The sequence below is a fragment of the Homarus americanus genome, unplaced genomic scaffold (assembly GCF_018991925.1).
Source record: "Homarus americanus isolate GMGI-L3 unplaced genomic scaffold, GMGI_Hamer_2.0 scaffold58158, whole genome shotgun sequence".
Classification (NCBI taxonomy): Eukaryota; Metazoa; Arthropoda; class Malacostraca; order Decapoda; family Nephropidae; genus Homarus; species Homarus americanus.
The window spans coordinates 118,620-190,708 of NW_024730199.1; positions in this window are offsets into that span (position 1 = coordinate 118,620).

A 72,089-nucleotide genomic window follows, 5' to 3' on the forward strand; every position below is an offset into this window, starting at 1 on the left:
TGAAAAGGAGGAGAGGGAGGGATATTTGAGGATGAGGGAGAAGAGATATAGCTGGGGAGGGAGGAGAGGGATATGAGCTGGGGAGAGAGAGGGGAGGAGGAGGGGAGGGAGAGAGGATAAGAGCTGGAGAGAGAGGGGGAGGGGAGGTGAGGAGAGTGATAAGAGCTGGGAGAGAGAGGGGGAGGGAGGTGAAGGAAAGAGGGAGAATAAAGATACATACAAAGAGATCAGTACACATAAGAGAGGCCTGGACACGTGTGGGTGGAGGATACATGGTCTGGCACGACACATACTGGCGGTGAGACAAAATAAACAGCAACAAACACAATAAGAAATACATTTATACACACACATGACTCTACATACGTTCACAAATACTACCCTATACACACACATGACTCTACATACGTCACACACCCTATATACACACACACACACATACTCTACAAACGTTCAAATACACCTATATACACACACACACACACACACAATGACTCTACATACGTTCACAAATACTACCCTATATACACACACACACACACATGACTCACAAATACACCCTATAACACACACACACGACTCTACATACGTTCACAAACTATAACACACACACAATACGTTCACACTACCCTATACACACACACACATGACTCTACACGTTCACAACCAACTATAACACACACACACATGATCTCATAGTTCACAATACTACCTATACACACACACACACACATGACTCTACATACGTTCACAAATACTACCCTATATACACACACACACATGACTCTACATACGTTCACAAATACTACCCTATATAAACAAGACTAATGTCACAAATACTACCTATATACACACACACACATGACTCTACATACGTTCACAAATACTACCCTATATACACACACACACATGACTCTACATACGTTCACAAATACTACCCTATATACACACACACACATGACTCTACATACGTTCAAATACTACCCTATACATACACACACACACATGACTCTCATACGTTCACAAATACTACCCTATATACACACACACACACATGACTCTACATACGTTCACAAATACTACCCTATATACACACACACACACATGACTCTACATAGTTCACAAAATACTACCCTATATACACACACACACATGACTCTACATACGTTCACAATACTACCCTATATACACACACACACACATGACTCTACATACGTTCACAAATACTACCCTATATACACACACACACACATGACTCTACATACGTTCACAAATACTACCCTATATACACACACACACACATGACTCTACATACGTTCACAAAAACTACCCTACACACACACACACACGACTCTACATACGTTCACAAATACTACCCTATATACACACACACACATGACTCTACATACGTTCACAAATACTACCCTATATACACACACACACATGACTCTACATACGTTCACAAATACTACCCTATACACACACACACACATGACTCTACATACGTTCACAAATACTACCCTATACACACACACACACATGACTCTACATACGTTCACAACACTACCTATACACACACACACATCTACATACGTTCACAAACTACCTATACACACACACACATGACTCTACATACGTTCACAAATACTACCCTATACACACACACATGACTCTACATACGTTCACAAATACTACCCTATATACACACACACACACACATGACTCTACATACGTTCACAAATACTACCCTATACACACACACACACACATGACTCTACATACGTTCACAAATACTACCCTATACACACACACACACATGACTCTTACATGCGTTCCAAATACATTTATATACACACACACACATGACTCTACATACGTTCACAAAACTACCCTATATACACACACACACATACATGACTCTACATACGTTCACAAATACTACCTATAATCACACACACACACACACACACATGACTCTACATACGTTCACAAATACTACCCTATATACAACACACACATGACTCTACATACGTTCACAAATACTACCCTATATACACACACACACATGACTCATCGTTCACAAAACTACTATATAACACACACACACATGACTCTACATACGTTCAAATACTACCCTATATACACACACACACATGACTCTACATACGTTCACAAATACTACCCTATATACACACACACACATGACTCTACATGTCACAAATACTACCCTATATACACACACACACACATGACTCTACATACGTTCACAAATACTCTATACACACACACACATACATGACTCTACATACGTTCACAAATACTACCCTATATACACACACACACACACACACACATGACTCTACATACGTTCACAAATACTACCCTATACACACACACACATACATGACTCTACATACGTTCACAAATACTACCCTATATACACACACACACATGACTCTACATACGTTCAAATACTACCCTATATACACACACACACACACATGACTCTACATACGTTCACAAATACTACCCTATACACACACACACACACATGACTCTACATACGTTCACAAAACTACCCTATACACACACACACATGACACCTACATACGTTCACAAATACTACCCTATACACACACACACGACCTACATAGTTCACAACACTACCCTATACACACACACATTGACTTACTACGTTCACAAATACTACCTATATACACACACACACACACATGACTCTACATACGTTCACAAATACTCCCTATACACACACACACACATGACTCTACATACGTTCACAATACTACCCTATATACACACACACACACACATGACTCTACATGTTCACAAACTACCCTATACACACACACACACATGACTCTACATACGTTCAAAATACTACTATATACACACACACACACACATGACTCTACATACGTTCACAAATACTACCATACACACACACACACACATGACTCTACATACGTTCACAAATACTACCCTATACACACACACACATGACTCTACATACGTTCACAAATACTACCCTATACACACACACACACACATGACTCACATACGTTCACAAATACTACCCTATAACACACACACACATGACTCTACATACGTTCACAAATACACCCTATATACACACAAACATTGACTCTACATACGTTCACAAATACTACCCTATATACACACACACATACATGACTCTTACATACGTTCACAAATACTACCCTATATAAACAACACATGACTCTACATGTTCACAAATTACCTATATACACACACACACATGACTCTACATACGTTCACAACATACCCTAAAAAATACATGACTCTACATTCAAAACTTATACACACACACACACACACATGACTCTACATACGTTCACAAATACTACCCTATATAACACATACATGACTCTATACGTCTACAACACTACCTATACACACACACACACACATGACTCTACATACGTTCACAAATATTACCCTATATACCACACACACACACATGACTCTACAAACGTTCACAAATACTACCCTATACACACACACGACTCTACATATACACCCTATACACACACACACACATGACTCCTACATACGTTCACAAATACTACCTATATACACACACACATACATGACTCTACATACGTTCACAAATACTACCCTATACACACACACACACATGACTCTACATACGTTCACAAATACTACCCTATACACACACACACATGACTCTACATACGTTCACAACTTATATACACACATGACTCACATTGTTCACAAACTACCTATATACACACACACACACATGACTCCATACGTTCACAAATACTACCCTATATACACACACACACATGACTCTACATACGTTCACAAATACTACCCTATATACAACACACACACACATGACTCACATACGTTCACAAATACTCCTCTATACAAACACATACATGACTCTACATACGTTCACAAATACTACCCTATATACACACACACACACACATGATGCTCTACATACGTTCACAAATACTACCTTATACACACACACACATACATGACTCTACATACGTTCACAAATACTACCCTATATACACACACACACACACATGACTCTACATACGTTCACAAATACTACCTATATACACACACACACACATGACTCTACATACGTTCACAAATACTACCCTATCACACACACACATACACAACCTACATACGTTCAACTAACACATCCATACACACATACACACCCATACGTTCATGCTCCCTATACACACACAATGACACCTACATACGTTCACAAATACCCATACACACACATACGACTACATACGTTCACAAATACTACCCTATATACACACACACACACATGACTCTACATACGTTCACAAATTACCACTTATACACACACACATGACTCTACTACGTTCACAAATACACCCTATATACACACACACACATGACTCTACAATGTTCACAATACATCTATACACACACACATGACTCTACATGTTCACAACACACCCTATATACACACACACATGACTCTACATATGTTCACAAATACACCCTATACACACACACACACACATGACTCTACATACGTTCACAACACTATCCTATACAGTTTTTATAATAATAACACACACATATCTACATACGTTCACAATACTAACTTATACACACACACACACACACACATGACTCATTTATATACACACACACACATGACTTACATACGTTCACAAATACTACTATACACACACACAACATGACTCTACATATGTTCACAACACTACCTCTATATACACACACACACACATGACTTCTACATACGTTCACAAATACCCTATACACACACACACACACATGACTCTACACATGTTTACAAATACTTATATACACACACACATACATGACTCTACATACGTTCACAACATACACACACATGACTCTACATATGTTCAAATACCCTATATACACACACACATACATGACTCTACATACGTAATACTACCCTATACACACAACGACTCTACACGTTCACAAATACTACCCTATATACACACCACATCGACTCTACACACGTTCACAAACACCCTATACACACACACATGACTCCTACATACGTTCAAATACTACCCTATACACACACACACACATGACTCTACATACGTTCACAACACACTTATATACACACACACACACATGACTCTACATACGTTCACAAATACTACCCTTATACACACACACACACACATACATGACTCTACATACGTTCACAAACTACCTATATACACACACACATACTTATTTCACAAACACTTATATAACACACACAATACGACTCTACATACGTTCACAAATACTACCCTTATACACACACACACACACACATGACTCTACATACGTTCACAATACTACCCTATATACACACACACATGACTCTACAAACGTTCACAAATACTCTATATACACACACACACACATGACACCTACATGTCACAACATACACACACACACACATGACTCTACATACGTTCACAAATACTACCCTATACACACACACACACATGACTTACATACGTTCACAAATACTACTTATACACACACACACACACACATGACTCTACATGTTCACAAATACTACCCTATATACACACACACACACATGACTCTACATACGTTCACAATACTACCTCTATATAAACACACACACACACACATGACTCTACATACGTCAACACAAATACCACCCTATACACACACACACACATACATGACTCTACATACGTTCACAAATACTACCCTATATACACACACACACACACATGACTCTACATACGTTCACAAATACTACTTATATAACACACACGACTCTACATACGTTCACAAATACTACCCTATATACACACACACACACACACATGACTCTACATACGTTCACAAATACTACCCTATATAACCACACACACACACATGACTCTACATACGTTCCAAATACTACCTATATACACACACACACACACACATGACTCTACATACGTTCACAAATACTACTCCCATATACACATACTCTACAAAGTTCAACACATCTATATACAACACGACTCTACATACGTTCACAACTACTACCCATACACACACACACATGACTCTACATACGTTCACAAATACTACCCTATATATCACACACACACACACATGACTCTACATACGTTCACAAATACTAATTTATATACACACACACACACATGTTCACAATCACTACCCAACACACACACACACACACATGACTCTACATACGTTCACAAATACTACCTCTATATACACACACACACACACACATGACTCTACATACGTTCACAAACTGCTTACACACACACAAAACACACAAGAGAGATAATTACACAACTCCACGGGGAAGCCATCACGAGTTGAATTACTGTTATTTTAGTGAGGGACCCTGGGGCTCAGGGATCACAGATTAGGCGTGTGTAGGGTGTGTGTAGGTGTCCAGGCGTGTAGGGCGTGTGTAGGGTGTCCAGGGCGTGTAGGCGAGGGGTCCAGGGCGTGTGTAGGTGTGTGTAGGTGTCCAGGCGTGTAGGGCGTGTGTAGGGCGTAGGTGTCAGGGCGTGTGTAGGGCGTGTAGGGGTGTCCAGGCGTGTGTAGGGTGTGTAGGTGTCCAGGGCGTGTAGGGCGTGTGGGGTGTGTGTAGGTGTCCAGGGCGTGTAGGCGTGGTGGGCGTGTAGGGTGTCAGGTGTGTAGGTCGTGTGTAGGGGTGTCCAGGGTGTAGGTGTCCAGGCGTGTGTAGGGGTGTGTGTAGGGTGTGTGTAGGGGTGTCCAGGGTGTGTGTAGGTGTGTAGGGGTGTGTGTAGGTGTCCGTGGGCGTGTAGGTGTGTGTGTAGGTGTCCAGGGGCGTGTGTAGGGGTGTGTGTAGGTGTGTGTGTGTGTAGGTGTCCAGGCGTGTGTAGGGCGTGTGTAGGGTGTCCGTGGCGTGTAGGGCGTGTAGGGTGTCCAGGGCGTGTGTAGGGCGTGTGTAGGGGTGTGTAGGTGTCCAGGGTGTGTAGGGTGTCCAGGGCGTGTGTAGGGCGTGTGTAGGGGTGTCCAGGCGTGTAGGGCGTGGTGGGGTGTGTAGGGGGTGGCGTGTGTAGGGTGTGTCAGGGCGTGTAGGGGCGTGTAGGGGTGTCCAGGGTGGCGTGTGTAGGTGTGTGGTGTGTGTGTAGTGTGTAGGGTGTGTGTAGGTGTCTGTGGCGTGTGTAGGTGTCCAGGCGTGTGTAGGGCGTGTAGGGTGTGTGTGTCAGGTGTGGTGGGCGTGTCCAGGGTGTGTAGGTGTCAGGGTGGTGTAGGTGTCCAGGGCGTGTGTAGGGGCGTGTAGGTGTCCAGGGCGTGGCGTGTGTAGGTGTGTAGGGTGTCCAGGGCGTGTGTAGGGTGTCCAGGGCGTGTAGGGCGTGTGTAGGGTGTGTGTAGGTGTCAGGCGTGTGTAGGGGTGTCCAGGGTGTGTAGGTGTCCAGGCGTGTGTAGGGTGTCCAGGTGTGTAGGTGTGTGGTGGGTGTGTGTAGGTGTGTGTAGGTGTGTAGGTGTGTGTAGGTGTCCAGGGTGTCAGGGTGTGTGTAGGGGTGTCCAGGCGTTGTGGCGTGTCCAGGTGTGTGTGTAGGTGTCTGTGGCGTGTGTGTGGGCGTCCAGGGTGTAGGTGTGTGTAGGGTGTGTGTAGGTGTGTGTAGGGTGTGTGTAGGGTGTGTAGGGTGTCCAGGGCGTGTTCAGGGTGTGTAGGTGTCCAGGGCGTGTGTAGGTGTGTGTGTCCAGGGCGTGTCCAGGCGTGTAGGGTGTCCAGGGCGTGTCCAGGCGTGTAGGGTGTGTGTAGGTGTCCAGGGCGTGTGTGTAGGGTGTCCAGGGCGTGTGTAGGGTGTGTGTAGGTGTGTGTAGGTGTAGGTGTGTGTAGGGTGTTCAGGCGTGTGTAGGGCGTGTCCAGGCGTGTGTAGGTGTCCAGGGCGTGTAGGGCGTGTGTAGGGTGTGTAGGGGTGTCCAGGGCGTGTAGGGGCGTGTGCAGGCGTGTGTAGGGTGTCCAGGGCGTGTGTAGGGCGTGTCCAGGGCGTGTGTAGGGTGTCCAGGGCGTGTGTAGGGCGTGTCCAGGTGTCAGGCGTGTAGGGTGTGTGTAGGGTGTCCAGGGCGTGTGTAGGTGTGTGTAGGGTGTCCAGGGCGTGTGTAGTGTGTAGGGGTGTGTGTAGGGTGTGTAGGGTGTGTGTGGGGTGTAGGGTGTGTAGGTGTCCAGGGCGTGTAGGGTGTGTGGGTGTGGTGTAGGTGTGTAGGTGTGTGTAGGGTGTGTGTAGGGTGTCCAGGCGTGTAGGGCGTAGGTGTCCAGTGTGTAGGCGTGTAGGGTGTGTGTGGGGGTGTAGGGTGTGTAGGTGTGTGTAGGGTGTGTGTAGGTGTCCAGGCGTGTGGTGTCCAGGGTGGCGGTGTGTGTGTAGGTGTGTGTGGGGGTGTCCGGGGCGTGTGTAGGTGTGGTGGCGTGTATGGGTCCAGGGTGTGTGTAGGGGTGTCCAGGTGTGTAGGGTGTCCAGGGTGTGTGTGGGCGGTGTAGGGGTGTCCAGGGCGTGTAGGGCGTAGGGTGTGTGTAGGGTGTCCAGGGTGTGTGTAGGGTGTCCAGGGTGTGTAGGGGTGTGTGTAGGGGTGTCCAGGCGTGTGTGGGTGTGTAGGGTGTCCAGGGTGTGTAGGGGTGTAGGTGTCCAGGCGTGTGTAGGGGCGTGTAGGGTGTGTGTAGGGGTGTCCAGGGCGTGTAGGTGTGTGTAGGGTGTCCAGGGCGTGTGTAGGGTGTGTAGGTGTCCGGGGTGTGTGTAGGGTGTGTGTAGGTGTCCAGGCGTGTGTGTAGGGTGTGTGGGTGTCCAGGCGTGTGTAGGGTGTGTGTAGGGTGTCCAGGTGTGTAGGGTGTAGGCGTGTAGGGTGTCCAGGGCGTGTGTAGGGTGTGTAGGTGTCCAGGGTGTGTAGGGTGTGTGTAGGTGTGTGTAGGGTGTCCAGGGCGTGTGTAGGGTGTGTGTAGGGGCGTGTGTAGGTGTCGGTGTAGGGTGTCCAGGGCGTGTGTAGGGCGTGTAGGGTGTCCAGGGTGTGTGTAGGGGCGTGTGTGTAGGGTGTCCAGGGCGTGTGTAGGGGGGTGTAGGGCGTGTGTAGGGTGTCCAGGGCGTGTAGGGTGTGTGTAGGGGTGTCCAGGGCGTGTGTAGGGTGTCTAGGTGTGCGTGGTAGGTGCCGGCGTGTGTAGGGGTGTAGGGGCGTGTGTAGGTGTCCAGGCGTGTGTAGGTGTGTGTAGGTGTCCAGGGCGTGTAGGTGTCCAGGGCGTGTAGGCGTGTAGGGCGGTGGGGTGTCCAGGGCGTGTGTAGGCGTGTAGGGTGTCCAGGGCGTGTAGGGTGTCCAGGGCGTGTGTAGGGTGTCCAGGCGTGGTAGGTGTCCAGGTGTGTAGGGTGTGTGTGTAGGTGTCCAGGGTGTGTGTAGGGTGTCCAGGGCGTGTGTAGGGGTGTGTAGGGTGTCCAGGGTGTGTGTAGGGTGTCCAGGGCGTGTGTAGGGCGTGTGTGTAGGGTGTCCAGGTGTGTAGGCGTGTAGGTGTCCAGGCGTGTGTAGGGCGTGTGTAGGGGTGTCCAGGCGTGTGTAGGTGTGTGTAGGGTGTCCAGGGTGCATAGGTGTCCAGGCGTGTAGGGCGTGTAGGGTGTCCAGGCGTGTGTAGGGTGTCCAGGGCGTGTAGGGTGTCCAGGCGTGTAGGCGTGTGTAGGTGTCCAGGCGTGTGTAGGGCGTGTAGGGGTGTCCAGGGCGTAGGGCGTGTGTAGGGTGTCCAGGCGTGGGGTGTCCAGGCGTGTAGGGGCGTGTGTAGGGCGTGTAGGGTGTCCAGGCGTGTAGGCGTGTGTAGGGTGTCCAGGCGTGTAGGCGTGTAGGTGTCCAGGGCGTGTAGGGCGAGTGTAGGGTGTCCATGGCGTGTAGGTGTCCAGGGCGTGTGTAGGGCGTGTGTAGGGCGTGTGTAGGGTGTCTGTGGGCGTGTGTAGGGGTGTAGGTGTCCAGGGCGTGCATAGGTGTCCAGGGCGTGTAGGGCGTGTTTAGGTGTGTGCAGGTGTCCAGGCGTGTAGTGTCCAGGGTGTGTGTAGGCGCTCTAAAGGGTGTCCATGCAGGGTGTGTGTAGGGTGTGTCAGGCGGCAGGGTGTGTGTGTCCAGGGCGTGTGTGGGGTGTCCAGGCGTGTGTAGGCGCTCAAAGGGTGTCCATGCAGGGTGTGTGTGTAGGGTGTCCAGGGCGTGTAGGTGTGTGTAGTGCCAGGCGTGTGTAGGGTGTGTGTAGGGCGCTCTAAAGGGTGTCCATGTAGGTGTGTGTAGGTGTTCAGGGCGTGTGTAGTGTGTAGGTGTCCAGGGTGTGTGTAGGGTGTCCGGCGGGTGCTCTAAGGGGTGTCCATGTAGGTGTGTGTAGGGTGTCCAGGGTGGTAGGGTGTCCAGGGCGTGTAGGGCGCTCTAAAGGTCCATGTAGGGTGTGTAGGGTGTTCAGGGCGTGTAGGGGTGTTCAGGGTGTGTAGGCGCTCTAAATGACGATAGACAGAGTGGATAGGAGATAAATGTTTGAGAGAGAGAGAGAGAGAGAGAGAGAGAGAGAGAGAGAGAGAGAGAGAGAGAGGAGAGAGGAAGCTGATTTTGTTTTCTATATAGGATGAGTGGCGGCAAAATATTTTTTTTACGGAGGCGTTGCTAAAGAATTTCAAGCGCGCTGTGAGATGGAAATCAAGCTCCGTTACCCTCCTGGCCAATGACCCCTTGTACTTTTCACTGTCTGTCTGTCTGTCTCCCAGTTTAGGCCTCAATGGTGAACACGTCGACACAAGACTCAAGATCGTTCTCCAGGCGTGTCATTGAGCATCTTGTGTGGAGCTGAACTCTAGGCGATGCTGATATCTCGGACTGCCGTTGTTTTTAAGGTCTGAGTCCTAAACAGGTGTGTGTGTGTGTGTGTGTGTGTATGGTAAACAGGTAGAATAAAGGTAAATATTCGTCGTTCGTGTTTGATATAATAACTATGACGGTGTGAATGGGAGAATAATGGTGTGTCGTAACGTACAATGGCTACGTTTTCTATAACACACACGCTGGCCTCTGCAACATGCAAATAGCAACTGCGTAGAAAAGATTACACATTCTTGTCTTCTTTATAATCCAGTAAGTTGTTTTATACGAGGTAGTCATTGAGGGAACACCGTCCATAAAGTAGCCCGCCACTGTACACATATAGCCCAAGACTACACTTGTTAATATTTGTTCAGGACCGAGTTAGGTGGCAGGGTTATGTCCAGTGTTCTTGAGAGAGAGAGAGAGAGAGAGAGAGAGAGAGAGAGAGAGAGAGAGAGAGAGGAGAGAGAGAGAGAGGAGGGGTGGGCGGGGTCATGATGGATGCGGTTCCCTGTCAGACACACTTATGGAGAACAGGTGAGAATAGCCTGTGTTTGTGAACGATGCTCGCGTCTGTCTTACCTGTCGATACTTCTATGTGATTCGATGATTATGTGAGCAAGTGGTTTTTACCTTTACCTGCCAGAGAGACTTAACCCGACGGAGGCAACACGGTGAGACTCCCACCCTTGTGTCCTCCAGGCGACGCGACCCATTCTCCCGCCACTGAGGTCCCCACCAATGCACCTTCCTTAATGGTGGCAGCGGCGTCAAACAGGTAACAAGGGGGGCGTGGCCAGCCAATCACAGTTCGCTACGCTTGTCCATAATTGGGGTCAGACATGCAAGGAGCAGTTCGCGTGCCACCAACACATTACACTTGACGCTCTAACATTACGGCCGGGAGGAAATTCATATGTCGTAGGTGAAAGCATATATGTTATTGACTATTCCTTCACAGATGCTCCTTCTTGTATAGTGGTCGAGGGGAGAAAAGAAGATTAAGTTAGTTATTGATATATTACTTAATTATAATGACTCGGCCTCTCTACCATTATAGGTGGTCATTTAAGGTCATCGATTACGCATTGGGGACGATGAATGTGGGTAATTTTGGGGAGAGGAGCGTTTAAGAGGAAGCATCTTTACCCCACGTTGGAAAATAAAGAGGCGAGTTATCTTGTGGAAATTACAGCTTAGATAATGTTCCTTGGCAACCACTAAACTCTGACTTGTGGGATTGCCAATTTACCTATTTTCTGACACAAGGGAAATTATTAGTGTTGTTTACTTAGTAGTTAGTTAGTTAGTGAGTGAATTAGTTAGTTAGTGAGTGAATGAATTAGTTAGTTATTGAATTAGTTAGTTAATGAATTAGTTATTTAATTATTTAATTAGTTAGTGTGTTAGTGAATTGAATGAGTTAGTTAGTTAGTTAGTTGGAATTATTTAGTTAGTGAATTGGTTAGAAAGTTTGAGTTAGTTAGTTAGCTCGGGAAGGTGTTTTGAGCATGTGAGGAAAGACATAACATATGTACGATCAAGTTAACACAGGTAACTGATATTAACACTTACGTAACATTCAGTTAATAAGGTCACTCATCTGCAATAATAATAATAATAATAATAATAATAATAATAATAATAATAATAATAATAACAAAAACAAGAAGTAGAGAATGATAGTGATGCTAAAGATGATAATGATGGAATAATGATACTAAAGATAATTAAAGTAATAATAATAATATTTATTTAATAATAATAATAATAATAATCCTCATTAGCATATCAGCATTAATTTTATTGATACTGCCATCATTATTATTATTATTATTATTATTATTATTATTGCAGGTGTACCTCTGTATAGTATGGCAAAATAAAGTGGTGGATCTCTCTCTCTCTTCTAAAAACGTGGTGCTATAAGGAGACAGAGATAACCACTACAAAATACTAAACGGCAAAATGAAATACAAGAGAATAGACAATTAACAAACATAAAGATAAGAAGAATAATAGCAAAATAGTTATAAAATACAGAATATATTATAATCACATTAGAATAAAACGCGAAAATTAATAATCACAATAATCGATAAAACGAAAATGTATATAACTAGTGAATAAATTAAAAGATAAACTAACATAAAAAGTGATTGAAAGGTAAATAAATCGATTATAGGTAATTATAGTAAAATAAATGGTTGTATATATGTTCTCTCTCTCTCCAAGATTCGTATAAGTTCACAATAATCTGTCTATCATTTGTGTATTTTTATCCTCATATCTGAATTGGATTCCTTTAAAGGATATCAAGAAAAAGACTATAGACACGTCATAGGATACTTCACATGGTGGCCGACAGGTGGCAGGAGCGACACTGAGTTTTGTTTCGTCATGTCAGAGTTAGTGAATTAGTAAGTTTTTTTTTTATTCCTTTTGTCTAATCAGAGCACAATGAAAAGTTACTCGATGTCAAGTTGTTGTGTCCGTCACAGCCAAGCTTAACCCATGGACAACATAAACAAGGTATTTACGAGTCATTTTTTATTATTATCATCCTTATTATTATTATTATTATGAAAATTTCTTCGGTGACCATAAACACATTATTACGCGCAAGGTTAAAAAAAACTATAAACACATTAAATACTAAACCGTAATAGCCAGGTAAGTACTATTGAACGAGTCAACATAACTCACAGGAGTTGGGTAAATCAGCGTTCATCAGACAGTGTTGTTTACCAGACACCCGGTAAGAAAAGTGTGTGAGCTTAATTTGATGTGGTCAGCTCCCTCGCCTCTCCTCCCTGTTACTGTGGTATTGTGAGTTACCCGTCAGCAGCGTTGCCAACTCGGATTTTCAAATGTCGCTAGGCTGGTACCTAAAAGTAGCTAAATGTCGCTAAATCTTCCATGAAAAGTCGCTAGCTATTATTCCCCCCCTTCAGTAATTTGATGCAAATATTTTCATAATGCCGACTATAATGGACGGAGTATAAATAAAATGCATTATGTAAAAATAAAAATATTTTTTTTTTAAGATTAATGTGCACACTTACCTATTATTCAATACAGTGGCGGCTCGTGAAAAATAAAATGGAGGGACTGCAAGCCTCACACAACATATGTTTGTTGACTGCTCATGTTTCACTATTTTCTGTGGCAATGCCAGTCAGTCACACCACTTTTCGTCCATGCCGAGTCCCCACCAAACAATAAGCATGGAAAGCAGAATAAAATATTTGCCTCGTCACAACCACAGAGCCATAAACACCATGTTAAACTGGCGTGTATATTCTTTGTTCCTGCTTGTACTGTTCTGTTGAATGGATAAAACTGGTGTAGGTCTTCCTCTTGCTTTGATTTCAGTCTTTTCATTTAATGTCAGCTGGGAAAAGTTGATGTTTTGCAAATACTTCACTCGATTTTCCATGGTCAAAGGGTAATTAAAGAAAGCACGATTTAACCACACCGTCCACACGCAATGTAAACACGAGACTGAGCTGCTTCAAGTGCGGCGGCGGCGCCAATTAATAACAGACATGAATCGTACAGCATTGACAGCAACTATGAGTAACTTAAATTTTGGTCTGATTTTAATGAAAATTCACTTAGCAACGTATTGAAAATAATTAAATAACATATAAAATATATTTGTTGGTAGTGTATTATTCAGCTGTTCTCTAAAGGAATCACACGCCTGGCAGTGAGTGTCTGGGGACTGCAGCTCTGCAGCCGATGCACGAGCCGCCACTGATTCAATAGTAATTGCATCCCAGTCCCTTCGTAGTGTGAATCAACAAGTAGAGCTGGAAGCATGTGAAGTGCTTGGTTCAGGTTCTCTTGTAACTGTATGCCTCCACAGTCCCTATCTTTCTTAAAATATCACTAGAAGTTCATAACTTGTACAACAGGTGTTCTGTCTTTTTAACCCATACTTTATTGTAAGAATTGCCTTTAATGTCGATAGTTTTATTTTGTTGCGCAATTTTGATTTCTCAAAGTTCATATTACTAAATGTGCGTTCTACATCTGCGTTTGAATGTGAAGAGATAAGGCAGCGAGTGCTTCAGCCAGATCATGGTAAGGGTTTTCACCTGTCGCATCTCTGTAATTTGTCACTTCTGACCACAATTTTAGGGTGTTAGATGCATGGACGGCTGACATCAAGTGATCAGGAAATAGACGTGTCCCTCCTTGTACCAAGACCCGTTCAAATGTATTAAACTTTTCTTATTATTTATTGTCCCTGTAACCCCGTTGCTATATATTATGGCTCGAAATTAGGAAAACTGAGTTTTCATGGACAGTCCAAAAGTATCCAGAAAGTCGCTAGATTTCTGTGGATATCTTCTAGATTTGCGACAAGTCGCAAATCGCCCTAAAATGTCGCTAGAAAAGCAAAAGCTTCTAGATCTAGCTACAAAGTCGCTAAGTTGGCAACTCGCCCGTCAGACACTGTTGGTAATAACGGGCCTTGTGTGTCTGGAGGGGGGTCTCTGGTGTCTCTGTACAGCTACTGTAGTTAAATGCTTCGATGGGGGAGCCAGTGCATATAGGGACTTATGACAAATATATACACAACTAAATCATCTCTTAAACAAGACTAATGACTTTTCGATGGCAAGATACAAAAGTAAATCCGCAAAAATATCTCAGTTGCTCAGTGACGTCACGTTTTGTTTACATGGATGTATTGTGGTGAGGAGATTAAATACCTTTAAAGATGGCGGGTGACATAGTGATATATAAACAAGAAGAGTTTTTTAGTCTTATGATCGAAAACGTCCAATATTTATTGTACTGACACTCAGCTACGATGGCGATTAGTTCTCATACCAACCGACCCCAAAATGTTTAATTTCTTGTGTTTATTTACAAGTGTGACGTCACAGTTAATTAGCTAATCTATTTGTTGACAAGTGTGACGTCACTATCGATGAACTCCTATTTGTTGATTTGTTGACAAGTGTGACGTCACTGACTCTGGGTTACCCTAATACCAATTCTTGAATAATTACAGAAATCCTTAAAATTCATTTCCCTTAACCCCTTTTGTAATCCCTATATCCTAATTGTAATCCCTATTTCAAACCATAATCCCTAACTTCAAGCCCTAATCCTTAATTTTCCCTCTCTGTAAAACCGTAACCCACAAAAATCCCTCAATCTCAACCTCCTAACCAAATCAATCTTACAACCTAATCTCAAGTTCCAATCCCTAATCTCGGGTCCACATCGCCAGCCCTGGGTCGAGACGAGACGGGGGGGGCGGGCGGGCGGGGCACAGGCTCACCCTAAGTTATAGTCACCTGTTGTATATTGAACATAAATAATTCTGGTATCATTACACCTGGAGGTCAATCAGGTACCACGCTGAGCCTAATTACCGTAGTGCTGACACCTGAACAGATGGTCGTGTGGAGAGAGAGAGAGAGAGAGAGGAAGAGAGAGAGTTAACGGGAAAGACAAACTACCATAACCCAATCCCATCAACCAGCGAAATAACACACACACACACACACACACACACACACACACACACACACACACACACACACACACACACACACACACACACACACACAGTCAAGAGCATCAGAAGGAACTGGGACAAATGTTGTGGTCGTCGACGATAGTAATCTGGCGCGCCACGGCTCAGGGAAGGAGGCGCTAATTGCTCGTTAACCGGCTGTCAAAACGCTGGTCCAGTTATGTGAGGTCCGGTGAAGCATGAGCACCACCCACCACCACCACCACCACTACCACCACCTCTACCACCACCACCTCTACCACCACCACTATCACCTTAGGTCCTACCCCACCATCACCTCCACCATCACCACAACCACCACCACTACTTACTTCAGCACCACCCTTCATCATCACCACCACTACTAACTCCAGCACCAACTATCACCACCACTACTAACTCCAACATCACCCTCCACCATTATCACCACCACTACTAACTCCAGCACCACCCTCCACCATTATCACCACCACTACTAACTCCAACATCACCTCCACCATTATCACCACCACTACTAACCCAGCACCACCCTCCACCATTATCACCACCACTACTAACTTCAACACCACCCTCCACCATTATCACCACCACTACTAACTCCAACACATCACCTCCACCATTATCACCACCATTACTACCTCCAGCATCACCCTCCACCATACCACCACCACTACTTCCTCCAGCACCACTCTCCATCATCACTATCACCACCACTACTACCTCCATCATCACTCTCCATCATCACCATCACCTCCATGATGATTACCAACACAATCAACACCTCCATCACCATCATCAACACTATCAATACCTCCATCACCTCCATCACGATCACCATCAATACTGCCATCGCCACCATCACCACCTCCATCACCATCACCATTAACACCTCCATCACCATCAACACCTCATCACGATCAACACCTCCACCACCATCACCATCACCATCAACACCCATCACCATCAACACCTCCATCACCATCAACACCCTCCATCACCATCAACACTCACCACCATCAACACCTCCATCACCATCACCATCAACACCTCCATCACCATCACCAACACCATCAACACCTCCATCACCATCACCATCAACACCTCCATCACCATCACCAACACCATCAACACCTCCATCACCATCACCATCAACACCTCCATCACCATCACCAACACCATCAACACCTCCATCACCATCACCATCAACACCTCCATCACCATCACCATCACCATCAACACCTCCATCACCATCACCATCAACACCTCCATCACCATCACCAACACCATCAACACTCCATCACCATTAATACCCATCACCATCACCATCACCACCAACACCTCCACCACCATCAACACCTCCATCACCATCAACACTCCACCACTATCACCACCTCCATCACCATCAACACCTGCATCACCATCAACACCTCCATCACCATCAACACTCCATCCATCACCAACACCATCAACACCTCCATCACCATCACCACATCAACACCTCCATCACCATCACCAACACCATCAACACCTCCACCACCATCAACACCTCCATCACCATCACCATCACCACAACACCTCCACCACCATCACACTCCATCACCATCAACACCTCCACCACCATCACCACCTCCACCACCATCAACACCTCCATCACCATCAACACCTCCACCACCATCAACACCTCCATCACCATCACCACACCATCAACACTCCATCACCATCACCAACACCATCAACACCTCCACCATCAACACCATCACCATCAACACTCCACCACCATCTCACACCATCACCACTCCACCACCATCAACACCTGCATCACCATCAACACCTCCATCACCATCAACACCTCCACCACTATCACCACTCCACCACCATCAACACCTGCATCACCATCAACACCCACCACCATCAACACCTCCATCACCATCCATCAACACCTCCATCAACATCACCATCAACACCTCCATCACCATCACCATCACCATCAACACCCATCACCACTAATACCTCCATCACCATCACCAACAATCAACACCTCCACCACCATCAACACCTCCATCACCATCAACACCTGCATCACCATCAACACCTCCACCACCACCATCAACATCTCCATCACCATCAACACCAATCAACACCTCCATCACCATCAACACCTCATCACCATCAACACCTCCACCACCATCAACACTCCATCAATCCACCTCACCACTATCAACACCTCCATCACCATCAACACCTGCACACATCAACACCTCCACCACCACATCAACACCTCCACCACCATCAACACCTCCATCACCAACACCATCAACACCTCCATCACCACCATCAACACCTCCATCACCATTAATACCTTCATCACCATCACCAACACCATAACTCCGCACCATCAACACATCAACATCTCACACCATCACCTCCATCACCATCACCATCAACACCCATCACCATCAACACCTCCATCACCATCACCATCACCATCAACACCTCCATCACCATTCTTCATTCACCATCACCAACACCATTAATACCTCCATCACCATCAATACCTCCATCACCATCACCATCAACACCTCCATCACCATTAATACCTCCATCACCATCACCACGCCATCAACACCTCCATCACCATCAACACTCCATCACCATCAACACCTCCATCACCATTAATACCTCCATCACCATCACCAACACCATCAACACCTCCATCACCATTAATACCTCCATCACCATCACCAACACCATCAACACTCCACCATCAACACCTCCATCACCATTAATACCTCCATCACCATCACCAACACCATCAACACCTCCATCACTATTAATACCTCCATTACCATCACCAACACCATCAATACCTCCATCACCATCACCAACACCATCAACACCTCCATCACCATTAATACCTCCATCACCATCAACACCTCCATCACCATCAACATCTCCATCACCATCAATACCTCCATCACCATCACCAACACCATCAACACTTCCATCACCATCAACACCTCCATCACCATCAACACCTCCATCACCAACACCATCAACACCTCCATCACCATCACCATACCACCATTAACACCTCCATCACCATTAATACCTCCATCACCATCAACACCTGCATCACCACCAATACCTTCACCTTCATCACCACAACCATCATCACTATCATTACCAGAAAGAAGTTCCCATCAGCCTAGTCAAGAGGATGGTGATGACGAAGGAGGGTGTTACTGGAGGTGGTGAAGGTGGTGATGGTGATGACGAAGGAGTGTTGCTGAGGTGGAAGGTGGTGGTGAAGGTGATGATGATGGTGATGACGAAGGAGGGTGTTACTGGAGGTGGTGAAGGTGGTGGTGATGGTGATGGTGATGACGAAGGAGGGTGTTACTGGAGGTGGTGATGGTGGTGGTGATGGTGATGGTGATGGTGCTGGTGATCATGGCGGGGATAGAAATATTGATAATGATGTTTATGATGGTGATGGATGTCTTGAAGGTGATGATAACGGAAGTGTTGGTGGTGATGGTGTTAGAGGTGTTAATGATGATGATGATGATGATGATGATACTGTAGGGTGATGATGATGATGATGATGATGATGATGATGATACTGAAGGTGATGATGATAATAATGATGTTGTTGATGATGATGATGATACTGTAGGTGATGATGATGATGATGATAATGATAGAAGCGTTGATGGTGATGGAGGTGATGAAGGTGATGATGATCGCTAAACAAAAGAAAAATAAATACTTACGAATATTTCAGAATCTCATTGTCCTGAATTTCTTGTACCTTGACGATCTTCTTATAAGACTCCATAGTTATAACGTAAGATCTTTTCAGTAAGTGGTTTATTACTGAGAATTGTCTTAAGATACCTGTACAGTACACCTGCCTGTTAACACTTTACTCAATAGTTCTATATATTTTCAAGAATGTAAACAATATTCATTTAATTCAAACTACTATTCGTTTTCTCAAAGAACTTTTCTCGATTTCTTTGAGGGAAAAGTTGTGACGGGATTTACTAAGAGGGTAAACTTTTGTGAACAAGATATATAAATAAAGGTAATTTAATATACTCATAGACCTAAATGATATGAATTATACACTTAATTTATCGAGATTTTTGGTAATTTAGTTATTTACTGCAGTTATCAATGGATGGCTTTTTAAGATAGGGGCCCAGTCTTAGTGGGCCCCATTAACATAAGGGCCAATTAGGATTTGCACCCAATCAATTTAATTTGTATTTATTAATGGACTAAACTAATTACGCACTTAAAGACCACAGATGTTGAAGGGCAGCAATAACAGTACAACACCATCAACCAATACACCACCCCTCTGTGTACCCTTTCTTGTACCGCGTCACATCAGCTACAAGAGGCAACACCTACGACTGAGAAGATCAACACCCACTTACCTGCCCAAACTCACCTTGACCAGCCCTTCTACCCCCCAGCATGCAAATAGCCAGCCAGCCACAAGACCCTACAACTGCCATCTCTTCATAAACTCCTTCAATTTCCTATAATCTCTCACCTCTACCTCAAAAACAAAGTGACCAACCCTCCCTCCCTCCCCCTCCTCAGCGACCTACACGGGAGCCTCCCTCACCTCACCATCTTCATTATACCTGGATTAATTGCTCTATACCTATCCTTAATTAGTCTATGCATATTCTCTACAAAATTAAGAATTTTTTTTAACTGCTTTGTGTCATTAGTTTTACGAAGGTCATTATTTTTTGTAAAGTTAAAAGAAAGTTATTATTATTATTATTATTATTATTATTATTATTATTATTATTATTATTTGTTTATCTTTAACATAATATAACAAACGACTGACTCATTCCCATCTATCGTAGTGTCCCCTGTAGAAACCGATAAGAGAGGAACGAAGGACAACTCTCGGAATAATAAATCATGAACAACCAGTGACCTTCAATAGCTAGATATAGTCTCCTAGTTATCACTCACCCGTGACCTCTGACCTTGAGTAATGAAGTCATACAAATATGTCTGTGTCCTAGATAGTGATCAAAGGATTGTTAATGTTTATGAAATATGACTTATATTGAGTTTTCAGACTGATGAACCTAGCGAGTCTTAGGACAGGAGGCGAGCGGTGTATCCACTTGTCCACCGCACCTCTCAACTATTATGTTATTGTAGGTAAATGTATGGACAGGTGTATGTCTAGAGGCATTTACCTGTACATTTAATTTTGTATGCAATTAAACTTACATGTGTACGTGTATAATTATCTTTTAGCAGTATACATGGACATAAAGTGTATGTATGTTTGTGTATACGTTCGCACAAACACACACTAAAACACAACACAAAAACAAGCAACACACCTCAGGGAAAGTTGCCACACATCTCAAGATATATAAAAGCCCCTGAAGGAGACGTTTGGCTAGCACTGTCTTCCTCCCATCAGTGTGACTCAGTATGGTCGAAAACTAGCACTGAGCAACAGAGGCATCACGTACTAACAGCTCATCTTCTTCCCTCGATAAATAAGTCACTAGAGATATATTACGGGATTTATCTTAGTAATGTCATATTTACATTCAAATTTTTCTGTATCACAATGAATATTTAAGAGCGTAATTTTACTGATGCTGACGTAAGTATGGAATATTAATGTTGTCTTTACTTAACTAACTTGTAAGTACCGTTTATACCCTCGTCTTTATTTAACAAAGCAGACACAAGGGTCAAGGATCGAGGTCACACTTTTCAAAGCAGGGCCTATCTATCTATCTATCTATCTATCTATCTACCCACTCACTACCCGGTATGTGTTGCCACCTGCCTTGGGTGCAATTTGGTTATATTCCCATTTTATTTTCTTACCATGATAAATCATTTTATTGATGGCGTCTTAAAAATTATATATATATATATATATATATATATATATATATATATATATATATATATATATATATATATATATATATATATATATATATAGAAAGAGAGAGAGAGAGAGAGAGAGAGAGAGAGAAGGCGGGCGGGTCCACAACATCAACACAGTGGGCCAGGCAGGAGGTCCCGTCGTATCGAAATTGGGCTCAGTGGCAAGCCGACAATTATATGCATTATATCTCATATAACGCGGCCCATACATCAGGGAGTAACGCTCTTTCCCCACGGCGGTGCTATTAAACGATGATCTGATAAGAGAGAGAGAGAGAGAGAGAGAGAGAGAGAGAGAGAGAGAGAGAATCGCTATGGCTGGACGTTTGGGGAATTATTACAGAGCAAATCCTCACAACATGAATTTCACTGGTTTGTTTTAGATCACATTTACTTCACTGGCTTTGGTTTTAATCGTTTAGAGTTCTACAAGTGATCGCGGGCCCTTCGTGCCCAGTGAAAGTTTGAACGCTCGTGCTTGGCTAGCGTACAGCGAATGAGGGTGCGCCAAGTCCGTAGACTTGCTTGGTTAATTTGGGTGCGCCAAGTCCATAGACTTGCATGGTTAATTAGGGTGCGCCAAGTCCGTAGACTTGCATGGTTAATTAGGGTGCGCCAAGTTCGTAGACTTGCATGGGTAATTAGGGTGCGCCAAGTCTGTAGACTTGCATCGTTTTCCATCGTAAATAAAATTGCTAACTAATGCCTTCCTAAAGAAACCATCGACATGGGACCAGGTTTGTTCCGCTCTACTAATTTTTTGCGATTTTTCCACCAAGTTTGATGAAAAACGATTGTGCCGTTTCGGCTGCCCAGAACAGACAGACAGACAGACAGACACACGCCTAGTCCTATAGTATATTAGATGTTGGCTTTGTCCCTTAGGGGTTAAATAGCCTTGGTTCTGGCTATTTTCCGTCCCTATATCACACCGTTCTTGTGTTCTTGTAGCACTGAGTCGACTGTTTGTGCGTCAGTAGATGTTGGTTTTATAAGGGGACACTTTTTCCTGTTGTTAATGATTAGATCTGGCAGTTGTGAATGGGTTATGATGGTGAGTTAAGGGAGATGTTATGATTGGTTAGAACACATGCATTACTCTATAGTAGATATATGTATTATTTGACGTGGTTATTATTAGTGTTGTTATTACGGTCTTTGTTGTTGTTGTTGTTGTTATTATCATTATTATCATCATTATTATTATTACCATCTGTCTTATCTTTTAAACTCTTATTTCATTTATTTACTTCGTGAATCTCCAATCAAAATAATCCCATAACGAGACATCACACAAAAACACAAAACGATCCCAGCGTCACGAGGAACTAAAATCCCTCAGTGAATGCGAACCTTCCCACTCATGGCTTAAGAGGATCAAAAACCACAACACTCTCGCTTCCATCCTTCTCCTCCTGCGCCCTCCCTCCCCCCCCTCCCCCTCCCAAACACACCTTGCTGGAGGGCGTCGCGTCATTGACTATACGAGAGAGACTAATAAACTATCTGATCTCATAACAGTGAGCAAGAACCAAAACAAACCCGCTGATCCTTTAAGTCGTTGGTGTATGGGATTCCTGAGGTCGTCTGGGGCCCCTCAGTGTGTGTATCTACCCGGTGGGAGGAAACTTGAATTGTAAACAGGTGAGAAAATTGTGAATATGTGGAGGGTTTTGTTGTTGTTGTTTATGTGAGAAAATACGTGATTGGATGATGTTTTATTATTTGAGATAGAGAGAGAGAGAGAGAGAGAGAGAGAGAGAGAGAGAGAGAGAGAGAGAGCATTATACGTCAGAGAACAACTTTCCTTCTCACGACGCCAGTTATACATTATCATACACATTGATACATAAAATAACTTCCACTAAGTATAAACAATACATAGTGAGGAATGATCTGTATCCATACTCTTGTACTTAGATGTATTTGATGTATTTCTTCCTGTATTCTGAAGATTTTTTCTGTACCTTCAAGAGACATTTTTTCTGTACTCTTTAAAAATACTGTATATTAGTTTAATTCTGTATTAGTGTATCGCTGTATCAGTCTATTGATGCATTAGTCTATTCCTGTATCACTATATCAATCTATCAATAACTGTAACACACACACACACACACACACACACACAGCCGCCACCATGTGTATAGCCTAGAGTCTAGACTATGAACCACTACACCTACACTTAACAAGCTGGTACACTCATTAACACCCTACACCATGAACCACTACACCTACACTTAACAAGCTGGTACACTCATTAACACCCTACACCATGAACCACTACACCTACACTTAACAAGCTGGTACACTCATTAACACCCTACGCCATGAACCACTACACCTACACTTAACAAGCTGGTACACTCATTAACACCCTACACCATGAACCACTACACCTACACTTAACAAGCTGGTACACTCATTAACACCCTACACCATGAACCACTATACCTACACTTAACAAGCTGGTACACTCATTAACACCCTACACCATGAACCACTACACCTACACTTAACAAGCTGGTACACTCATTAACACCCTACACCATGAACCACTATACCTACACTTAACAAGCTGGTACACTCATTAACACCCTACACCATGAACCACTACACCTACACTTAACAAGCTGGTACACTCATTAACACCCTACACCATGAACCACTATACCTACACTTTACAAGGCTCTACACTCATCACCTCCCATGACAACTATGAGGGAAAAAAAGCACAATAATAAAATATAATGAAAAATATTTGATGAGAGTCGAGGCAAAAGTTGGTTGGTGTCGACAATAGTGAGGCAGTTGACTCGTTCACAACTTCTGCGTCAAACATTAAAACCAAAAACACAAATAATAAATAAAAGAAAACAAATAATGACAATAGTTTCGGGGTGCTTTTGTTTTTCTCTTCGTCTATTTTGAACTATTATTATTATTATTATTATTTGTTGTTTGGTTTGAAAGAAATATTGGTATTTTTTTTATGAAATATATGACGTAAATTAAAGTAATGACGATAGTTTTAAAATTATTGTTTAATTGGATTATTTAAAACTATATTTTATTTGGTTAAGAAGAAAATGTGTATAATTATTCGTCACAATACTGAATAAAGTAATTTTCGAAATGTATAACTTACCAAAGTAAATTAATATTGATAATGAAAATGAAACTAAAATACACAGATTACCTAAATATACACCATACAGTCTGTAATAATACAAAATATTACATAATGAAACACATCATAAACAAAATCTAAGGTACACAAATAGCTACTTTTATAATTGTAACTTAGAAAATCTTAACAACATGAAAGTTACGTGTATGTACTTGTAACAAAATCCTGAGTTATAAACTGTTACAAAACCATAATTTACAGAAATATGAGTTACAAAAATATGACAAAAATATGACAAAAATTAAACATACAAAAAATGAGACTTTTTATTATTATTATTATTATTATTATTATTATTATTATTATTATTATTATTATGATTATTATGATTATTATTATTATTATTATTATAACTAATATTGTGATCACCTCTAGAAATGTAATACACACATAAACTAGATTAGAATTGAATAAAAAAGAATTAAAGGTCAAATACTTAACATAATAATATTAATAAAAGAGGTTTATTTCCAGCAACCACCTCCAAATACGTTTACACACACAAACTCTTTCACCCCCCCCTCCCCCACATAGGTGGTGATGGCGTCGTAAACACACACACACATACACACACACACACACACACACACACACACACACACAGGTGAGAATTCACCACAACACGTCTCTTAGCGCTGACTTTATTTGCTGTATTATTGAAAGGCCGAGTTGAGTAAAAATCTTATTGTTTACTGTAGAACACAAGACTGGTAGAGGGTGTGTGTGTGTGTGTGTGTGTGTGTGTGTGTGTGTGTGTGTGTGTGTTTTAAAGCAAGAGAGAACGAGAGAGAGAGAGAGAGAGAGAGAGAGAGAGAGAGAGAGAGAGAGAAACTCACACTCGGGTTAACGAAGTCACTTACAAGTACTGGAGTAATGAGGGCATCTGGCGACCAGCCCTTCACAGCCTCTAACACACGTACACACACAAATTAATGTACACATGCCATTATGTCACACACACACACACACACACACACACACACACGACCTAACCTCAATGCCCAGGTACAAAGGCCAGTTTTTCTCCACACACACACACACACACACACACACACACACACACACACACACACACACACACACACAGTAATAATATTCATACGACATATAATCCTGAATGCATTTAACACAAGTACACACACACACACACACACGTACACACACACACACACGTACACACACACACACACACGTACACACACACACACACACGTACACACACACACGTACAGAAATATCCCAAATGATCTGAGATGGTGAGATGGTTCAGGTTATATTCAGATACATATTTAATTTTCCACCTCACATCACAATGCACAACAACGGCGCCAATAAACTTACATATTTACCATTGTGTCACTTTCCGCGCTGTGGGAGTTAAGACCCATATATTACATCATCATTATATTCAACATTATTCAACATTATTTAGTACAGTTACAAGGTAGAGGTAAACATCACTCAACATCACTACCTCATCATCATACATACAATAATTCATCATTTCTCTCCACACAGGTAAAGTTTCCTTCTTCAGGTAAGTCACCAAGAAAAACAGTAATTAGCGACCCAACGTTATATCACCTCTCCCTCCCCCCCCCACCGACGACTCCCTCCCTCACGCCCCCACCATCCCGAATTCCTCCCTTATCCCCCAGCCTTTCTTCTCCTCTCTCTCCCAAAACCCACTTTTCTCCCTCCCTCTATCCCCCACCTTCTTGACTCCCTCCCTCTATCCCCCCACCTTCTTGACTCCTCCCTCCCTCCCTCCCTCCTTCCCTGCCATCCTCTTTCTCCCTCCCCTGACTCCTCTCTCCCCCACCTCATTAACTCCCAGCAGTGACACACTAGAATGGGTGGGGGAGAACAGCTTAGCCTGAGTGTGGTGATGGTTGTGATGGTTGGTGGTGGTAGTGGTGGTAGTAATGGTGGTGGTGGTGGTGGTAGTGGCTGGGTTAACTAACACAAACACCCACAAACATAAGTGTTGTGAGGACTCAACACACAGCTGCCCCGGGGTGTAGTGGAGAGGGGCGGTAATGACTTGGAGTAATTTGTCGTTTTATAATTACGCTAAATAGGAATAATTGGTAAAATACTGATAATTTCAATATATTTAATTTTTTATGTAAATAAAATAATAAAAACTCTAAAGAAATAACATCATTATTAACCTAACCTAACCTAACCTAACCTAACCTAACCTAACCTAACCTAACCAAACCAAACCAAATTCACTTGGTTACCGTATGTTAAGATGGTAAACGGCGTCTTATATGAAACACAACAAACTTTACCATACATGAAATAATTTCCATTAAGTTACAACAATAAATAAAAGTTATCCCTAATCGTCAACACAACTATAGTGAGTTGTGGTTTATTCTTGTTTACTGAGTGAGGTTGTGTTAGTGTCGCCTTGTACACTCCACTACAAACATTACTAAAGTTAGCTCCACATCACTCCCTCCACCTCATTACACACAGTGGGAGGGTCACTTCAAGGGCTCCTGACACCACACCTCCGTCAGACAGTAGTGAGGGCAAGACAGGCTACCACACCGTCACGTCTCACCTTTCACACCGACCACGATCACAGACTCCACCACGGCCATCAACACAAGTACACAGATTTGATGTTATAGTACAGGTGTAGCAGTGGTCCCCAGCCAGGTGTTATGGCATCATCAACGTGGCCCACACCTTGACCCAGGTATGTATAGAGAACTGTAAATAATAAAGTACCAAACACAGCTCCTCCAGAAAGGCAGTAGCGGAATCATTATCGACTGGTACAGGATCTCTGGTAATGTACAATGTCCTACACGAATTCTTTCTTTCCTTAACCGCCGGGGTAATCAGCTGTAAGATCTATCTGTCTCTATTTACTTCTCAGAGATGTCGTGATAAGCCAACCATCCAAGGCTACGTTAATTTATTTATTTTTTATTTCCTCCTACGAACTTCTATATATCTAAAAATTTCTACTGTAATTTAAAGAGAAACAAAATAAAAAATAATAATAAACTTCATCAATTGTATTTTTTTTCCAGTTTCGGTGAGGAAATATAGTGGGTGGTTCACAAGTGCTCATTTGACTAAAAACCCGTCAACAATAACACAGACGCCAACTTGACACCAAGGGTAGCCAGGGAGGCGGGCAGCACCGGGATAACATCAGAACTTGGCCCGCCCTTTGTCCGTGCGGGGAGAGATGGCGTGATAGTGAGGGCCGCCGCGCCCCCTCACTCACTCTCACTCTCTCTCACTCACACACCCTCTCTCTCTCTTACCAAAACAACCAGGTCTAAAATTCACTACCGAACACTGGATAATGAACCTCGAACTACTATACCTGAGACACCGAACCCCCGAACACTGGATAATGAACCTCGAACTACTATACCTGAGACACCGAACCCCCGACTCTAACTAGAAACATTGAATCTTAAACCCGAATCCCGATCTCCGAACCCCCAACACCTTGAACCCGGAACTTCACATACACCTTAAAAATAAAATAAAAATTGAATAAAAAATCAGGTGTTCGGTAGAGATCGACCATAGTGAAAAAAAATTAAGTTTATATTTTATTCATCTCCCAAAATACATTCTAGCTGTGTGTGTGTGTGTGTGTGTGTGTGTGTGTCAAGATAACTTGTTTTGGTAGACCCATTCTGTTATTTTCTTCAGTATATATCGTTAATTATTACCCAACAAACACACTCTACTCACCAGGTAAAAATACACAGGTGTACTGATCATCAAGACACACCAAACACAGGTTAATTAGACTAACTGGTGACGACTCTTGACGCCATCAGTAATAAATTAATCCTCCTATTAAAAATAACCCTCTTCTAATATATCAAAATAACTCTCCTAAATCACGTTATTGGTGTACTTGGTTATTGATGTTGTTATTTAAGGTGATAGTAACTGGCTATTAAGCACCATTTATCGTATCTTACTTCAATAAATAACAAAGGAATAACATAGCGTCTACATTAAAATAAAATACAAATATTAGACGATTTCTTTCACCCAAACAGTTAACTAATGACAAATAAACAACAGAAACATGTAATAATCACCAAATTTTTCCTTACTTATAAAATCACTAAACAATTTCCTTATTACAAATAAAATTTTATCAACTTTTTTCCCTTATTACTGAGGGAATATATAAACCCGAACAGTATTATATTTCCTTGTTTATTAACTATCAAATTTTTATTAATACAAAAACTTGTTGCCAATTTTTAATGGTATAATGCAAAATATTTGTCATCTGTTTTCTTGGTAATAGGAAAATAAAGCACCTATTTACCCCTATTAATAAAGATGCATTAATAGGGACATTTATTTCCTTATTATTAAGATGTTAATACCTGTCTCCATTTTCTTATTAATAAAATGTAAATTGAATTATTATTTTTCCTCTCATAAATAATAAATAACATCGTACTTAAAATTACTTACCATAATTGAGAAAAATATTTACTTACAAAATTCCCGCCACTTAAAATAAATTTCCACTTACAAAATTTTATTTACTGGCACTTAAATTATTTTCTGTTTTACTAACATGCTAAAATTACTTCCAGGTACTTATAAGAAATTATTACTTACAAAATCTAATAAATTATCGGTACTTTGAAGAAAATCTTGACTTATTAAGGAAAATACATATTGGTACTTATAAAATAGTTTTACTTATTAATAAAAATACTTACCGGAAAAATATTTACTTATTAAAAATATTACTTAACGGTACTTAGAAAAATATATATACCTATCAGAAAAAAAAGTGATAGGTATTGAGTAAAAACCTATAAAAATTACTTACAAATTTCTAAACTTTTTATAATAAGTAGATTCCAAGTACTTATAAAATTACTTACTAAAAGAAATTACTTATAGTATTAAGAAACGTATATTTATGTATTTACTGTACATAACTTACTGTTACTTAGAAAAAATCTCTTATTCACAAAAATATTTAAAAGTACTTAGAAATTAATCGTTACTTAAAAAACATATTTATGGGCACTTATGATTTTTTACTTAGAAAAACAATTACTGGTACTTACAAAAACACTCCACCGGGACCTAGAAGAAAAAAAAGTTACTTAACAAAAGAATCACTTACAAATACTTAGAAACAAAGAGCCTTTACTTACAAAAATACTTATAAATGTTAAGTAAGAAATCCCCTTTACTTACAAAAAATACCCATGCATATTTAGTAAGAAGGTCATTTATGCTTAGAAAAATACTTAAAAATACTTAGAAAAATACCTTACTTATAGAAATCACTGAAATATAACTCTGATAAAATCTATGGACTACTTATAAAACCACTCCCTTATTAATATATGAAAATAAAAACGTTACTTATAAAAGTTTTCAAAATATTTACAGAAACTTTTCTTAAAAATACAAACACAAATAAAAACACTTGACTTATAAAATACTTACAATGAAGAAACACTACTTATAAAATACTTACATACACTTAGTGAAAAAATTTACTTAAAAATACTTTCGAATTCCTAGAAAGAAAAACATTAACTTACAAAAAATTATGAATACTTGCAAAAAAATTATCAAATAAAAATAACCGCAGCGCCGTAACAAACTGGCTTGATCTGACCTGACCTGACCTGACCTGACCTGTCCACACATAGGATATAAACTTAGCTCTTTTTTATAGCTCTCCTTTATAGCTTTTCTAACTATTTGTATATGTAAACTAAGTCGCCATCTAGAATGCTTTGTAAACATTTCAGTAAAAAATAATTGTTTATGTTTGGGGATTATTAAGTTTGTTTATATAAATAATAATAATGATAATAATAAAAATAATAATAATAATAATAATAATAATAATAATAATAATAATAATAATAATAATAATAATAATAATAATAATAATAATAAAAATAATAATAATAATAATAATAACTTCAATTTGGGGAAACTATTGAGGTTGTAGAAAGAAATATTATATAGAATTAATTAAAAGCACATTTCTACTAATTCATATAAACCAGTGTGTATACTATAGATGGTACCTTAAACATTAATAATAATATTTAAAATGGACAAATATTTAATAATACTTTAAAACTTTATTAGGCTTTTTATTATTAATGTAATTTATTTGTGGATATTATTATTATTATTATTATTATTATCATTATTATTATTATTATTATTATTATTATCATTATTATTATTATTATTATTATTATTATTATTATTATTATTATTCCTATTATTACTATTAGTAGTAGTAGTAATAGTAATAGTCGCTAAAAATCTGTGAATTCGCAAGATTAGTTTCAATTTGATGCGCAATAAAGCAACGTTGATTCAGCGGCCATTCAGGCAGGACTCTACTTATTTATCTATATAAATTCTTCTCTGTACGTTTACCAGTATCTGACGTCATCGTTACGTTAGTGTACGATTGGTTGACATATTTAAGAGCATATGACGCCATTGTTTTATTGATATATGATTGGCTGGTGTCATTAATAGGATATGACGCCATTGTTTTATTGATATAGGATTGGCTGGTGTCATTAATAGGATGTGACGTTACGATTGTGGTGATGTATGGTTGGGTGACACTTTTATCTGGATATGACGTCACTGTTACACTGATATATGATTGGTTGACATCATTTCCAAGATATGGTGTCATTCTCAAGTTGTTATTATGATTGGTTGATATTTGTACCGTCTTCTGATAGTCTGTATTATTGGGGTAATTTTCTCATAACTAAATAAATTACGCCTGTTTGTTGTCTGTGTCTGTCTGTCTGTGTAAATTATTAATAGTCCAGTCAATGATAATTTTAGTTGAATTTTGGTTTCTGTATTTATATTTATCAAGATATGACGTCACTGTTACACTGATATATGATTGGCTGATACTTTCATTATGATATGACGTCAATATTATTCTAACGTATGATTGGGTGACGCCAAACTTATGACGTAGAAGACGTAGACAAATAAAAATATAACTTATAACCTTCCATGACGTAGAAGACAATATGACTATAAGAAAAAAAAATATAAACTTAACTTCTTGAGCAGCTGAATAAATAAAAATAATAAAAAAAAAATTATATACATTCAAAAAATAATAATAAAAATCACATATCAATAATGACCAAATAAAAACAAAAATACAGGACAGAAAAATTAATAAATTAATAAATACATAACATTAATTAAGAAACAATAATAATAATAATAATAATAATAATAATAATAATAATAATAATAATAATAATAATAATAATAATAGTTTTCTTGGGTATTTTTTACATTAATCATAAAACAAATCATTCTACTTAATGTGAACAGAATTTGACTTTCTTACTCAATCTAAACCAGGATATAGGAGTCAGTAGAGACAGGTAACTTAATTAGGGAGAGTGAAGGTGAGTGAAAGAGACCATTACAGGTTAATCAACTTTAGTTTCTTGATAGGCCTATTGAACCTTATCCTTTACACTTCAATATGAATTAAATAATGCTAATTCATATACCTAATCCTTTATATAACACTAACTTATACTCTAATCCTTTATATAACAACTAACTTATACCCTAATCCTTTATATAACACTAACTTATACCCTGATCCTTTATATAACAACTAACTTATACCCTAATCCTTTATATAACACCAACTTATACCCTAATCCTTTATATAACACCAACTTATACCCTAATCCTTTATATAACACTAACTTATACCCTGATCCTTCATATAACACCAACTTATACTCTAATCCTTTATATAACACCAACTTATACCCTAATCCTTTATATAACACCAACTTATACCCTGATCCTTCATATAACAACTAACTTATACCCTAATCCTTTATATAACACCAACTTATACCCTAATCCTTTATATAACACCAACTTATACCCTGATCCTTTATATAACAACTAACTTATACCCTAATCCTTTATATAACACCAACTTATACCCTAATCCTTTATATAACACCAACTTATACCCTGATCCTTCATATAACAACTAACTTATACCCTGATCCTTTATATAACACTAACTTATACCCTGATCCTTCATATAACACCAACTTATACCCTGATCCTTTATATAACACCAACTTATACCCTGATCCTTTATATAACACTAACTTATACCCTGATCCTTCATATAACAACTAACTTATACCCTGATCCTTTATATAACACTAACTTATACCCTGATCCTTCATATAACAACTAACTTATACCCTGATCCTTTATATAACAACTAACTTATACCCTGATCCTTTATATAACACTAACTTATACCCTAATCCTTTATATAACACTAACTTATACCCTGATCCTTCATATAACAACTAACTTATACCCTGATCCTTTATATAACACTAACTTATACCCTGATCCTTTATATAACACCAACTTATACCCTAATCCTTTATATAACACCAACTTATACCCTGATCCTTTATATAACACCAACTTATACCCTAATCCTTTATATAACACCAACTTATACCCTGATCCTTTATATAACACCTTATACCTGATCCTTTATATAACATAACTTATGCCTAATCCTTTATATAACACCAACTTATACCCTGATCATCATTTATATAACACTAACTTATACCCTAATCAGCTATATAACACCAACTTATGCCTGATCCTTTATATAACACTAACTTATACCCTAATCCTTTGTAAACACTATATACCTAATCCTTTATATAACACCAACTTATACCCTAATCCTTTACCCTTATGCACTAACTATACCCTAATCAACATATAACACCAGCTTATACCACTAAATCATTTATATAACTTCAACTTATGCCTGATCCTTTATATAACACCAACTTATGCCTGATCTTTATATAACACCGCTTATACCCCTAATCCTTTATATACTTTGCTTATACTAATCTTTATATAACACCAACTTATACCTAATCGCTATATAACACCAACTTATACCCTGATCCTTTATATAACACTAACATACCTGATCCTTTATATAACACCAACTTGTACCTGATCCTTTTTATATAACACCAACCTTATACCTGATCCTTTATATAACACCAACATACCTAATCCTTTTTATATAACACCAACTATACCCTAATCCTTTATATAACACCAACCCTGCCTAATCCTTTATATAACACCAGCTTATACCTGATCCTTTTATATAACACTAACTTATACCCTGATCCTTTTATATAACACCAACTTATACCTAATCCTTTATATAACACCAACTTATGCCTAATCCTTTATATAACACCAACATACCTAATCGGCTATATAACACCAACTTATACCCCTAATCCTTTATATAACACTAACTTATACCCTGATCCTTCATATAACAACTAACTTATACCCTGATCCTTTATATAACAACTAACTTATACCCTGATCCTTTATATAACACTAACTTATACCCTAATCCTTTATATAACACTAACTTATACCCTGATCCTTCATATAACAACTAACTTATACCCTGATCCTTTATATAACACTAACTTATACCCTGATCCTTTATATAACACCAACTTATACCCTAATCCTTTATATAACACCAACTTATACCCTGATCCTTTATATAACACCAACTTATACCCTAATCCTTTATATAACACCAACTTATACCCTGATCCTTTATATAACACCAACTTATACCCTGATCCTTTATATAACACTAACTTATACCCTAATCCTTTATATAACACTAACTTATACCCTGATCCTTTATATAACACCAACTTATACCCTGATCCTTTATATAACACCAACTTATACCCTAATCCTTTATATAACACCAACTTATACCCTAATCCTTTATATAACACTAACTTATACCCTGATCCTTTATATAACACCAACTTATACCCTAATCCTTTTATATATAACACTGCCAACTTATACCCTGATCGCTTTATATAACACCAACATACCCTAATATTTTAGCATAACACCAACATACCCTGATCCTTTATATAACACTAACCATACCCCTAATCCTTTGCGCCCTTAACACCAACTTATACCCTAATCCTTTATATAACACTAACTTATGCCCTGATCCTTTATATAACACTAACTTATACCCTAATCGCTTTATATAACACCAGCATACCTGATCCCTTATATAACACCAACTTATACCCTAATCCTTTATATAACACCCAACCCTTCTTACAGTCATTTCCATATAACACCAACATACCCTGATCGCTTTATATAACACCAACTTATGCCTGATCCTTTATATAACACTAACATACCCTAATCCTTTATATAACACCAGCTTATACCTAATCCTTTATATAACACCAACTTATACCTGATCGCTATATAACACTAGCATACCCTGATCCCTTTATATACTTACTAACTTATACCCTAATCCTTTATATAACACTAACTTATACCCTAATCCCTTATATAACACCAACTTATACCCTAATCCTTTATATAACACCAACTTATACCCTAATCCTTTATATAACACCAACTTATACCCTAATCCTTTATATAACACCAACTTATACCCTGATCCTTTATATAACACCAACTTATACTCTAATCCCTTATATAACACTAACTTATACCCTAATCCCTTATATAACACCAACTTATACCCTGATCCCTTATATGACACTAACTTAAACTCTAATCCTTTCTAAACAATTAACTTATACCCAAATCCCTTCTGAACAATTAACTTATCCCTTAATCCCTTCAAAACAATTAACTTATCCCTTAATCCCTTCTGAACAATTAAATTATCCCTTAATCCCTTATTCCAACAGGTAAGATAATTAAGAAATCACAGGTGTATCAATTACTTAATACAAACACAGGATTTTTAAAGGTCAACCTAATTGCCTTAATAACAACTAAATTTAACTAACTACATTTCATCAACCGCAGGAAAATGGAACTTAGAAAATGGCGTCTAAATTTAACTGAGACTCTACCGTAATTTAATGCTTCATAATAATATTTACTTTATACAGTGAAATTTTCTATGTATTTTTCAGTCAATTTTAAAAAGGATTTGAAATATAATAAAATTTTACCAAGTTTTCTTATACAGATGAGAGAGAGAGAGAGAGAGAGAGAGAGAGCATTATGAAAGGTGTACAATTATCAGCTTACAACACACATGGGGTCGCCCGATACCACATCCTGTAACACGACTACCACAATTACTACCACCACTGCAACCACTACTACTACCACCACCACCACCAACTCTAGAATTTCTACCACTACTACCACTACTACCACCAATAAGCCACAACCACCATTAACACAATTACAGTATACTACCACTACAACCACAACTATCACCACTACCTCTGAACCACAACTACCACAACCACCACCATTACTACCACTATACAACGACCAGCTTCTCAAAAAGGTAAAAAAAAAAAAAAAAATAATCCGACAATATTTTCTTTTCCTGATCATATAAAAACGAATACACATTAAGTTACGTGTACAGTCAAGGTACAATTCTGACGCCATCTTTGTACCATAACCAATAAAATACCCAACTTAAAAAAAAAACCCAAGATATATTACTAAAGACCGAAAACTTGAAACCAGCATTATAGATAATGTAAAAACCGTCCTAAAAACCCGCCTTAATCAGGGTTATAAATGTAAATAAACCAACTAAAATATTTTCGGTTTAGTGTTTAAGAATCTTAGCCTTAAAACAGCAGCTTCCAATCTGCATAAATTAATTCTTGTGCGCGAGAGCTTGACTATATCAGGCTAGGGGGAGAGAGAGAGAGAGAGAGAGAGACAACAGAGGGGAATGGTGACGGCTTCTATTTCCCCTTTCTACACAAGAGGGGGAAACACCGGCTTGGAATAACACAGAATAATGCCAACAAACTGACTGCACAACCATTTGCCACACGAGATAGAGAGAAAGACAGAGACATAGAATGAGAGAGAGATAAAGAGCTAGAAATAGAGTGATATATAAAGATAGAGAGATAGAGAGTTAGATGGAGAAAAAAATTACTTCCCTTGTAGCTCTTCAAAAAAAAAAAATCTGGGAATTACATCTGAATCATTTACTGAGTGGTGTTAGTGAGTGGTGTTAGTGAGTGATGTTAGTGAGTGGTGCTAGTGAGTGTTGGTGGTGGTGTTGAAGTGGTGGTGTTAGTAGTGGTGGTGTTAGTGAGTGGTGTTAGTGAGTGGTGGTGTTAGTGAGTGTGTTAGTGGTGGTGAGTGGTGGTGGTGTTAGTGAGTGGTGGTGATAGTGAGTGGTGCTATAGTGAGTGGTAGTGAGTGTGGTGTTGGTGGTGGTGTTGGTGCTGTGAGAGTGAGTGGTGGTAGTGATGAGTGGTGCTAGTGGGTGGTGTTAGTGGTGGTACTGGTGGTGTGGTGGTGTTAGTGGTGGTGGTGTTATGGTGAGTGGTGGTGGTAGTGAGTGGTGCTAGTGATTGGTGTTAGTGGTGGTGTACTGAGGTGGTGTTAGTGGAGTGGTGTTAGTGAGTGGTGGGTGTTAGTGAGTGATGTGAGTGGTGTTGGTGAGTGGTGGTGTTAGTGAGTGGTGGTGTTAGTGAGTGTGGTGGTGTTGGTGAGTGGTGTTAGTGGTGAGTGGTGTTGGTGAGGTGGTGTTAGTGAGTGGTGGTGTGGTGAGTGGTGTGGTGGTGGTGAGTGTGAGTGGTGGTGTTAGTGGTGGTGGTGTTAGTGGTGGTGGTGAGTGGTTAGTGGTGGTGGTGTTAGTGGTGTTGTTGAGGTGGGGGGGGAGACCAACATTAATTTGCGAATTATACACAAGAATCCGGTATAAAAATGAAATGTATAAGAACTTTAACTCCGTACACTCAACAACAAATCCGTTAATAAATAAAATAAATAAATAAATAAATGATCTTTCACTCATCCAAGCATCACAACACTAGTCCGTTAAAAGGTTAAAAAAAATGTATGATTATTCATTCTCTAGTCCGTGAAAAAGAGTGAAAAATTATGGCCTTTCACTCAGAAGTCGGGGTCTAAAGGCAAAGTGTAACTCCAAAATAAAGGAACAAATATGATGGCTGACACCCTGGTTGGAGCCTCCAGGACCAGACCAAAGGCTACAATAAAACTATTCTATAAGGTCTTCTCGCCAGGAAAGAAATCCGCTATCATATTACCGCTCCTTCTAACGAGGGGGGATTCACGCCCCTAACAGGCACCCCATTTACCAATTGTCGTGCCTTGGAGATGTGAGGGGGAGAACAGTCCTGCTGGGCCCCTCACCGAGCGTTATTCCTTCATCACCCCCGCCAAAACTTCCCACCAAACCAAACTATTCCTTAAATAACTTACATCATTTAATTCCTAAACACGAAGGAATTGCAAAGCATCAATTGCATCTTTAAAGTTTCATCAAGATGCAAATAATATTACATTGAGGGTAAAATATATTCAGAAAGAAAATGGTAAACAGTGTATCATGCTCATGAGTGGCCAAAGAAAATCAAGACCATTTTGGCGCGAAACTCCCCCAACGGTCTTTGTCCTGTCAATCTGGAGGCCGGGCGATAATTGTATTTAAATTACTCCTCTGGGTGTAGACCGCCCCACTTCCACAGGAGAGTGTGCAGGGGGAGAGAGATGTGCAGGGAGAGAAGAATGTGTGTGTGTGTGTGTGTGTGTGTGTGTGTACAAGGAGAATGGTGGACAGGAGAGCGATGGCGAGAGAGAGAGAGACAAGGTTTGGTGAAGGCAGATTCTGTTGGAGACGTTTTGGAGAAAAAGTTGTAGGAGTCGTGTTGGAGACATTTTGGTGCTATGTTGGAGAAGAAAGCTGTTGGAGGCGTGTTAGAGACATTTCGGAATCGTGTTGGAGAAGCTGTTGGAGTCGTGTTGGAGACATTTCGGATTCGTGGTGAAGAAGAAAGCTGTTGGAGCCGTGTTGGAGATGTGTTGTAGATATTTTGATGCTGTGTTGGAGAAGAAATTTGTTGGAGTCGTGTTGGAGATGTGTTGGAGACAGCTTCATCTCCCACTCTCTCTCTCTCACTCCATCCTCATCTACCATTTCCCTCTATCCCTATCATCCACCTCACATTCACCCATCCACTTTTGCATCCATCTCTCATCCTCCCATCATCCACCACCTCATACATACATACATACATACTGTACATACATACATACATGACACGACAAAATATGTATAGTTTGACATTTTGTTCAATATCAAACCTTATTAACACACACACACACACACACACACACACACACACACACACACACACACACACACACACACACACACACACACTACGTATAACATTTACTAATTTCAAATTTCATAAATAATTTCGTCTAGTCACAGAGTCATGTCTTAGCCAGTGTCAAGAATGTAAACAAACACAAGAAGCGGCCTCGTTCTTGTAAGCCCCGTTGCCTCAAATCCGCCTTCATCCGGGGGTAATCCAGCGTAGAAGTCGTGAATTAGACGAACCCAAACTCTTATCTCCCCAATCCGCTGGCACCAGATTAATGACGTCACGATAGTCAAACACGCTTGGTGGGGAGGGGAGGGCTGGGGAGATAGAGGAGGAGGAGGAGGAGAGGAGGAGAATTATTATTAGGCTGCATTTCAATCACAAAGTAAAGGACAATTCGGCTTTATGGACTGGCGTGCAGGAGGTAGATGTACGTTAGGTCGTGAATCCTAGGAGTAAGAGAGGGTAACCCCGACCCTACGGCCTCAGGGGAGCAACTGGTTGTCACTTCGTATTCCCAGCATTAACACTGCCGTCGTATTACAAAAGATTGGGAGAAAGCTGAAACGAATATTGATTCCCTCGGTGTATATATATATATATTGCGTCCTTACATTCGCGCTTTTCTCCCCATAATCCCTACAAAATAATCCCACCACAATCCATTATAATCCTAATCTTACAAAAATTATGGTAAATATCCCAAGTATAAGACCTCAAATGCCATGGAAAACTAAAGACGCAATTCCACTCAAAAGTTAGAGGTGCAGGGGTCTCTTTTAGGTAGCAGTTTGGTGGGCGTTAAGTTCAGGTGGGGGGTGGGGAGGAGGAGGCCTTATGGAATGTTAAGTTACTAGATTATGGAGGCGGAGTCAACGCAGGTGGGACCCTCCTGCCAGATCTTAGTGGTGGTGGTGGTGGTGTGGTGGTTTGAGGGGTGAAGGTGGTGGTGTGTGGTGGTGGTAGTGGTGTGCGGTGGTGTGTGGGTGGTAGTGGTGTGTGGTGGTGTTGGTGGTGGTAGTGGTGTGTGTGTGGTAGTGGTGTGTGGTGGTGGTAGTGGTGTGTGGTGGTGGTGTGGTGGTGTGTGGTAGTGGTGTGTGGTGGTGTGTGGTGGTGTGTGGTGGTGGTAGTGGTGTGTGGTGGTGTGGTGTGTGTGGGGTGTGTGGTGGTGGTGGTGTTGTGTGTGGGTGTGGTTGTTTGGTGGTGGTGGTGTGTGGTGGTGGTGGTTTGGTGGTTGTGTGTTTGGTGTGGTTGTGTGTTGGTGGTGGTGGTGTGGTGTGTGGTGGTGGTGTGTGGTGGTTGTTGGTGGTGGTGGTGTGTGGTGGTGGTGGTTGTGTGGTGGTGTGGTGGTGTGTGGTGGTGTGTTGGTGGTGGTGTGTGTGGTGTGTGGTGGTGGTGGTGGTGGTGTGGTGTGTGGTGGTGGTGGTGGTGTGTGGTGGTGGTGTGGTGTGTGGTGGTGGTGGTGGTTTTGTGGTGGTGGTGGTGGTGGTTGTTTGGTGGTGGTGTTGTGTGGTGGTGTGTGGTGGTGGTAGTGGTGTGTGGTGGTGTGTGGTGGTGGTGGTGGTGTGGTGGTGGTGGTGTGTGTGTGGGGTGTGGTGGTGGTGTGTGGTGGGTGGTAGTGGTGTGTGGTGTGGTGTGTGGTGGGTGTGTGGTGGTGGTAGTGGTTGTGTGGTGGTGGTGTGGTGTGTGGTGGTGTGTGGTGGTGTGTGGTGGTGGTGGTGGTGTGTGGTGGTGTGTGGTGGTGGTAGTGGTGTGTGGTGGTGTGTGTGTGATAGTGGTGTGTGGTGGTGTGTGGTGGTGATAGTGGTGTGTGTGTGGTGGTGTGTGGTGGTGGTAGTGGTGTGTGGTGGTGTTGGTGAAAGATCATGGGTGATACATCTGTGGGGCACAAATTGAGAGAAACAGTACCAAAAACTATCCTCAGAAAGTCAGCCAGTCAGTCAGTCAGTCATTCAGTTCGTCAGTAAACCAATCAGTCAGTCAGTCAGCCAGTCACTCAGTCAGTCAGTCACTCAGTCAGTCAGCCAGCCAGTCAGTCAGTCAGTCATTCAGTTCCGTCAGTAAACCAATCAGTCAGTCAGTCACTCAGCCAGTCAGTCAGTCACTCAGTCATAATCATGAGATACAATACTGTCAACACATCCTCTTGGGTTCATCCATGCCATCCTCCCCACCACGAATATTGCCATCCCCTCACCACGAATATTGCCCTCTCCTCACACGGAATATGCCTCCTCACCACGAATATTGCCCTCCCCCTCACCTGGAATATTGCCATCCCCTCACCACGAATATTGCCCTCCCCTCACCACGAATATTGCCCTCCCTCACCTGGAATATTGCTCTCCCTTCACCTGGAATATGCCCTCCTCCTCACCTGGAATATTGCCCTCCCCTCTCCACGAATATTGCCCTCACCCTCACCTGAAATATTGCCAGCCCCTCTCCACGAATATGCCCTCCCCTCACCTGGAATGTGCCTCCCCCACCTGGAATATTGCCATCCCCTCACCACGAATATTGCCCTCCTCACCTGGAATATTGCCATCCCCTCACCACGAATATTGCCCTCCCTCGCCTGGAATATTGCATCCCCTCTCCACGAATATTGCCCTCCCCTCACTGGAATATTGCCTCCCTCACCACAATATTGCCCCCCTCACCTGGAATATTGCCCTCCCCTCACCTGCAATATTGCCCTCCCTCACCTGGAATATTGCCCTCCCCTCACCACGAATATTGCCCTCCCCTCACCTGGAATATTGCCCTCCCTCACCTGGAATATGCCCTCCCCTCACCTGGAATATTGCCTACCCCTCACCTGGAATATTGCATCCCCCTCACCTGGAATATTGCCTCCCCCACCTGGAATATTGCCTCCCCCTCACCTGGAATATTGCCTCCCCTCACCTGGAATATTGCCCTCCCCTCACCTGGAATTGCCCTCCACTCTGGAATATTGCCCTCCCCTCACCTGGAATGTGCCTCCCCTCACCTGGAATATTGCCTCCCCCTCACCTGGAATATTGCCTCCCCTCACCTGGAATATGCCTTCCCTCACCTGGATATTGCCTCCCCTCACAGCCTCCCCTCACCTGGAATATTGCCTCCCCCTCCCTGGAATGCCTCACCCTCACCTGGAATATTGCCTCCCCCTCACCTGAATAGCCTCCCCCTCACCTGGAATATTGCCTCCCCTCACCTGGAATATTGCCCTCCCCTCACCTGGAATATTGCCCTCCACTCACCTGGAATATTGCCCTCCCCTCACCTGGAATATCAACACCATTCCCTACTCCCTGCCTCACCCTTGAGATCACACACGCCATCTCGTTACTTTCTCTTCTCTAGTCATTACTAACCTGGTCAGTGTGCCAATGAAATCTAACTCATCACACACACAGACACACACAACACACCACACATACACACACACACACACATACACACACACACACAAACACACATACACACACACACAAACACACATACACACACACATACACACACACACACACACACACATCACTCACTATTATGTCTATCTGAGGAAGTTCCCTATATAATCCATCACCACTCACCCCCCTTCCTCCTCACAACTCCCTTCACTCCTCACAACTCCCTTCCTCCTCCACAACCCCTTCCTCCCTCACAACCCCCTTCCTCCTCACAACCCCTTCACTCCTCACAACTCCCTTCCTCCCTCCCAACCCCCTTCCTCCCTCACAACTCCTTCACCCTCCAACTCCTTCCTCCTCCTACCCTTCCTCCTCACAACTCCTTCTCTACCCACAACTCCCTTCTCTACCCACAACTCCTTCCTCCCTCACAACTTCCTTCCTCCTCACAACTCCTTCCTCCTCACAACTCCCTTCCTCCTCACAACTCCCTTCTCTACCCCACAACTCCTTCTGTACCCACAACTCCCTTCACTCCTCTCAACTCCCTTCACTCCTCTCAACTCCCTTCTGTACCCACAACTCCCTTCACTCCTCTCAACTCCCTTCACTCCTCTCAACTCCCTTCTGTACCCACAACTCCCTTCACTCCTCACAACTCCCTTCACTCCTCACAACTCCCTTCTCTACCCACAACTCCCTTCACTCCTCACAACTCCCCATCAACTTACAACCTGCAACTCTTAAGAATGAAAGGATTATAACAACCTCTTATAACAATTACACTCACCCGTATCTTCATGTTTCTTACAGGTCACTGAGCCTTGGCTTTCAGGGGACTTTATGATGGTGGAATAGCGAGTGAATGAGTGAGTGAGTGAGTGAGTCAGTCAGTCAGTCAACTAATCTAACATTCAGTCATTTACTCATGTATTCACTGATTCACTAAGTGGATCAGTCATTCAGTCTTTCGATTATTCATTCACAAATTCATTCAGTCAGTCAGTCAGTCATTCAGTTTTTCATTCACTCATTTATCCAGCCTGTCATTCACCCACCAATAAAGTCAGTCATTCACTCACAGTTCAGTCACACAAAAACTGACTATTTCACAACCAAAACCTAACCTAACCTAACCTAACCTAACCTAACCTAACCTAACCTAACCTAACACCAGACACACAAGTGACCATTATCACAGTATCCTTTAACAAACCTCAAACTCACCCATTTTCCTCACAGTGACGTCACACAGGAGATGGTCACCCGCCACCATCCACCTATTTATTGAAACAAAGAGCATTGGGTCATCCACCACCATCCACCTATTTATTGAAACAAAGAGCATTGGGTCATCCACCATCAACCACCTATTGGCTGAAACGAAGAGAACTGGGTCATCCACCATCATCCACCTTATGAGTGAATCATAAGAGGGAGAGCGACACGTGACTGCATTATTAAGATCTTATGCGAGGATAAATTTGCATAGGTTTAACCCCGGCTACAGTGTTTTGTACCGTACACTGTAATATGAGATCCAATGCTGTATTTACTGTACATACTGGTCTTGATTGGTTAGATGTAACCCAGATTTATTATTATTGTGTGTGTGTATGGCCGCATGTATACCGTAACCAGCTCTCGTGCTGCACAGGAGAACGAGAACACCCGACAAGATAAGAGCACTTTATATATAGGGAAAAGAAAAATTCAAGAACGTTGATCAAGGCAGCTGCTACTCTAGTGTTCACAACCTCTGTAGGATGGGCCCAGAGTGCAAGATGTTTCTGCTCTTGAACTCATGAGTGATCTCCGAACAGAAGCAGCAGCCCAGAAGTTATGTTACAGCCTGGATGAGATGTCGACTGTCTTTCTCTCTCCTTCGGTTGGCTTTGCTCTGCCTCAGGGGAACGAGAGCTTCTGCCCCAATTCCGACAACTGCTGCAGATATTGACTATGAGGCTACTGTCACTGAATGCCGCATAGATCTGCGGCTCAACAAAATTAACACAGATAGGATAGCTACTTATGTATTTGGATATTTAATATTAAGGTAATTAAATGGTGGCGAAGGTGTGTGGCTGTTGGGGAGGCCTGGAGGCCTAATAAAAAAAAAAAGTAGTAGTAGTAGTAGTAGTAGTAGTAGTAGTAGTAGTATTGATATTAATGTTGTAATTATTTTTAATACTGTTATTTTATTATCATTTTCATCATTATTATTGTTGTTATTATCAATCAGTCCATCCACAGCAGATACATCCTTAAGCCTTTAAATCCGACATCCGGATAACTATTTATATATCCATTATATATATCCTTAATATAACCTTTGTCTATCCGTAATATAACCCTACGCCTGTCATCAATAACCTCTCCCTAATATAAGCCAATATTACGTAAAATAGGCCTTATTGCGTAAAATAGATCTTATTGCGTAAAATAGGCCTATATCACATAATTTTTATTCTACCTAACCTAAATATTATCGACTACACAACCTTGACATAAATTTTTTCTTTTTATATTCCAGTCAATCTGTTAGTCAGCTAGTCAGTCAGTCAGTCAGTCGGTCGGTCAGTCAGTCAGTCAGTAAGGATTGTCATTCATAGTGCAGTCGGACGCAGGAAAAAAAATGTCTAGTTTTAAGATTCTGTAAAATGTGTTATTTTTTAATTTATTTCCGTAATAATATTCAACTTTATTTCCTAAGTATTTCAAGATAAGTATTAAATATTTCCAAACTATTTCCCGAAAAGGTATTAACAAGAAAGTACATAATTACTTAACAGTATCCTATAAAATATCAAACTTTATTTCTTAACCATTTACTAAAAAAAATAACAAACAGTTTTCATTCGTTATTTTTATTTTTCAGTCGTTTCCTAATAAAAAATAAAAAAATAAAAAAAAATATAAATAACCGATATCCTTAAAAACAAGTTCAACTATTTCCATATAATATTTCAAGCCTTATTTATCAACTAATTCTCCCCCCCCTCACCCCCCCCAAAAAAAAAATCCCCAATAATTACCCTGAAAAAAATTATCAAAAGTTTCCCCAACAAAAAACATCTAATAACTCAAAAATTTTCCAACATGATCAAATTCTCAAAGGTTATTAATAAACTATATTCTAATATATTTATCGTCTTCTTTAAACTAAATTAAAACATCCTCATATATTTATTCTTGATTAAATTAATGTTTCAATAACTCCAATTATCACTCCGGGATTTTGCTCTAATTAATGTAATATTTATTAAGCCTTAATAAGCTAATCAATAAACAATTAGTCAAGTCAATCTATAAACACTCTCCCGAGGGACTCAAGAATGTAGCCAGTATCCCAGTACAGTAACTAAATAAATTCAATTGTATTCCTTATAAACCTAGCCTAGCCTAGCCTAACCTAGCCTAACCTAACCTAACCTAACCTAACCTAACCTAACCTAACCTAACCTAACCTAACCTAACCTAACTTAACCTAAGAAATTCACTTATAATCTTCATTTACAATAACTCAGCAAATTTAGTTGTATTTTTAACATACAATAATCTAGCAAATCCATCTATAATCCTGAAATACAATAACCCAATAAATACAGCAACTTACCGAAAATACAGTAACCCAGTAAATACAGCCACATACCTAAAATACAGTAACCTCCTAAAATACAGTAACCCAATAACTACTGACACATACCTAAAATACAGTAACCTCCTAAAATACAGTAACCCAGTAAATACATCAACATACTTAAAATACAGTAACCCAGTAAATACAGCAACATACCTAAAATACAGTAACCTCCTAAAATACAGTAACCCAGTAATACAGCCACATACCTAAAATACAGTAACCTCCTGAAATACCAGTAACCCCAGTAAATACAGCAACATGCTGCTTAATAAATGGCAATGCGTGTAACATACCTAAAATACAGTAACCTCCTAAAATACAATGGCTTGATGCAGTATTTCAAACATTTACATAAACAGGTTAATAGAGATTCCATTCTACGTGTTATTAACTGGTGATAGAACGCGTACATAACTTCACCAAATGGTTATAATAAACATGATTCTATTTGACAACATTCGATAAATACATTGTTTTGTTTTTGGCCGCAAATGAATACAAAAAAAATATTTCATAACTGTATTGCCTGACAACTATCTCTCAGTATAATTTAACATCAACAACAAAACATTAATATAGGTAACAGTGTAAAATGATGATTTATGTAGTTGTTGTGAGGGAGGTTTGTATGTAGTTTGCGTCAGTTAATCTCTGTAATGATAGGCTACTGTGGTGACTGACTGATTGACTGATTGATTGATTGATTGACTGCCTGACTGACTGACTGACTAATTGATTGACTGATTGATTGACTGATTGAAGAACTGACTAACTGTCTAGCTGACTGACTGACGATTGAATGATTGACTGACTGACTGACTGACTGATTGATTGACTGATTGACGAACTGACTGACTGGCTAGCCGACTGACTGACTGACGATTGAATGATTGACTGACTGACTGACTGAAAGAGATTTTTTTAACGTATTGGTTTAATTAAATAAAAAGTAGAACGATAGGATATAAACTCAGAACAAGAACAATAACAAATATTACAACAACAATAACAACCACAACAGCAACTCAACAAAGAAAGAAAACAACAACAACAACAACAACAACAACAACAGCAAATCAATTAACAAAAAAATAACAACTAAACTACAAACAAAAAATAAACCGAACAACAACAAAAAAAACTCAGCAACATAAACAACAACAACACCAACTCAACACAAACAAAGAAACAGAAACACACACACACACACACACACACACACACACACACACACACACACACACACACACACACACCTGAACCTACCTGTGTTAGTCTTAATATTATACTCAGTTATCAGTATATGACAAATGGTTAGGTTATGTTAGGTTTTGTGTTATTATTGTTGTTGTTGGTGTTATTGTTATAATTGTTTTTGTTAGAATTGATGTTAAATTTTCTTTTTATAATTGTTGTTGTTAAAATTGTTATTGGTGTTATTATTGTTGTTTTTCTTCTTATTTTTATTATTGACCACCACTAATTCTCTCTTTCTCTCTCCTTATCATCTTATCAAATCTACAAATACTTTTTTTTATTTCAAACTAAAAATAAATAAATAAATAATCCATCTACAGAACCATACATGAAATCCAACAGAGAATATGATTTTTTTTCTATATATTATAAAAAATAAAATATAACCTTTATTTATTATATAATTTTAGTCTTACCATGAAAGTGCTTTGGGAAATATGTTAACTATTGTATTCAAGGGGTTAAACTATTGTATTCAAAGGGTTAAATTATTGTATTTAAGGGGTTAAACTATTGTATTCAAGGGGTTAAACTATTGTATTCAAGGGGTTAAATTATTGTATTCAAGGGGTTAAATTATTGTATTCAAGGGGTTAAATTATTGTATTCAAGGGGTTAAACTATTGTATTCAAGGGCTTAAACTATTGTATTCAAGGGGTTAAATTATTGTATTTAAGGGGTTAAATTATTGTATTCAAGGGGTTAAATTATTGTATTCAAGGGGTTAAATTATAGTATTCAAAGGGTTATACTATTGTATTCAAAGGGTTAAATTATAGTATTCAAGGGGTTAAATTATTGTATTCAAGGGGTTAAACTATTGTATTCAAAGGGTTAAATTATAGTATTCAAAGGGTTAAACTATTGTATTCAAAGGGTTAAATTATAGTATTCAAAGGGTTAAACTATTGTATTCAAAGGGTTAAATTATTGTATTCAAGGGGTTAAACTATTGTATTCAAGGGGTTAAATTATTGTATTCAAGGGGTTAAATTATAGTATTCATAGGGTTAAACTATTGTATTCAAAGGGTTAAATTATTGTATTCAAGGGATTAAACTATTGTATTCAAGGGGTTAAACTATTGTATTCAAAGGGTTAAGTTATAGTATTCAAGGGCAAAAATATCTTGCTAAATAGGTTAAACCATCATACTCAAAGGGTTAAAACATACTAATCAGAGGGTTAATGCATAAATTAATATCATATTCTTTAATACATCAAAAGGCATCATCATCATCATCATCATCATCATCATCTTCAATCATCATCACTACCACCATCATTAACCATCAATCATCATCACTATCAATCATCATCAACACTCAATTATCATCACTATCAATCATCATCATCACTATCAATCATTATCATCATCATCACTACCACCATCATCAACCATCAATTATCATCACTATCATCACTATCAATCATCATCACTACCACCATCATTAACCATCAACCATCATCACTATCAATCATCATCATCATCAAGAAACAGAATGACAGACACAGACAGACACAAACTACCTGATCTCCTGAGGGCATCACCTGAATATCAGTCCCGTTTCAATAATTAATAACGCTGGATATTGCGTACAGAAGGTGTATACACGATTTACTGTTAATACGCTATTGATACGCCACAAATTAACGAGATTGAAAAGTGCATATACGTAGAACATGTGAAGGAAGGTGCGTAAAATTAAACGAGCTACAGATTATTAACACTGAAATTGCGTTTATGTCGTGTAAATCAAGATATAGGTTTATATTATACATGCGTCATATTTTGGTGAAACTGAATTGCGTACAAGGTGCGTATATCCGATGCGTAACAAAAGAAAAGTCACAATTTTGTCGCGTAGATAATTGCGTATATAGGGAGCGTATATTACCGCATCTGTTATACCCAAAAACAGACGCCAGAAAAGCAGAATATTGCGTAAACGGGCGTAATGCGTAATTCCTGTATATAACGCACCATACGCTGCACAATCCCTAGACGAGGGAGTGAGAACAGTGCGTATATGGCCCGTATATGAAGGGGATATTAATTCTTTGATAATAATATAACCATCTGGGAATTACTGTACCTGTACCTGTTATACGCACCTGTACCTACACACCTGTACACACACACCTGTACCTACACACCTGTACACACACACACACACACACACATTAACACTGGACTATATATCTGTAAATATTGTTGTTACTGACGCAGCCAAGGCCACGTCAGTACACCTCCTAGACTGTCGGTACGAGGCGAGAGATGGTCAAGGTGTAAACAAGTAAACAACATGATAAACAAAACAAACTTTACCATAAACACATAAAATTTAAGTCAAAACAAAAAATATCTTACGCAATGACTTAAGGTAATTCCCCCCCCCCCTCCCTCCCTCCCCCTAGACTTAAGGACTTGATTCTGAACGACCTGGTTATGTTATATTTAGTCTCACTCCACCTGACTGACCACTCAAAATTAGACTCTGCCTAAGTATAGCTCTCTATCTATCTATCTTATCTATCTGTCTATCTGTCTGTCTGTCTGTCTGTCTGTCTGAAGTAAAAATATCAACAACTTCCTTGAGTGATTTATTTCATGGATGTAATTCGTCTTTTATCAATTTCTCTCTCTCTCTCTCTCTCTCTCTCTCTCTCTCTCTCTCTCTCTCTCTCCTCACCAATTCCATCTTTTCTCCGTTCCTTTTCCGCTTATTTGATTGTTTCTCGTCCCTTTTCTTCCTCCCCTCCTCCATCTGTCCTTTACCTCCTGCATCCCTACCTCTCCCCCCACACATCTCTCTTCTCCTCTTGCCCACGTTCTTCCTCTTCTTCTCTTTCCCACGTTCTTCCTCTTCTCCTCTACCTCTCTCCCATTTCCCCCCCCTTCCCTCACTCTCTTTCTCACCCATTCCATTTTTTTTTTCCTCTCACTGTCCTCTTTCCCTTCTGTTCTGTGTGTCCCTCCATCCTCTTCCTCCAGACATCTCTTCACTCTTTCCCCTCCTTCCCTCCACACCCCTCCCTGACCCCTCCCTCTCCTTCCACACCCCCTCCTGACCCCTTCCTCTCCTTCCACACCCCTCTCCTGACCCCCTCCCTTTCCCCACACCTCCCCCCTGGACCCCTCTCACTCCTTCCACACCTCCCCTGACCCCCCTCCCCCTCTCCCTTCCACACCCCTCCTGACCCCTCCCTCTCCCTCCACACCTCCCCCTGACCCCTCCCTCCCCTCCACACTCCCCCCTGACCTCCCTCTCCTTCCACACCTCCCTCTGACCCCCTCCCCTCTCCCCCTCCACTCCCTCCCCAGACTCCCTCCCTCTCCCTCCACACCTCCCTGACCCCTCCCTCTCTCTCTCTCTCTCTCTCTCTCCACACCTCCTCCTGGACCTCTCTGCACACCTCTACCCCACTCCTCCTGCCCCCACCCCCGGCTGCCCATCACAATATTGAGCGCATAACATTATGGGCGCCACTGTCCGCAGGGAAATATCCAGCCCTGATGCCACAGTGACAGTCTGGAATATTAGGATTTTTGACACCGTGAAATATTGCGTTAGGCTCGCCCTGTGTAAGGTATGTTTTTTTTTATCCCCTGGCCTCTACTGCTGGTTATTGGGAGAGAGAGAGAGAGAGAGAGAGAGAGAGAGAGAGAGAGAGAGAGAGAGAGAGGTATTACTCTCCATACCACGGGTGTAACTTTATGTCGTTGTACAGTTGGCGACAAAATCTACAGTATATTCCTTATTTTGTACAGTAGTTTGGGGGGATATATTTTGTAGATTGTAGAGAGAAGCTTATTAATGTAGTCTGGCTCAGTTGACAGACGTATACTGTAGTTTTGGGAGTGTTTTGTAGGTCCTGTCGGCTTGTTATTGAAGGCAGGAGGTGTTTTCTCTTTCTCTCTCTCTCTCTCTCTCTCTCTCTCTCTCTCTCTCTCTCTCTCTCTCTCTGCCTAGTTGTAATGGCGAATACAGTTAATTCCGGTTTAGGTTGGGTCAGGTCAGGTCAGGTCTGGTCTGGTCAGGTTAGGTTAGGTCAGGTTAGGTTAGGCTCAAGATGTACTGAACTTTTAAGATGATTCTAAATAATCCTTTTTTATTGTTATTTACGAATTACAGGTGGTTCAACGTTGTTATTTAAGGGGGAGGGTGTTATTGCGTGTTGTCTGGCCTTAATATGTTGCTAACTAAATGTTAATTGATGTATTTGTGTTAACTTAATAAATGTTAACGGCGGGCGGCAGGGAGGGGTGTTGTTAGGGGGAAGGGGGGAGAAAGGGGAGTAGGGGGGAAGGAGGGGGGTAGGGGAGGGGGAAGGGGGGCGTTATTCCCTGTGGTCATCTAAAACTTATTAAAGCTCCTGTTTGTTCTATTGATAATTAAGATGTGTTGATAATTACGTACATATTTATCAATATTTTACAGCGGACTGCACTGTATAGTTATTAACGAGCGTGGCGAGGTATTATGATCTCAACAACCCCTGTGCCTTTCACCCTTAACTATTACACGTATATTCATTTGGAAAAAACAATTCTGAAATACATTTGGTCTGAAAAAAAAAAAAATACGTTCAATGGTGGTGTATAAAGATATTATGGTACTAACCAATACTAGTCATATTGGTGACAGTATTCGTTCGCGCCATTGCCGTTGTTTTGAAAAGCCTGGCGGGACAGTTGACATTTACTGACGCTGATTGGTGATTGGTCCGCTCCCTGGAGTGTCCCCCCTTGATTGCTGTTGCCGCGCGCCACTGGTAGAGTTATTTATTTCCACTACTTCACTATATTTTTCACTTATTCCTTATTATCCACATAGCAATCCTTTAACTACTCTTACAAACAACATATACAATAAACAACAATGATAACACCGCAAACGAGAAAAACTACGGGGGAAAAATCTTGACGGCCACCGAGTCTTATCTGTCCACATTGACGCCTAGCTTGCCTCTGATTGGCTCCACTTAACTGGATTACCTCAACGACCGGACGCTATTGGTTCAGCGATATATTTTTTTTTTATTTCAAGTAACGACGATGAAATTACCAGTTGTTATTATTATCCATTTGTGGTGGTGATTAACTTGGTATCCGGACTTTACTGTACGGATCAATAGTCTCGCTCACTCGCCTCTTGTGGACACTGCCAGCCCCGTGAGTCTGGCCACCATAACTGTGAATAAAGGGCCACACCAGGCAGATAGATAGATAGATAGATAGATAGATAGATAGATAGATAGATAGATAGATAGATAGATAACTGAAAATAAATTGACCTCTAAGAAATAGATAAATAGTTCAGTATAATAGTCATTGTTCGCCTTAATGTTTCATCATGTATATTGACACTGAAGGTATACTCGTACACACAGTATACTTACACAGTGAAGGTATACTCGTACACACAGTATACTTACACAGTGAAGGTATACTCGTACACACAGTATACTTACACAGTGAAGGTATACTCGTACACACAGTATACTTACACAGTGAAGGTATACTCGTACACACAGTATACTTACACAGTGAAGGTATACTCGTACACACAGTATACTTACACACTGAAGGTATACTCGTACACACAGTATACTTACACAGTGAAGGTATACTCGTACACACAGTATACTTACACAGTGAAGGTATACTCGTACACACAGTATACTTACACACTGAAGGTATACTCGTACACACAGTATACTTACACAGTGAAGGTATACTCGTACACACAGTATACTTACACAGTGAAGGTATACTCGTACACACAGTATACTTACACAGTGAAGGTATACTCATACACACAGTATACTTACACAGTGAAGGTATACTCGTACACACAGTATACTTACACAGTGAAGGTATACTCGTACACACAGTATACTTACACAGTGAAGGTATACTCGTACACACAGTATACTTACACAGTGAAGGTATACTCGTACACACAGTATACTTACACAGTGAAGGTATACAAACAATATCTTCAACCTCCCACCACCACTTCCCACCTCCTCCCCATTCCCCTTCCATCTCCCCTTTCCTTCAACTTCTTTACTTTTCCCTCCCTACCCCTCACCCCCCCAGAGATACACCATTAAGGGAATGAAACAGACGTCTTCCTCCCCTATTTTTTTTTTATACCTGACCAAAAAATTTGAGTTTCCATCATGAATCTCACCTGAAGAAAAGCCTCACCACAAAAGCCTCACCACAAAAGCCTCACCACAAAAGCCCTCTGAGGGTACAGTGTGTCGTCAATTAAAGATATTGGTAGTGACGTCTGACTATCTCATTGACGCCTCACCTCGCCTCGCCTCACCTCATCTCGCCTCGCCTCGCCTCGTCTTCATTCTTGTAATGCACGGCGGCGGCGGCGGCTTCATTCCCGCTAAGAGGAACCAGAGACATCCTGGGTCCTTTCTTCCTTCCTCAGGTGTGTGTGTGTGTGTGTGTGTGTGTGTGTGTAAGAAGACAAAGCTTATGTGTTGATGAAAAGGAAGGAAGGAAATGAGAGAAAGAAGGAAGGAAGGATAGTTGGAGGAAATATTGGGTGAGGTGAAGGAGTCTGAATGTGATGGAGGAGGTAAGGAGGGAGGGAATATGAGGTGGAGGGAAGGAGGGAGTATCTGGTGTAGAGAGGTAGGGAGGGAGGGAGGGAGTGTCTAGTGAAGTAGGGAGGGAAGGAGGGAGTATCGAGTGGAATGAGGGAGGGAAGGAGGAAGCAGGATCTAGTGGAAGGAGGGAAGGAGGACGGAAGTATCTAGTGGAGGAGGGAGGCAGCATCTAGTGGAGGAGGGAGGGAGGGAAGCATCTAGTGGAGGGGAGGGAGGAAGCATCTAATAAAGGGAGGGAGGGAGGGAGGGAGGAAGCATCTAGTGGAGGGAGGGAGAAGCATCTATGGAGGGGAGGAGGAAGCATCTAGTGGAGGAGGGAGGAAGCATCTAATAAGGGGGGAGGAGGAGGAAGCATCTAGTGGAGGGAGAGAGGAAGCATCTAATGGAGGGAGGGAGGAAGCATATTGGCAGGGGAGGGAGGAAGCATCTAATGGAGGAGAGGCTTCTAATAGGGGGGAGGGAGGGAGGGAGGAAAGCATCTGAGTGGAGGAGAGAAGCATCTAATGGAGGGGGAGGGAGGAAGCATCTAGTGGAGGGAGGGAGAAAGCATCTAGGGGAGGGAGGGAGGAAGCATCTGGTGGAGGGAGGGGAAGCATCTAATGGAGGGAGGAAGCATCTGGTGGAGGGAGGAGGGAAGCATCTAATGGAGGGAGGAGGAAGCATCTGGTGGAGGGGAGGAGGAAGCATCTCATGGAGGAGGGGGAGGAGGAGAGGCATCTAGTGGAGGAGGGAGGAAGCATCTCATGGAGGGAGGGGGAGAGAGGAAGGTGGAGAGGAGAGGGGGAGAGGGAGAGGAAGGTGGAGGGAGGGGAGGAAGCTCTAATGGAGGGAGGGAGGAAGCATCTAGTGGAGAGGAGGGCCATCTAATGGAGGAGGGAGAAGCATCTAGTGGAGGGAGGAGGGAAGCATCTCAGGGAGGGAGGAGGGAAGCATCTAATGGAGGGAGGGAGGAAGCATCGTGGAGGAGGGAGGAAGCATCTAGTGGAGAGAGGGAGGAAGCATCCTAATGGAGGGAGGGAGGAAGCATCTAGTGGAGGGAAGGAGGAAGCATCTGGTGGAGGGAGGGAGGAAGCATCTAATGGAGGAGGAGGAAGCATCTAGTGGAGGGAAGGAGGAAGCATCTAGGGGAGGGAGGGGAAGCATCTAATGGAGGAGGGAGGAAGCATCTAATGGAGGGAGGAGGAAGCATCTAGTGGAGGGGGAGGAGGAAGCATCTAATGGAGGGAGGAGGAAGCATCTGGGGGAGGGAGGGAGGAAGCATCTAGTGGAGGAGGGAGGAAGCATCTAGGTGGAGGGAGGGAGGAAGCATCTCATGGAGGAGGGAGGAAGCATCTAGGGGGGAGAGGAGGAAGCATCATGGAGGGGAGGAGGAAGCATCTAGGGGAGGAGGAGGAAGCATCTATGGAGGGAGGGAGGAAGCATCTAGTTGAGGGAGGGAGGAAGCATCTAGTGGAGGGAGGAAGAAGCATCTCATGGAGGGAGGAAGGAAGCATCTAGTGGAGGAGGGAGGAAACATCCAGTGGAGGAGGGAGGAAGCATCCAGTGGAGGGAGGGGGAGCATCTCGTGGAGGGAGGGCATCTAGTGGAGGGAGGGAGGAAACATCCAGTGGAGGGAGGAAGGAAGCATCAGTGGAGGAGGGAGGAAGCATCTAGTGGAGGGGAGGGAGCATCTCATGGAGGGAGGGAGGAAGCATCTAGTGGAGGAGGAGGCATCCAGTGGAGGGAGGGAGGAAGCATCCAGTGGAGGGAGGGAGGCATCTCATGGAGGAGGAGCATCTAGTGGAGGAGGAGGGAAGCATCCAGTGGAGGGAGGGAGGAAACATCCAGTGGAGGGAGGAGGAAGCATCTAGTGGAGGGAGGAGAAGCATATAGTGGAGGGAGGGGGAGCATCTCATGGAGGGAGGAGGAAGCATCTTGGTGGAGGGAGGAGGAAGCATCCAGTGGAGGGAGGAGAGAGCATCCAGTGGAGGGAGGGCATCTCATGGAGGGAGCATCTGAGTGGGAGGGAGGAGGAAACATCCAGTGGAGGGAGGAGAGCATCTGAGTGGAGGGGGGGGAGCATCCAGTGGAGGGAGGAGGAAACATCCAGTGGAGGAGGGAAGCATCTAGTGGAGGAGGGCATCTAGTGGAGGGAGGAGGAGGAAGCATGTAGTGGAGGGAGGAGGAAGCATTTAGTGGAGGGGAGGGAGGGAGAAGCATCTAGTGGAGGGAGGGAGGGAGGAAGCAGCTCTTCATCTGGGTTAGTCTTATGGGTGTTAATGGCGGCCAAACTGTACTACGACTATACCACCATGTACGTCCGCAATGGGTATGTATGTATGTATGTATGTATGTATGTATGTATGTATGTATGTATGTATGTATGTATGTTTGAATTTAAGTTTGTGTTTTAATTATGATTATAAGTTTTCTTTTTTCCCGCCCACTGTACCTTTGAATCCACCACTTTACCTCGTAATCCCCACTTTACCTCGTAATCCCACCCACTCTACCTCTTAATCACCACTTTACCTCGTAATCCACCACTTTACCTCTTAATCCCACCCTCTACCTCTTAATCCACCACTCTACCTCTTAATCTACACCTACCTCCTCTAAATCCCACCATTCTACCTCTGAATCCCGCCCACTCTACCTCTCAATCCCACCCACTTTACCTCTTAATCCCGCCCACTTTACCTCTTAGTCCCGCCCATTCTACCTCTTAATCCCACCCAATCTACCCTTAGTCCGGCCCACTCTACCTCTTAGTTCCACCCACTCTACCTCTTAGTTCCGCCCACTTTACCTCTTAATCCCACCCAATCTACCTCTTAATGCCTTCCACTCTACCACTGAATCCACCCACTCTACCTCTCAGTTCTGCCCATTCACCTCTTACTCCCACCCACTCTACCTCTTAGTCCCGCCCACTTTACCACTGAATCCACCCATTCTACCTCTTAGTCCCGCCCACTCTACCTTTAGTCCCGCCCACTCTACTCTTAGTCCCGCCCACTCTACCTCTTAGTCCCGCCCACTCTACCTCTTAGTCCCGCCCACTTTACCACTGAATCCACCCACTCTACCTCTTAGTCCCGCCCACTCTACCTCTTAGTCCCGCCCACTCTACCCCCATGTCCCGCCCACTCTACCTCTTAGTCCCGCCCACTCTACCTCTTAGTCCCGCCCACTCTACCTCTTAGTCCCGCCCACTTTATTCACTGAATCCACCCACTCTACCTCTTAGTCCCGCCCACTCTACCTCTTAGTCCCGCCCACTCTACCTCTTAGTCCCGCCCACTCTACCTCTTAGTCCCGCCCACTCTACCCTTAGTCCCGCCCACTCTACCTCAGTCCCGCCCACTTCAATTTTAGTCCCGCCCACTCCCACCTCTTAGTCCTGCCCACTCTACCTCTTAGTCCTGCCCACTCACCTCTTTAGTCCCGCCCACTCTACCTCTAGTCCCGCCCACTCTACCCCTTAGTCCCGCCCACTCTACCTCTTAGTCCCGCCCACTCTACCTCTTAGTCCCGCCCACTCTACCTCTTAGTCCCGCCCACTCTACCCCTTAGTCCCGCCCACTCTACCTCTTAGTCCTGCCCACTCTACCTCTTAGTCCCGCCCACTCTACCTCTTAGTCCCGCCCACTCTACCTCTTAGTCCCGCCCACTCTACTCTTAGTCCCGCCCACTCTACCCCTTAGTCCCGCCCACTCTACCCCTTAGTCCCGCCCACTCTACCTCTTAGTCCCGCCCACTCTACCTCTTAGTCCTGCCCACTCTACCTCTTAGTCCCGCCCACTCTACCTCTTAGTCCCGCCCACTCTACCTCCTTTAGTCCCGCCCACTCTACCTCTTAGTCCGCCCACTCCACCTCTTAGTCCCGCCCACTTTACCTCTTAGTCCTGCCCACTCTGCTCTTAGTCCCGCCCACTCTACCTCTTAGTCCTGCTCACTCTACCTTAGTCCTGCCCACTTTACTATTACGTCCGTGTCCGTTTATATCTGGTCGTGTATAGCTCTCTGGAGGCTGTATGGGCGTCCGTGGGGCGTGACAGGGGAGGGTGGGCGGAAAGGGGGGGACAGGGATAAAGGGTGAGGTGACAAGGGGGAGGAGGATAGGCGGACAGGGGAAGGTGAATGAATAGGGAGGGGGAGGGAAGGTGGAGGAAAGGTTGAGAGAGAGAGAGAGAGAGAGAGAGAGGAGAGAGAGAGAGAAGGAGGCAGGAGGGAAAAAATAGAGGATATTAAGTAGGTAGATAGAGAGAAAGGAAGGAATGAAGGGGAGTGAAGGGGAAAAGATTAAGGCAACGAAGAAGGAAAAGATGCAGTTGGAGACAGATTAAGAGGAAAAGGGAAGGGGTGAGAAAAGGAAAGACGAAAGGGGGGAAGAAGAGGGAGAGAGGGACGAGAACTGTATGGTGAGAAAATTGCTTAGTCATTACCTATTTGATAAAGAGGAAACAGAAAGGATTTAATGAATGTCGAAATAGGGGAGGGAGGGAGGGAGGGAGGGAGGGAGGGAACGAGGGAGGGAGGGAACGAGGGAGGAGGAGGGGAGGGAGGGAAGGAAGGAGGGAGGGAGGAGGGAGGAGGGAGGGATGATTGTGTAAGGCCCAGTTTCCATTTTTCTTTAATCAAATCCATTCTAAGTCAACCTAACCCACCTAACCTAACCTAACCGAACCTAACCTAACCTCACCTCACCCTCACCTCACCTAACCAAACCTAACCTAACCTAACCTAAGCTAACCTAACCTAACCTAACCTAACCTAACCTCACCTCACCTCACCAACCAACCTAACCTAACCTAACCTAACCTAACCTAACCTAACCTAACCTAACTCTAACCTATGAGGAAAATTTGTTGGTCGAGTCTTGGTAGTTATTTTTTATCCATTATTGTTATCCTTCCCTAGCCTTGAAACATATTTAAGAAGAAGGAAGAAGAAGAAGAGAAAGAATGAAGAAGAAAGAAGAAGAAGAAAGAAGGAAGGAGAAAGAAGAAGAAAAAGAAAAAAGGAAGAAGGAAGAAGGAAGAAGAAAGAAGAAGAAGAAGAAGAAGAAGAAGAAGAAGAAGAAGAATGCTGAAAGAAAGAAGAGGAAGAAGACGAAGAAGAAATCCAATCGAGATAGAGTCCTTTCTGTACACTAGAGGCGGACGGAGCCTTTGAGAGAGATGTGCTCCCTCCCTCCTTCCCTCCTCCCTCCTTCCTCCCTCCTCCCATCTCTTCCTCTCCTCTTCACAACCCCTCTCTTCTCCTATACCCTCTCCACCCCATACACTACATCCGTCTCCTTTCTCCTCCTCTTTCTTACATTCTCCTTGTCTCCTCTCCTGCTCCTCCTCTCCCCACACTCCCACCTTCTCCACTTTTCCCCACATTCTCCTCTCCTCCTCCTCCTCTTTCTTTCTCCTCCTCATCTCCTCATTCACCCACAGCCACCCCCCCAACCCCCATCCACTGCTCCTTCCCTGCCTCCTCTCGTCCCCCCTGTCCCCCCCCTGCCTGTACCACAAAGACACCATTTGCAAATTATACAACTCCAATGGCGGCTCTAGAACTTGGTGTGAGAGGGAGCAGGTAATGGAAGGCAGACAATAAGTGTGTGCCTGCATGGTTCTGGGGGAGGGGAGGTGGTGGTAGGGGAAGGGGGGGGGGTAGGGGGTGGAGGGGTGAAGGAGAAAGAGAGGTGAAAAGATGATTTAGGGAAGAGGTGTCTAAATGATTTTTTTTTCTTGATGAGAGAGAGAGGAGAGGAGGGGGGGAGGAGGAGGGAGGGAGGGAGGAGGAGGAGGAAGGAGGGAAGGAAGGAAAGAGGGAAGGAGGGAAGGAAGGAAAGAGGAAGGAAGAAGGAAGAAGGGAAGGAAGGAAAGAAGGAGGGAGAGTTTTGAGCAAATTGTATGAGACGGACGAGAGAGAGACAGAGAGAACATCAACACCGTCTCTTCCTTGTCTTAACTATGACACCCAACTCGCTCGTGTCAGTGGTGTCATAAGTGTCACACCTGAGTGATGTCACACCGCACGATGAATTACTAGTTGAGGGAAGTGACATGTTAAAGGTAATGATTATTTATTGGTGTTTGTTCCATCATCATTATCATCATCATTCACCAGTACCACTATCACCACCGCTACTATCATCACCACCAGTATCACCACCACCACTATCACTATCACCACCACTACCACCATCACTACCACCACTATCACCACCACCAGTACCACCACTCACCACCACTATCACCACCACCACCACCTATCACCACCACCACTATCACCACCATCACCACCATCACCACCATCATACCACCACACTACCACTACTACCACCACCACCACACCACCACCATCACCACCACACCATCATCACCACCAGTATCACCACCACTACCACCACACACCACCACCATCACCACCACCACTATCACCACCACCACCACCACCACCACCACCATCACCACCCACCACCACTACCACTATCACCACCACCATCACCACCACCATCACCACCATCACCACCATCACCACCACCACCACCACCACCACCACTATCACCACCACTATCATCACCACCATCACCACCACTCACCACTATCACCACCACCACTACTACCACTACCACCACCACTACACCACTATCACCACCACTATCACCACCACCAACAAATCGAAGACATGAGACAACCCAGAAGTTACAAAACAAAAGTAAAAATTTAACAAATAAAGAAAATAACTAAGAAAACAAAACACAATATCTAGTTAGTGATTTAATTTCCTCTTCCTCTGCTGGTGTCAATTTAAGCGCCGTGTCTATTAACCACCTAACTGCTGGTATCAGTAATTGCTTGCGGCTATAATTGGGACTGACCAAATATTTGCATACGACACGGACATAAACTCTCTCCTATCCTTTCCTCCTCCCTCTCTGTCCTCTTCATCTCCCTTTTACTCCTTCCCCTCATTTCTTTTCCATTCTCCCCTTCCTTCCATTTTCCCCTTCCCCTTCTTTCCTTTCATCTCCATCATCGTGTTCAGTCGTCCATCATCCCATTTATTCTCTCACATCTTCTTCACATTCTTCCCTCCCTTCCCCCCCTCACATTCTCCCTTCCTCCCCCTCACACTCTGCCCTCCTTCCCCTCACATTCTCCCTCTTCCTCTTCCTCCCCCTCCTCACATTTCATCCTTCCTCACATTCTCCTTCCTTCCCCACACATTCCCCATCCTTCCCTCACATTCTCCCCTCCTTCCCTTCACATATTCTCCCATCCTTCCCTCACATTCTCCTTTCCCTTCCTTCCTTCACACATTCCTCATCCTTCCCCACATTCTCCTTTCCCCTCCATTCTCCTTCCCCTCACATCTTTCCCTTCCCTCTCCCCCTTCCTTCCCCTTCTTCCTTCCTTCCTCACATTCTCCCTCTTCCCTCCCCCACATTCTCCCTTCCTTCCCCTCACTGTCACGCACCTGGCTGTTGACAAGGTGAGTGTCATGGATGAGTCGCAGTAATTAGTGGTAATGAGGTGGTGGGCACAGGTGAGGCCAGGTGCACCTCACTACGGTAATTTGGCGCAGAGGTGTTGGCGCAGGTGACGCTGAGAGAGAGAGAGAGAGAGAGAGAGAGAGAGAGAGAGAGAGAGAGAGAGAGAGAGAGAGAGAGAGGAGAGAGAGAGAGAGAGAGAGAGAGAGAGAGAGAGAAACAGATAGGAAAAGAAAATTAGAGAAAAGGGATAAGGAAGAGGGGTGAGGAGAGGAAGAAGAAAGGGGAAGAGAAAGGGATAAGGAAGAGGGGGTGAGGAGAGGAAGAAGAAAGGGAAGAGAAAAGGGGATAAGGAAGAGGGGTGAGGAGAGGAAGAAGGAAAAGGGGAAGAGAAAATGGATAAGGAAGAGGGGTAGAGAGGAAGAAGAAAGGGAAGAGAAAAGGATAAGGAAGAGGGGTGGAGGAGGAAGAAGAAAGGGGAAGAGAAAATGATAAGGAAGAGGGTGAGGAGAGGAAGAAGAAAGGGGAAGAGAAAAGGGGATAAGGAAGAGGGGTGAGGAGAGGAAGAAGAAAGGGAAGAGAAAGGAGAAGGAAGAGGGGTGAGGAGAGGAAGAAGAAAGGGGAAGAGAAAATGATAAGGAAGAGGGGTGGAGGAGAGGAAGAAGAAAGGGAAGAGAAAAGGGGATAAGGAAGAGGGGTGAGGAGAGGAAGAAGAAAGGGAAGAGGGGATAAGAAGAGGGGTGAGGGAGAGGAAGAAGAAAGGGGAGAAAAGGGATAAGGAAGAGGGGTGAGGAGAGGAAGAAGGAAGGGGGAAGAGAAAATGGGATAAGGAAGAGGGGGTGAGGAGAGGAAGAAGAAAGGGAAGAGAAAAGGATAAGAAGAGGGGGTGAGGAGAGGAAGAAGAAAGGGGAAGAGAAAGGGGAGGGGAAGAGGGGTGGAGAGAGGAAGAAGAAAGGGAAGAGAAAAGTGGGATAAGGAAGAGGGGTGAGGAGAGGAAGAAGAAAGGGGAAGAGAAAAGGAGAAGGAAGAGGGGTGAGGAGAGAAGAAGAAAGGGAAGAGAAAAGGATAAGGAAGAGGGGGAGGAGAGGAAGAAGAAAGGGGAAGAGAAAAGGATAAGGAAGAGGGGTGAGGAGAGGAAGAAGAAAGGGAAGAGAAAAGGGGTGAGGAGGGATAAGGAGGAGGGGGATGGGGAGGAAAGGTAGGAGAAATTTTATCCACAATGGTTCAGTTTCCAAAGGAGACCGTCTGTCTGACCGTCCACAGGGGGCAGTGGTGGTGGTGGTGCTAACGGTGGTGGTGTGTGGTGGTGGTGGTGGTGGTGGTGTGGTGGTAGTGCTAATGGTGGTGGTGGGTGATGGTGAGACAGTGACACAGAAGGTAGTAATTATTGTTATCACCATCGACCTGGGTATGGGAGAGGGCACGGGGTTAGTTATTGTGATATATAGTGACAACTTATCTCTTCTTCTTCTTCCTTCTCCTCCATTCTTCATCATCTCATCTTTCTCCACGTTCTATGGCGGCGGCGGCGACCACAACAACAACAACAACAACAAAAAACAACCACTACCACTACTACCACCACCACTCAAACACCCTAGATGATTACTGCTTCAATTACCAGCCCACCATTTATGCTGCTACAACCATCACTTCACCACAACTCGTTATCATCACCACCACCATAACCACCACAACTACACGTATACTTTTGATTCACGAGGCGTGGTTCAAGAGTCATGGGTCAGAAAGGTGAAATAAGAGGCGTGGCTCGGGGAGGGTATGGGTGGCAGGGGGAGGGTGGGTCAGGGGGGGCGGGTTAGGGAGGGGCGTGGGTCAGGGGGCGTGGGGTCGGGGGGTGGCTGGGGGGGGGCGGGGTCGGGGGGGCGGGCAGGGGGCACACGAAGGGGTGAGTCAGGAGGTGAGCAGGAAAGGCGGGGTTAGGGAGGCGGAGTTATAAGTGTGGGCCGAAGGAGGCGTGAGTCAAGGAAGGCGGGCTGAGAGGTTGGGTCAGAGAGCTGTAGGTCAAGAATCATGGGTCGAGGACGTGGGACAGGGAGTCTTGGGTCACGGATACGTGGGATAAGGAGGGGTGGATCAGGTGGCATGGGTCAGGGTGGGCGGATCAGGTAGGCAGGGGTGGGGGACTGTGTGCCATGGGTCAGGGTGGGCGTGGTTCATGGAGGAGTGGGTCAGGGAGGACGTGGGGTCAGGGGTGGCGTGGGCCAGGAGGGGTGTGGGGTCAGGTAGGGTGGGTCAGGTGGGGTGGTGTAGGCGGGGTCAGGTAGGTGGGTCAGGTAGGGAGGCCAGGTAGGAGTGCGTGTCAGAGAATGGGTCAGGAGGTGTGGGGTCAGGGAGGGCGTGGGTCGGAGGCGCGCGGTGGGCCAACAGTACAGTAATCAACAAGATCTTAAGACGGTCTGAGGTGTGTCATCACAATGCTATTAGTGAATAAATTATCTCCCAATCCAATTATCCATAATCCCTACCACAATCACTACCATTAATCACTACCATTAAACCAATGTCACACTTACTACAAACAATCATTGACACTACTACTACTACTACTACTACTACTACTGCTACCACGATTCCAATCAATTCACTGCCACACCTACTACCACAATCACTAATATACTGCTACTACTATTACTACTACTACTATTACTACTAATATAATTATCCCCGTCACCTCCTGCTGTAACTTTGTGATTACAATAAAATCCTAAGTTGAAATCCAGAGCTGAAAATCGCCAGGTAAACACGCGATGGGCAGGTAAATCCCAGGTAAGGGTGGTGGGAGGGAGGGGAGGAGGGGGGAGGGAGGGAGGGAGGGAGGGAGGGGTGATGGTGAGGGAGATTACTTGACTTAGTGACGGACAATCCCCACTTAAGAGTTGATAAGCATCGTAACCTCAAGTAAATCCTGCTGGTAGCTGGCCTGTGGGGTGACGTGGAGGAGTGTGGTGGTGGTGGTGATCGTGGAGGAGTGTGGTGGTGGTCGTGGGAGGTGGTGGTGGTGGTGGGATGTGGAGGGTGTGTGGTGGTGGTGGTGATGGTGGGAGGAGGTGGTGGTGATGGTGAGGAGTGTGGTGGTGGTGGGGATGTGAGGAGTGTGGGGTGGTGGAGTGGAGGAGTGGTGGTGGTGGTGGTGGTGAGGAGTGTGGTGTGGTGGTGGAGGGAGTGTGTGGTGGTGATGGTGGGGGAGTGTGGTGGTGGTTGGGGAGTGTGGTGGTGATGGTGGAGGAGTGGTGGTGGTGGTTGTGGAGTGTGGTGGTGGTTGTGGGAGTGGTGGTGATGGTGGGGGAGTGGTGGTGGTGGTTGTGGGAGTGTGGTGGTGATGGTGGAGGAGTGTGGTGGTGATGGTGGGAGGAGGTGGTGATGGTGGAGGAGTGTGGTGGTGATGGTGGAGGAGTGTGGTGGTGGGTGATGTGGGGGCAGAGGGTTGGTGGTGATGGTGGAGGAGTGGTGGTGATGGGGAGGAGTGTGGTGGTGATGGTGGGAGGAGGTGGTGGTGATGGTGGGGAGAGGGTTGTGTGGTGGTGATGGTGGAGGGTCGTGGTGGTGATGGTGGAGGAGTGTGGTGGTGATGGTGGAGGAGTGTGGTGGTGATGGTGGGGAGGGAGGGTGGTGAAGGGTGAGTGTGGTGGAAGGTTGAGAGTGTGGGTACAGTACACCTCTTCAAACAGACGGACAGAAGAGGTGAGATAGTGTCTACCTGCTTATGGAGATATATGTCTCTCTCTCTCTCTTCTTTCTTTCCCTTTTCACTATACCCATTAGACACACACACACACACACACAAATAATGGAAGCCCCTCGAAATCAAGGATGTCCGGCTCAAGGGCCACCTAGGCGTGAATTTGTTTAAGGTGTAGAAGCTGTCGTCACAATAACCACACCCTCAGTTAACGAGCTGCATGACCCAGTGTCAGAACAGTCTGAGAAGACCGGACAACTCACTAACTGCAGTGGCTAACCATTACCCGGGAACACGATCCGCAAATCGATTAACATCCAGGTTCCCAATTACTGTTGATAGACAGAGGCAAAGGGCGTAAAGAAACTTATCCATAGTTTTACTCCTGCCCGGGATCGAACCTGGGTCCGCTTCACTTGCGAGGCGAGCATGCTGACCATTACACAGGTCGCCCCCCACACAAACTAACACATCTACTAATCATCATGTAACCCTTCCTTCCTCCCAATTGCACCCCTCCGTCTGACCCCTCCAAATGCACCTCTCCCTCTCCAAATTCACCCTCCCTTCCCTTCCAAATACACCCCTCTCTTTTCATTCCATCCTCCTTTCCCTCCCATCCACTCCTCCCTCCCTCCAAACGCCCCCACCCACCCGTCTTGTTATCAGGTCCGAGGCAGCAAAATCACACCCAATACTTAACTTGAGTCCAGTTACCTCAGTACTTGGTTCTTCCTGCCAGTGGAGATTAACCCACCCACTCCACCCTCCCTCCCTACCTCCCTCCTCCCTTGACACTCCCTTAAACCACCACCTGTTATTATTTCCTTCACACCCACCCACACTGTACTGCCCGACTTACCCACCCACCCACCCTAGACCAGACCATTGTCACTAGCTAATGTAAGATAATTTTATGAATGTGTGGTAATTAACGACTTGTCGACTATGTAGGAGAGGTGGGTGTAGGTGTGTGTGGGTGTGTGTGTGTGTGTGTGTAGGTGTGTGTAGGTGTGTGTGTGTGTGGGGTGTAGGTGTGTGTATGGGTGTGATGGGAGTGTGTGTAGGTTTGAGAGTGTGTGTGGGTGTAGGCGTGGGGTGTAGGTGTGTGTGTGTGGTGGGGTGCAGGTGTGCTAGGTGTGTGGGGTGTGTAGGTGTGTGTGTGTGTGTGTGTGTGTGTGTGTGTAGGTGTGAGTGTAGGTGTGGTTGAAGGTGTATGAGTATAACTGTAGGTGTAGGAGTGTGTAGATGTATAACTTTGTGTATGTGTGGGTGTAGGGGTGTAGATATAGGTGTAAGTGTAGGTATAAGTGTAGGTATAAGTGTAGGTATAAGTGTAGGTGTAGGTACAGGTGTAGGTACAGGTGTAGGTATAAGTGTAGGTACAGGTGTAGGTACAGGTGTAGGGTGTAGGTGTAGGTGAGAAGAGATAAGAAGAAACCTTACCAATGGCGCCTCGTGTATTAAAAGAAGAAAGAAAAAGATGATGTATTCAGCCGCCACTCAATTTACATATCAATACCTTATAAGCCAAGTCAAATTTGGCCCGTACAAAATACACTTGTGAAATGATCATAATAAAAGAGGAGATGAAAAAGAAATTAACAATAATCTACTCAAGAGGGTTTAAGGACGTATTATCATCACCCTCCCCCCTCCTCCCGCCCTCCTCATCCTCAACCCTCTTTACCAACCCCTTCACCTTACTTGATACCCCCCTCTACCTGACCTTCCACTGACCTCCTTACCCCCTGACCCCTTCACTCTACTCGACTTCTGACTTCCCCACACCTCCGACCCCCACTGGTAAGTAAAACAAACAGTCCATCTTATAATTTTTCTCGATATAATTTTTTTTCTTATCTGATATCTAAGTGATTACGTCATCAATATGTCATCATGGATTACGTCATCATGGATTACGTCATCATGGATTACGTCATCATGGATTACGTCATCATGGGCTGGTTCCTGGAGGAAGGAGTCGTAGTGTTGATGATAATGGATCACCTGAGGATAGTCCATTCTCCTTCAGCTTATTTCACCTGATGATTAAACACCCTAACGCTACTTGGGAGGAGGGGTGTGGTCATTGTAGGTTAGGTTAGGTTAGGTTAGGTTAGGTTAGGGTTAGGTTAGGGTTCGGTTAGGTTAGGTTTAATCTTAAGGAAACAATCTGAGGGCTAATCTTCAGGTGACTTAAAGAAAAATAACATTACACAAACAACAACAACACAAACAACAACAAAACAAACATCAACCTAAAATAAAACACCTGAAAGTAAAGCCTAAAACCCTCTAAAACGACAGACAGACAGACAGACAGAGACAGACAGACAGACAGACACACATGCAGACAGATAGATCCACTAAGAAGTACCCTGATGATCCCTTATATACGAGAAGAAGGTGGGGGTGTGGAACAAAAGAGCATCGTACTGTGGCGTCTATACAGGATTAACACCTCTCGCGGGTTTAAGATCCTACCAAAAAGGAGCAGATATGATCGTATGAAAACAAGTGCTACATGGATGTTGTTGGTCTCAGGAGCTTTGTTGTGGTGGGGGGTAAAAGACGTGTTCAGGGAATAAAGGTGGTTATTAAGGTGCTGTTGTGTGGGTTATTAGTTCTTCCATTTTGGGAGGGAGGCAGGGGGGGGGAGGGGGGCGCAGGGGGGGGGGGGCGCAGGGGGAGGGGGGCGCAGGGGGGGGCGCAGGGGGGGGGGCGCAGGGGGGGGGGCGCAGGGGGGGGGCGCAGGGGGGGGGGGCGGGGAGGGGGGCAGGAGGGGGGGGGGCCAGGGGAGGGGCGCAGAAGGGGAGGGGCGGGGGTAATTTCGTAACTCTTAACCTTAGAAAATTCTCAAAGGTTCGTAAGTTGAAATTTTCTCTTGAGTCGTCAGAAGATACTCAAGTTTATTCCCCGTTACCTTAACCCAGGAAACCAAACAACCTGTAGTAAGTTAAATTATCCTCATAACTACACGTGATAACTCCCCTAACTGGTTCTCTTAAGGCTAAAGCCGCCAAAATAAGCTCCCTAATGGCATCAGCACTGCACTGGGACTCTACTTCACCAAGACACGTCCACTTAGCACCGGTTAAGAGGGTAGAGAGGCAGGTGTATACAGAACAGTCTTTGTGCTTCTAGGTCCTATATAGTCTTTGTGGTGGTACAGATCAGCATTCTTTTTTGTCTGTTAGTCGATACAACTTCTGTCTGTATATATTTATCATTATTAACCCCCGCACTCTGATAATGACGACTGTAGCAAAGATTAACTCGTGTCTGGGTGTCTGTTAGTCGAAAATGTTACTTGTTGTTATGTTTGTATAACCCCCGCACTATAAGGCAGGTGAGGATGACGATATATACATCGGCTATAATTCTTTAGTGTTTGTTGGTCAATATAACCAGTGTTGTTATTCCCGTAAGTCTGGACTCATTAGTGATTATAACGGTGGTATAGATCGGCTGTTTGTGTGTGTGTGTGTTTGTCTGTTGGTCGATACATTTAGTTTTTATTAGTGTTTGTTCTCGTGAAACCCCGCACTCTTAAGTGTTGGTAACGGAGGTATAGAGATCAGCTATTGTCTTGTGTGTGTGTGTGTGTGTGTGTGTGTGTGTGTGTGTGTGTGTGTGTGTGTTTGTCTGTTGGTCGATACATTTAGTTTTATTAGTGTTTGTTCTCGTGAAAACCCCGCACCTTAAGTGTTGGTAACGGAGGTATAGAGATCAGCTATTGTCTTGTGTGTGTGTGTGTGTGTGTGTGTGTGTGTGTGTGTGTGTTTGTTTTTCGTTATGGAGTTTATTTGTATTGTTTGGAAGGTGTTTTTCTTGTTTGCAGTCGTGTTATGGTCGTCTGCTTGCTGCTTTGTCTGTACACGATGGAGGTTGAATGTTCGCTCGAGTACAGCTAGAAAGTTGATACGCGTGCCTCTGTGTGTGTGTGTGAGGAGAGAGAGAGAGAGAGAGAGAGAGAGAGAGAGAGAGAGAGAGAGAGAGAGAGAGAGAGACATTATCTATACAATAAGCCATGTTCTATATTCCCCCAAAAATGGTCCAAAACACAAATTAGATCTAACATGGGGAAGTAATGGATGGCTGCCGGAACAATAAGTCAATCTTTATTCTCCATTATGTGTCCGGTAAATGTATCGGGCTAAATCAAGCCATGAATTCACACATAGCAAACACATATTTTTATTTATTTTTAGGTAGGACAAGGTCTAATTACTGATATTTTGTGTGTGTGTGTGTGTGTGTGTGTGTGTGTGTGTGTGTGTGTGTGTGTGTGTGTGTGTGTGTGTGTGTGTGTGTGTGTGTGTGTGCAGTATAGGATGGCAAGTGTCGCCTGGATTTATTACACGTAAATGAGATTTCTGTTTACGATGAGGTATAACACTCTACTACACACCCCTCACCACACACTTCACACAAAACTCAACACCTCAACATCAAAACCCACTCACACCCCCACCTTGCCAGTGTTGCCAAAAATACAAGACAACCTTTCAACCTTCCAATTAAATTACAATGTCACCAGGTAATAGTCGTGTCTGCAATAACTATTAGATACCTTAGGTGGCGTTTGGAGGGCGAAGTGGTTGGTTTCTAAATCGATTGCTGGGGTTTCTGGCAAGAGAGAAGAGAAGGGTAAGAGGGGGAGAGGGGGGGTGATGGAAGGATGGGGAGGGGTGATGGAAGGATGGGGAGGGTGATGGCAGGAAAGGGAGGAGGGTTGATGGCAGTAGGAGGTAGGGGGTGATGGCAGGAGGGAGAAGGTTGATGGCAAGAGGGGAGAAGAGAGTTGATGGTAAGGGGGGGGAGAGGGGATAATATCAGGAAGAGAGGGAAGTTGACGACAGGAAGGGAGAGGGTGATGTGGGAGGCATGATGGCGGGAGGAGGAAAGAGGGGTAATGGCAGGAGGGGTGTGGGTGATAGAGGAGGGGAGGGTGTGATGGCATGAGAAGGAGGGGTTGATGATAGGAGGGTAGGGGGTGATGGCATGAGGGGAGAGAGGGGGTGATGGCAAGAGGGGAGAGGGGTGATGGCAGGAGGGGAGAGAGGGGGGTGATGGAGGAGGGGGAGAGAGGTGATGGCAGGAGGGGGAGAGAGGTGATGGCAGGAGGGGGAGAGAGGGGGTGATGGGTGTAGGGGAGAGGGGTGATGGCAGGAGAGGGAGAGAGGTGATGGAGGAGGGGGAGAGGGGGTGATGGCATGAGGGGGAAAGAGGTGATAGCAGGAGGGGGAGAGGGGTGATGGAAGGAGGGGAGGGAATGATGGCAAGAGGGGAGAGGGGGTGATGGCAGGAGGGGAGAGAGGGTGATGGGCAGGCGGGGAAGAGTAGGATGATAGCAAGGGGGTGATGGCAGGAGGGAGAGGGTGGTGATGGAGGAGGGGGGAGAGGGGTGATAGAGGAGGGGGAGAGGGGGGGTGATGGCAGGAGGGGGAGAGGGGGTGATAGGGAGGAGGGGGAGAGGGGTGAGAAGCAGGAGGGGGAGAGGGGGTGATGGCAGGAGGGGAAAGAGGGGTGATGGCAGGGTGTGAAAGGGGGGTGGTGAGAGGATGATGGCAGGAGGGAAGGAATGGGTGGGGGAGGGGAGAAAGGGAATGATGGCAGGATGGGGAGAGAAGGGGTGATGGCAGGAGAGGAGGAGGGGTGATGGCAGGAAGGGGAAAAGGGGGTGATGGCAGGAGGGGGGAAAGGAGGTGATGTCAGGAGGGGGAGAGAGGGGGTGATGGTAGGTGGGTGAAGAGGGGTGATGGCAGGAGGGAGAAAGGGGAGGTGATGGCAGGGAGGGGAGAGGTGGGATGGCAGGAGGGGGAGAGAGAGGGGGTGATGGCAGTAGGGGAGAGAGGGGTGATGGCAGGAGAGGGAGAGAGGTGATGGCAGGAGGGGAGAGGGGTGATGGCAGAGGGGGAAAGAGGTGATAGCAGGAGGGGAGAGGGGTGATGAAGGAGGGAGAGGGAATGATGGCAAGAGGGGAGAGGGTGATGGCAGGAGGGGGGAGAGAGGGTGATGGCAGGCGGGGGAAGAGTAGGGGATGATAGCAAGG